This window comes from Pelobates fuscus, chromosome 5 (genome assembly GCF_036172605.1).
Source record: "Pelobates fuscus isolate aPelFus1 chromosome 5, aPelFus1.pri, whole genome shotgun sequence".
NCBI lineage: Eukaryota > Metazoa > Chordata > Amphibia > Anura > Pelobatidae > Pelobates > Pelobates fuscus.
The window spans coordinates 349,871,236-349,935,364 of NC_086321.1; the positions used below are offsets into that span (position 1 = coordinate 349,871,236).

At 41.2% G+C, this 64,129-nt stretch overlaps 1 protein-coding gene across 2 annotated transcripts; it reads left to right on the forward strand.

Moving 5' to 3' along the window:
• The first annotated feature begins 12,401 nt into the window (after window positions 1-12,401).
• Window positions 12,402-57,143, forward strand: REXO1 (RNA exonuclease 1 homolog). Of its 2 annotated transcripts, none has more exons than XM_063455889.1 (16): window positions 12,402-12,605; window positions 30,503-32,061; window positions 32,583-32,678; window positions 34,050-34,290; window positions 34,708-34,853; window positions 36,071-36,208; window positions 36,289-36,412; window positions 37,092-37,205; window positions 38,186-38,323; window positions 41,115-41,228; window positions 41,507-41,580; window positions 46,415-46,525; window positions 48,521-48,636; window positions 49,496-49,634; window positions 53,537-53,657; window positions 55,315-57,143. In XM_063455889.1, the coding sequence occupies exons 1-16, from the start codon at window positions 12,470-12,472 to the stop codon at window positions 55,401-55,403; spliced, it is 3,456 nt and encodes a 1,151-aa protein (XP_063311959.1). In that variant the 5' UTR covers window positions 12,402-12,469; the 3' UTR covers window positions 55,404-57,143. The 2 variants fall into 2 exon arrangements, with proteins under 2 accessions (XP_063311959.1, XP_063311960.1); XM_063455890.1 differs by having other exon boundaries at window positions 49,496-49,628; window positions 53,530-53,657; window positions 55,315-55,404.
• The last annotated feature ends 6,986 nt before the right edge of the window (window positions 57,144-64,129 follow it).

Below are 64,129 nucleotides of genomic sequence, written 5' to 3' on the forward strand. Positions count from 1 at the left end.
CCCTCCGTTCGGTAGTTACGGAGCTCTGGAGGTCTCAGCGGTGTTCGGTTGTTTGAGTGTCCGATTTGAGTTCCAGACACTCGACGACCAAACACTGCTGAGATTTTGATGCGTAAGATGGCCGGCCCACGTGGTTCGTATACCGAACAGCGGCCACCCAGGCATCAGTAATAAAGATTCAAGTTGCGGTTTCTGTGAGAAGTGTGAACGCCTAACGAGGCGCACACTTCTCACTGGGGTGGTCTAATGGTTCGGTAGTTTCATTCTCATGGAACTACCGAACCCACATTCGAAATCATACATAAAGACATGAATACAAAGAACGAATACAGTTACACAGGTAAGTTATAGGACAGGCTTAATGCATTCCGCTACAATGCTATAGAATTTAGCCACTATTTTTTGCGTGGGTGGGTTTGAGCATAATTTCTCAAATAGTGTTTCTTCTCTGGGCTTCCAATGAAGGTACCGGATGAACATGTATTCGTTAGATCTGTACGAATAAGAACCAGGCGGCGGACGGCTCAGCGGTGTTCGTGCAAATAAGTGTACGTTTTTAGATCCATGGAGTAAGCGCTGAACACCGCTGGCCGCTCGGGACTTTTAAAATGGCCGCCGCCACGTGTTCGGTAAACGAACAAAGACCACCCTGTATTCGTCAATTAAGCTGCGGTTAACGGCAGCTTCAGGGAGGTAAATTGGCTGCACACTCCAGCTCCCAGGTGGTCGCTATTTCGGCAGTTTGTTCGGTAGATAAAATCTGACGTCATATTCCGGCTCCCGCGGCATCAGCAGACAGCGCGCAAGGGAGCAGAGCGGTGAGATTAGAGCTCCCTCGCCGCTCCTTATCACACCACAGCTGTCACGACACTCCTTAGTCGACATGCCTTCGTGCAGTACTCGCACTCACCACTCTTTCTGTTTGGCACTGTTCTCATTTCCTTTCGTTAGGCACTACACCTGGCCCTTGTTTAGCACCTATATATTCTGGTTTCTCCCCTCACTCCCTGTCAGATCATTATCCTCTATCCTTGACCCTGTACCTGCACCTGCTGTTTCCTGGTTCCCGTGATTCTGGCTCCTGTCTCCTGTCTCCTGTGTCTTGTTTCCTGTGTATCCTGAGTATCCTGTGTTTCCTGATCCGGTGTTCCGATGTCCTTGTGGTCCTGTGTTCTTGTCTCTGCCTGGTCCTGTGTCCTGTGCCTCCTGTTCCAGTGTTCGCCTGCAGTGTTCCTGTCTAGACTCCTTCTCCAGTGATTCTGACCTTGCTGCATTATTTCTGTGTGACCTGCTTAGGACTTTGCCCCTTGATGTTCATTTTGTACTTGGTGGCTGCACTCACCTGACTAAGCCTTTACCTTTGCCTAGGACTATCGTGGACTCTGCCTGCTCTATTGTATATATTGGGTTATTGTATATATTTATATATTTGTGGCATTGTCATATTTTGTTTTGTATATATTATATATATCTATATCCTTTTGGTTTGCCTTAATACATTTTCTTTATTACTCCATTTATCGTGTCCTAGAATTATTTCTCTGCTAAGTTGGTTCCCACACTTAAAGGGACAGTGCTGTTGCAGGGCAGCACCCCTTCATGTCATGACAACAGCACTGCCAGACGGTGTCCAGACGGTGGCCGGCAGGAGGGAGAGCTTCCCTCCTGCCGGACACTGAAATATTGCGCCCCCAGAGCCCGTGCGCCCTAAGGCGGCCGCCTGAGCCGCCTTATGGACGCGCCGGCCCTGGGTCCAACGATAAATGACTATAGGGGATAATGTATAATAAACACAGGTTACTGGCTATGGGGGGGATAATGTATAATAAACACAGGTTACTGGCTATGGGAGGGATAATGTATAATAAACACAGGTTACTGGCTATGGGAGGATAATGTATAATAAACACAGGTTACTGGCTATGGGAGGATAATGTATAATAAACACAGGTTACTGGCTATGGGGGAGAAAATGTATAATAAGCACAGGTTACTGGCTATGGGGGGGGATAATGTATAATAAACACAGGTTACTGGCTATGGGGGGATAATGTATAATAAACACAAGTTACTGGCTATGGGGGATAGTGTATAATAAACACAGGTTACTGGCTATGGAGGATAATGTATAATAAACACAAACACACACAAAAAAAATGAATGCAGCTTCAGAATTAATCTAAATTGTATGCTGTCTAGGAGGTGGGGGGTCTGGGAGGGAGGGTCTGCTGCTGATTGGCTGGAATGTGTCTGCTGACTGTGAGGTACAGGGTCAAAGTTTACTCAATGATGACGAATAGGGGGCGGACTGAACATTGCATATGTTCGCCGTCCGTGGCTAACGCGAACACGCTATGCTCGCCAAGAACTATCGATTTCTTCCTGCCTTCCATTTGCCGCCCTCGTACCCATTGTTGCTGGTTTTGTGTCACCTCTGGTTCAGTAAGATCGTACCAATCCAGTATATCCACCCCAGCGGTATTTTATGCCCGCCTGTTGGAGAGCTTGTGTTATGGGTTTCAGGGCCCGTCTTCCTCTCAGTGTCATCCAGGCGAGGTCTGGAAGGAGTAATATTTTTGTGTTTTCAAATCTTATTTCTGTTATTTCTCTGGCGCACCTCATGATATTTTCTTTTTCTGCATAATAATGCACTCTGCAAATAACATCTCTGGGTGCTTCATGGGAGAGGCCTTTAGGTCTTAAGGCCCTATGTGCCCTGTCTAGGAGTATGTGAGTGCTCTCAGGCCTCTGCAGGATTCTGTTGAACAGAGTTTGAAGGGAGATGTTGAGATCTTCTGTAGGGCCTTGGGCCTCTGGGAGCCCCCTAATCCTTATGTTGTTCCTCCTACTCCTATTATACATATCCTCCGTATTTTTCATTGTATAAAGTAGTTTGGAGTCTCTGGCCCCTTGATTATGTTCTAGTGTGAGGAGTCTTTCTAGTATATGGTCCCTGTCATCCTCTAAGTCCCCAACTCTATTATTGACTTGCCTGATGTCAGTCGTCAGAGTTGTAATTTTATCTTGGACTGATGATTCGAGTTTTGCCAGCATGGCTGCGATGTCGTTCTTAGAGGGTAGGTTTTGCAGGAGTTCCTTGAGGTCGGACCTGTTAATGTCTCCGGATTGCTCAGATGGTGCCGGGCTTCGTGTTTGCTGGCTGCATGGGGAAGATGGCGCCGCTTGGCTGTCTTCCATGGTCTCCCCCAGCACTTTGACGGTGTCCCGAAAAAATTTATCCAGGTTGCCGGCAGCTCTTGTTGTCCCGGGGTCCGGGGTGTTTAGTGAGGCACCTGATTTATTTTTGTTGCCCACTTAAATATTTTCGTTACGTTTTCAACCAGTTTTGTGTTCCGTCGTCGGGGAGCTAGTTTCTCGTGCGTCCGCTCACATCGCGAGTCAGGCCACGCCCCCTGGTTAAGGTTTCCAAGACAACCAATCAATAAGAGGATTGATAAACTCTCTAAGATTTGTGTAGCAGCTGGATCAGAACTCCATTCTGTGGGTGCACTAACCTCAAACTCAAGGGTGTTCAAGCAATGAGCAGAGGGCCTAGAGACGGACATTAAAGAAGGAATAAGCAAGTCTCAACTGGTGAGCTCCATGGGGAACATCAAGAAGATGGCAGTTGACTTTTGTGCAGAGTACTCAGTGGGACTACTGCATGCTATTCCCTGATACATGGTGCTCAGTATGGCAGGATGGCAATACCTTTAGTTAATTGTTAAGGTAGCTGACACATATCAACCTAGATGACAACTTGGATGAGTGCATTAAGAGTGTTGCGGTAGGGAACAAAACTCTGCTCTCAAGTGATAAACAGAAGTCAGAAGAGGCTTCATTTTGGAATGGATCGTTGGTCCTTTAGGGTAGCCAGGGAATACAAGGTACACTATTTCCACAACCCGTGTGTAGTAGTGAAAGTGTGTAGCGCTATAAAATATTTACTTACTCCCCAAATTGCTTTAGGGGTGTAGATAGTCTCCTGGTAGCTAGAAGAAATTTAAAGGTACATAGTGTATTCCAATTTTGACAAATAATTATACACCTTGTAATTAAGAAGCACTCACGTGGTTTAGAGCCTATTTGGATTGGCTCTAATCACTTTCGCTTTGTGTCATTCAGGTGACACACACCTCAACGTCCAGATGGAGTGTACTCCTCAGAAAGGGAAACAAAAACAGGGGGGGGGGGGCAGGAAGAACTCGCCCTGGTGTTGAAATCCTTATGGACACAGTATAATAATAGGATAAGTGCAAAAGTAAAGGTTACTCCTCACCTGGTTCAGAGCCTGTAACCTGGCTCCCAGTATAATAGTATATGAGCTAGTTTAAGGACAGCTCTCTCCCTTCTTTTAGCAGGATAGATGAAGCTTCAAATGCATGTATTTCAGCTTTTAAGAGCATTTATTGCTTAAACATTAAAAATCAATCTGATACATACATTCAAATAGTCAATAGTCCAATGTATGTATCAGATTGATTTTTAATGTTTAAGCAATAAATGCTTTTAAAAGCTGAAATACATGCATTTGAAGCTTCATCTATCTTCATAGTTCAATTCAAATAGAGTTGCATTCAGTCTTCAAATAGAGTTGCATTCAGTCTTCAAAGAGTTTAATTCAGTCTTCAAATAGAGTTGAGATAAAATCAATACCAAATACCAGTGCGCCACAATCACTCGTATATACCAGCTTGTCTCCCAAAAAATAGAGGGGTAATGGAAGACAAGAATAGCGAGAGGAGAGAAAAACTGTTATTAAAATCAACAATTTATTCAAATAAGTTCATATAAAAAAATTCATGTAAAAATACTAATAATACATTCAAAAAGCAACCTAAATAGGCTCAAGACCCTTCTGGTTAGCAGCTTAAATCACATATTATCACATAGTATGTCTGTATATACAGGGCCGGTGCAAGTATTTTTGAGTACATAGGCGAAGATGTATTTTTCCGCCCCCCCCCCCCATTCAAAAATAACATCTTCACCTATGTGCCTCTTAACCAGCCCCTCTCCCCGTCCATTATTGATCCCCTCCCTTCCCTGCCCTTAGTGTTCTTCTGACAGTCACACACACTCAATGACAAACACAGAGACTCACTGATCTGACACACACACACTGATTGACACTCATTGACAGACACACTGATAGTCACACACAGACTCAATGACAAAGATACTCTCACTGATTTGACAGACACTCACAAACACACACTGACAGACACACACATACACTGACACACTCACATGCAACACTCATACAATCACTCACAGACACACATACACTCACACATACACTCACTCACGCACACACTCACAGTCACACATACACTCACTCACGCACACACTCACAGACACACATACACTCACTCACGCACACACTCACAGTCACTCACAGACACACATACACTCACGCACACACTCAGTCACTCACAGACACACATACACTCACGCACACACTCACAGACACACATACACTCACTCACGCACACTCACAGACACACATACACTCACTCACGCACACACTCACAGTCACTCACAGACACACATACACTCACGCACACACTCAGTCACTCACAGACACACATACACTCACTCACGCACACACTCACAGTCACTCACAGACACACATACACTCACGCACACACTCAGTCACTCACAGACACACATACACTCACTCACGCACACACTCACAGTCACTCACAGACACACATACACTCACTCACGCACACACTCACAGACACACATACACTCACTCACGCACACACTCAGTCACTCACAGACACACATACACTCACTCACGCACACACTCACAGTCACTCACAGACACACATACACTCACTCACACACTCACACACAGTCACTCACAGACACACAGTCAGTCACTCACTCACGCACACACTCACTCACACAGAGACACATACTCACAGACACTCACACACACTCACTCACACACACACACAGACACTCACACAGAGACACATACACACTCACACAGAGACACATACTCACTCACAGACACATACACACAGACACTCACACAGACACACACACTCACTCACAGACACACAGACAGACATTCTCACACACAGACACATCACAAATTATTTTAATACATAAATAATATCCACCCAGCCTCCCTACCTGGAGAGCTGGTGTGGATCATTCCCTGGGGTCCAGTGGGGCTGCTGGGCGGCGTGCGGCAGTGCTGCGATCAGGCGCTGCGAGGGAGCTCTAACCTCTCTGCTCTGCTCCCTCGCGGGCTGTCTGCTGATGCCGCGGGAGCCGGAATATGACGTCATATTCCGGCTCCCACGGCATCAGCAGACAGGCAGCGCGCGAGGGAGCAGAGCAGAGAGGTTAGAGCTCCCTCGCAGCGCCTGATCGCAGGACTGCCGCGCCGGGGGCGGAGATGGTGGCCGGCAGGAGGGATAGCTTCCCTCATGCCGGTCACTGAAATCTTGCGCCCCCGGAGCCGGTGCGCCCTAAGGCGGCCGCCTGTGCCGCCTTATGGACGCGCCGGCCCTGTGTATATATTTGCATATCTGCAAATATTAATAAGTAAAGGGAAGTATACAGTACTAAAAATGACTTCCAAGAGTCAATTGACATAAACTATCCCTTCACATTACACAGTAAAAGATGGATGGTACAGATATATGTAAGGGTGGGAAAACAGTATCACGGTGACTATATAAAAATGTCACTAACACCCAATGTTCCCTCACAGCATCCAATCCATATATACAAAATTAAAGTGCAGAATGATAAAGTGCTAGAGTCTTCTAAATAAATATAAAGACTGCTGATACCAAGGTGCAGGGTCATGTACAGCTGGGCTCAACGCGTTTTGTCGGTCGTCCGACTTCCTCAGGAGCTTCTGTCTTCCGTCGTTCAAATAGATTTGCAGTCAGTCTTAAAATAGAGTTCAACTTCAAATAAAGTTCTATACATGTGCACCAGTGAAATTTTCATTTCGTACAAACGATTTCGTACTTAGTAAAAATTTCATCCGGCAATCCTGAATTTCATCTGCAAACCATTAGTTTGCTTGGGTGCAATCTTCTCTCCTGTTACAAGATGTTTCTCCTAGATAGGAGAGCATGCTTTCTTAGGTGCTCTCACACGGGTAACAATGTTCTCACTGCCTCTACATATTAGCTTACAATATATACACATTCTCTGTCTTTGTGCTCTCATTTATACAAATTACTACCTACCTTTCAAGGAAATTGTCCTTTTGTTGTTTCTCCTGTTATCCTAATAACGTTAGGTAATAACTGAGATTGTTATCAGAATGTGTATTCTCTTACAACATGTTTTGTTGACACTCTAAGAGATTTCACTAATTAAACTAATAAATACCAATGGTAAAAAAATTTCATCAGTGCTGGACGGAATCACTGAGATTGTTATCAGAGTGTATTTTGCTATACAACTGTTTTTTTTTTTTTTTTTTTGTCAATCTGTATTTTATTTGTGCATATAGAGGACAAACACGTTTGCACTGCCACGATAGCTGGTGCAGACAATTATGCAGTCATAGTTTAACATTGGTTGGCATTTAGAAACTTGCACTTTTTTTTTTTTTTTTTGAGTATCAGAGTATGGAACACGTTAAATATTAAACAATAAGTATAACCATAAGTGTTAAAGAGACTTGTCAGGTTAGGTTAACATGCAACATATAAATCCAGACATGCTGATCGAATATGGTAGGTGCTAAATAATAGGCTAGGTCAACATGCTGGATATAAACATATAAGTTAAACACGAAATCTTATATACCGTGCATTTCCACTGGGATTATGTATTAGGCAAAATATCATACCCGCAATATGAATGGGTCAAAAACAAGTGTTTAAGGGATGCGGTACTGCAATGGAATACAATAAACAAGCATGTAATCTTAAGGCTGGAACTGTTTACGCGTAGATATTGCGCAGATGAAAGTCAGCGGGCGCTGTAACCACTGGGACCCAGTTATCAAGGCCCTTGTACATTCTAGCATTTAGGCATGAGGCTGCAGGTAATTAGTTAGTTCATACGAGGCTCTCACTATTGTGGAAGTCCAGTGTGCGTGCCCAGGAAGTCCTAGGTCATTATTTTGCAGATTTGGGCTCACGTGCGGGTACTGGTCATCGGCTGAAGTAGTTAGCGGTCGGCACCTATGAATCAGGCTGTCCCTTGTGTAACGGCTCTTCACCCAATTCCCTGTCTGGGCTCTGCTCGGGACTGGTTGCGGGATCTAACTGGGGAAGCTCTGCTGCAATTCGAGTGTGCTGCATATCTCCACCTCCAGCCCCTTTCCGAGTCGGTGATAGCTGCAGTGAGGTAGTGCGCAGAGGTAGCGACCCGTTGGGAGCGAGGCAACCATGCCCTCCAGCCCCGGGCCGGTGATGAGGCCGACATCTTCTTGCCACGGACCCGACAGTCCGGATGGGCCGGGTCCCTCCCGGGTGGGGAGTAGCGGTGGGTTCCGATGGTGCGTCGACGCCAATGGCGGTGAACCCTCCGTCTATGTGGGCGATGCCTTAGGGTCGAGCCCTTGGTGGCCCTCAGCCCAGGTAGGCCAGTGGCCTGAGCAACTAGGCCCAAGGGGGTCTCCTGCGCTCCCTGGTTTGCACCCCTCCGCGCCTTCGCACGTGGTTGGGGCTGCAGCTGTTCTACCCGGTGCCCCAGAGCTCTCCAGAAGTGCCTAAAGTGCTCATCAATTCGTTGTAGGAGTCGCTCTATGGGGCAACAAGGGAACAGTTCTGATTGCACGCTGGTATCGTTTTGAGGGTAAGTCGCCACCGCCATCTTAATTCAGGTTGCTTTGCTCCACGTGTGTTAGCGGTGAGGCCTGTAGGTCGTTTCTGGGCCTCAGTGTGGATTACAAGGTAAGTGCAGTGGTGGCCCCTTGTGATAGTCCAGTGGGGACCGGGATAACCCCCGCCGGTCCAAGGGGGGGGGGGGGGTAGGAGCAGTTCCAAACGTTTGTGTTGCTTGTGAGCAGGGAGATCGGCCGCCTCTCCTCTGCTCCGTTATAGCAGGTTGCAGTAGTGGATCGCCGGTTCCCGTGGGTATTAGGCTCTGCTTAGGCTTTAGGTCGCTTTGCTGGATCCCCCTCAGTATTGTGGTTCTCGTTATTGTGTTAAAGTCACTTGTTTACCGGGGTTAAAGACTTAAATTCAGCCCAATTTGCAGGAGCTCAGGACATACACGTCTGCTCTGCTTGATGGCTAGGCTCCGCCCCTTCTACAACTGGTTTGTTGTCTGTTTAAACATCATGATCTAGTTACCAACACCCAGTGAATCCATGCAGACCCATGCCAATTAAGTGGTCTTGGCGCCATGTCTGTTTTGTTTTAACCCTGCAATGCTTACATTGCAGGATTTAAATGTCTCCAGTGAATGTCAGTAGAGGCACTTCTGCATAAATATCTGAGTGAAGCTCAGCTATTCCAGTCAGACGTTCTCATAGAGACCATCTGATTGGTGCAGCACGGCATTTTGCCGCGCGTGCACACAAGCCTCTCAATACTTTCCTATCATGCTTGCTTCCAGCCAAGGATGTGGGGCCAGCCACGGAGAGCACAGCTTGAGATAAAAGGTAAGTAAATGTTTGCACTTGTATTCCTAACGCTATAGTGTTCCTTTAATACATACATATTAAATATTTTAAATAATATTATACAACCAGAAAATATTAAATCATTAGAAAAGTGTATCCAACAATATTAAACTGAGGCCAAAATCAGCAAGGGAAGCAGTCCTACAGGTATCAGGCATTAAACATCTGCTAGCACTCTAGTATATTTAGAAGAAAATATGAGGATCTTCAAGTCAGTTTAAAAGATTCTCTAGAGAGGTAGGGGGTAGACCGATCCATTTCTCCGAGGATCTTGTGCTATCCAGTATCCAGTCAGCATCATCTGAGTGGGAAACCTCAAAACCAGAGATTACCCTTTATCTGAGGAATCTTTACCAAGAATTTTTTTTAGTCAAATTGTCCAGAAAAGCTAGCCAAATAAGCAGCCTTATTCGATTTCATGGACTTGTCTGATACCAGTGTGGGAGAAGTCCCAAGAATTTTATTCCCAGTTATTCCTGGCTCCAAAGTTGCAAACAACTGGAGACCTATTCTGGATTTACGCGTGCTGAGCACTTATCTCCATGCAAGAAGAATCAAGATGGAATACTTGGCTTCTATTATTAGGGTGGTCCCACCAGGTGAGTCAATGGTGACCGTTGATCTCAAGGATGCCCATTTTCATATTCCTGTAATCCAGGATCATCAGAGTTGAGCTGCAATGTCTTCAAGGTTCTAATGGCCCTGATAGCAAAGATGAGTTTCAAACGAAATCCATATTTACATATTGTCAGGGTGTGCCGCATGAGTTACAGGAAAAGCCTCTGTGCGTGGGATGCATATAGGAAGGAAGATCCATGATGATATAATACAACTGTTTATTCAAACCAAACAATAACTGCAGTAAATTACAAAACAAAAAGAAAGAAAACAATCTATAGACTTCTTTCTGTATTTGAAGATCAAGGTAGCCTTCAAATAGTCTTTTTCGGTATTATGAATTTTATATATATGTTTTTTTCCCCACCAATCTTCATCCTATATTATGTATGTATTTACGTTTTTATTAAAACAGTAGATTTGATAGTTATGCACACGTTTGGAGACAATTAATTGAGCATGTTTGCACAGTATATACATGTATTATATATGTGCGTGTGTATATTTTGAGATACATCATGTTTTTATTGCATTTAGTATACCCATCGATATAAAATGTATTTTTATTTTTCTTCTTTTATATTTATATATATATATGATTTATATTTTATTTATATACATTATTGCTTGTTAGGATGAATATTAAAACACTAACATACATATGCATGGTTTTAAATATTTACTTATATTTGAGTTGAGATCGAATTTCATTTTATATATACACACCATATATTGGTGATAGATAGAACATTAAATTTAGATTTTTCTTAACCTCTGTATCAGTTATATGGAACTGTGGTTTTATCTATTTACCCATTCCAGATTTTAGCATAATAGGTCACTTTGAATAAGTGTATTGGCAATAAGTAATGTATTTTTTAATTAATTTTAGTTTGTAGTTCAATATCACATCTCAAATTTCTGTATTAAGTCTTAAGAGTATATTGTGAATCAAATGGTTAAAGGGATACTATAGTGCCAGGAATACAAAGCTGTACTCCTGGCACTATAGCACCTTAGGATTCCCCCTCCCTCATGCCTCCCCAGTTGGTGAATAAAGGGTTAAAAATCCTTTATTTACTTACCTGATCCCAGCACCGATGTCCCTCGGCGCTGGGACGCCTCTCCGTCTCCTCGGACATCCTGCGACGAGCGGGCGCTCATGCGGCACACACATTAGACCTCCCCATAGGAGAGCATTGAATCACTGCTTTCCTATGGGGGAAATAGATGACACTGGATGTCCTCTCGCAGAGCGCAAGGACGACCATCGTCAGTTACCAGACCAAAGGTTCGTTAAAAGCCAGGAAGCACCTCCAGTGACAGTCTGCTGGACAGCCACTGGAGGCAGACTTAGTGCTGCAATGTAAACACATTCGAAATATCCTTGAATATTTGTAACCTTTAGATTGAAATCTCACATGCTATCTAGCAAAGTACTCTGTATAAAACATCTTCAGGAATCTCCGCTCACGGGCAGGGCCCTCTTTGCCTTTTTGTACCGGTCTGTTTTATATTGCACTGTGTTCATATTGTACAGTACTGTCTTTTTCCAAATTGTACAGCGCTGTGGAATATGTTAGCGCTTTATAAATGCCAGTAATAGAGAATAAAAAGTTTTTGTTTTTTTAAAACCAAACAAAACAAAAAACAAAAAAAGTTATTTTATTTTTTTTACATTATTTTTATTTTTTTTTACAAATATCAATATAATCTGACAAGTAGCTTCTCTATGTAGATAATTGCTCAGTGATAAAACTAGGGAGGTCCCTGGCATGAAAATGGACAAATATCAAATATTTTACTGAAAAAGAGAGACTTTGCAGTGTGTGGCTTGTGCACCAATAACACTATGTATCAGTCCTCTTTATTTATGTCTGTACAATTATGTGGCTATTGCATAAAAGCAGGTTTATGGTAACGTGGAGAAGGAAAATCGAGTTAAAGATTTCTGAGGGAAAAAAATAGACGTATAGAGGGTTTTTTATTTTTTTAAATATATATATATATATATATATACACATACACACACTTAGCAGGAGGACTATTTAGAAGTGCCATCACACACTGAAGCCAGCCCCCCCTGCTCCTTGTGTACAGGCGTTCTCTCCGGGCAGCCTCTTATGAGGACCCCTCTAGGCCCCGCCTTAGCAACGCCCCTTGCGCTTGCTATATCCAATATGGCGGCTGCCCGGTTGTCACGGTGACCGGTCTCCGAGGGAGGGGGATAGGATGCTGAAGAGTACCGGCTATTTCCGGGCTATTGAGTGCCCGTTCGGGGAATGCTGCCGCCGGCCGTATTGCCATTTCAGACACCGAGGCAGGGGGCTGTGGGGGAGCAGCCCTGGAGAGGCCCGGACTGGGGCGGGTGAGAAACTTTGTTTACATTTCCGACATATTAAACATGGCGGCGGCCAGTGCGGCTGATGGACCTGGAGACACAGATTCCAACATTAATGGGGAGAGTGTGGGGTATGGTGACCTCAGGGCTCTCAGGGACCAGCACCATGCCATGTTTGTTTACATTTTCCTTGTGTGACACAATGAGCCCATTATGGGTGGTGTGTGTGTGTCTTTACACTTACTGGGTATGACACAATGAGCCCATTATTGGTGGTGTGTGGTGTTTTTATACAATTACTGGGTATGACACAATGAGCCCATTATTGGTGGTGTGTGTCTTTACACTTACTGGGTATGACACAATGAGCCCATTATTGGTGTGTGTGTGTGTCTTTACACTTACTGGGTATGACACAATGAGCCCATTATTGGTGGTGTGTGTGTCTTTACACTTACTGGGTATGACACAATGAGCCCATTATAGGTGGTGTGTGTCTTTACACTTACTGGGTATGACACAATGAGCCCATTATAGGTGGTGTGTGTGTCTTTACACTTACTGGGTATGACACAATGAGCCCATTATAGGTGGTGTGTGTGTCTTTACACTCACTGGGTATGACACAATGAGCCCATTATAGGTGGTGTGTGTGTGTGTCTTTACACTTACTGGGTATGACACAATGAGCCCATTATTGGTGGTGTGTGTGTCTTTACACTTACTGGGTATGAGACAATGAGCCCATTATTGGTGGTGTGTGTGTCTTTACACTTACTGGGTATGAGACAATGAGCCCATTATTGGTGGTGTGTGTGTCTTTACACTTACTGGGTATGAGACAATGAGCCCATTATTGGTGGTGTGTGTGTCTTTACACTTACTGGGTATGACACAATGAGCCCATTCTTGGTGTGTGTGTGGTGTGTTTTTATACAATTACTGGGTATGACACAATGAGCCCATTATTGGTGGTGTGTGTCTTTACACTTACTGGGTATGACACAATGAGCCCATTATTGGTGTGTGTGTGTCTTTACACTTACTGGGTATGACACAATGAGCCCATTATTGGTGGTGTGTGTGTCTTTACACTTACTGGGTATGACACAATGAGCCCATTATAGGTGGTGTGTGTCTTTACACTTACTGGGTATGACACAATGAGCCCATTATAGGTGGTGTGTGTGTCTTTACACTTACTGGGTATGACACAATGAGCCCATTATAGGTGGTGTGTGTGTCTTTACACTCACTGGGTATGACACAATGAGCCCATTATAGGTGGTGTGTGTGTGTGTGTGTCTTTACACTTACTGGGTATGACACAATGAGCCCATTATAGGTGGTGTGTGTGTGTGTGTGTGTGTCTTTACACTTACTGGGTATGACACAATGAGCCCATTATAGGTGGTGTGTGTGTGTGTGTGTCTTTACACTTACTGGGTATGACACAATGAGCCCATTATAGGTGGTGTGTGTGTGTGTCTTTACACTTACTGGGTATGACACAATGAGCCCATTATAGGTGGTGTGTGTGTGTCTTTACACTTACTGGGTATGACACAATGAGCCCATTATAGGTGGTGTGTGTGTCTTTACACTTACTGGGTATGACACAATGAGCCCATTATAGGTGGTGTGTGTGTCTTTACACTTACTGGGTATGACACAATGAGCCCATTATTGGTGGTGTGTGTGTCTTTACACTTACTGGGTATGACACAATGAGTCCATTATTGGTGTGTGTGTGTGTGTGTGGTGTGTTTTTATACAATTACTGGGTATGACACAATGAGCCCATTATTGGTGGTGTGTGTGTTTTTACACTTACTGGGTATGACACAATGATTCCATTATTGGTGGTGTGGTGTGTGTGTGGTGTTTTTATACAATTACTGGGTATGACACAATGAGCCCATTATTGGTTGTGTGGTGTATGTGTGTGTGTGTGTGGTGTTTTTATACAATTACTGGGTATGACACAATGAGCCCATTATTGGTTGTGTGGTGTATATGTGTGTGTGTGTGGTGTTTTTATACAATTACTGGGTATGACACAATGAGCCCATTATTGGTGGTGTGGTGTATGTGTGTGGTGGTTTTATACAATTACTGGGTATGACACAATGAGCCCATTATTTGTGTGTGTGATGTTTTTATACAATTACTCGGTATGACACAATGAGCCCGTTATTTGTGTGTGTGTGTGTGTGTGTGATGTTTTTATACAATTACTGGGTATCATTGATAAATAGGAATATGGGTTTCTGCCTTTTATTTTTTTTTTTTTATTTTTAGGTGCCTGTGTGTCAGGGATTTTGATTTATTTTTTAGAATGAAATTGTAACTAATGTGCCAGCTAACCTGTCATCACAGCTCCTTGTTGTTGTTTTTGCCTCAGTGCTTTTTTTTTTTTTTTTTGTAAGACATTTTAAATAATGCCCAGTTTTGAATATCACATTGGTAAAAGTTCTAAATAAAAAGTTCTGCAGGTTTTTTGTTTTTTTTTTAGCTTCATTGTCAATTATTTATATAGCGCCATCAAATTCCGTACCGCTGTACAATTATGTGGTTATTGCATAAAAGCAGGTTTATGGTAACGTGGAGAAGGAAAATCGAGTTAAAGATTTCTGAGGGAAAAAATAGACGTATAGAGGTTTTTTTTTTTTTTTTTTCATTTACATACTGGAACATAAGGGGAAGGTCATTATTGAAAATGACCATATACATCTTCAGTAAGCAGTTGTTGGGCACCCCATACAGACCTGTGTGTGTTCTCCTACCCCTAGTGCTCTAATAGGTACATGATTCTATGAAGTGTTTATATCAGGACTTTAATGTAGAGAAGCAGGGTACGTCCTTGCTGCTCAAAATAATAGACCATAAGACAAGTCGGTGCAATTGGCTGTATGTTCTATACAGCAAAAGTATTATACTGTGGGTATTATTGATATTTTAACTTCCATGTTTCTCAGTTTGGTTGAGGATCCTAGCCATTGTAGCAGAACAGCTGGACGTTCGGTAGTGTAACTGTAATCTAGCTCAGGGACAGATTCGGCACTGCAGCCCGGTATTCCTCAATTGAGATCTTCAAGCTTGATAATCTGTGTTAAATCATATGCTTCTGCTAGGGAAGCATTATGGACACGTGACGCATGCGCAGCAATTGCCACGACCCTTTAATCCATTGCTTCTCTATGACAAACATCCAATGGATTCTCTGGTCCGTCTCTGGCATCAGTATATTTCATGTTCTGACATCAATTAGGTTCAGTATTTGAATCTGTTTCAGTCTGAAACCTGTATTGGCTGGATATTGCAAACTATGAATAGTGCCCTTTCTTAGACGAGGCACTGTTTTTGGTTGCAAGGCTGCAGGGGCAGCATCTGTGCGCCACAATTTTTCCATTAACCCCTTAAGGACACATGACGTGTGTGACACGTCATGATTCCATTTTATTCCAGAAGTTTGGTCCTTAAGGGGTTAAAGGACCACTCTAGGCACCCAGACCACTTCAGCTTAATGAAGTGGTCTGGGTTCCAGGTCCCTCTAGGATTAACCCTCTTTTTTTTTTATAAACATAGCAGTTTCAGAGAAACTGCTATGTTTATAATAGGGTTAATCCAGCCTCCAAATCCTCTAGTGGCTGTCTCATTGACAGCCGCTAGAGGCGCTTGCGTGATTCTCACTGTGAAAATCACAGTGAGAACACGCAAGCGTCCATAGGAAAGCATTGTAAATGCTTTCCTATGAGACCGGCTAAATGCGCGCGCAGCTCTTGCCGCGCATGCGCATTCAGCCGAAAGGGAGGATTGGAGGCGGAGAGGAGGAGGAGAGCTCCCCGCCAGGCGCTGAAATAAAGGTAAGTTTTAACCCTTTCCTCTCCCCCAGAGCCTGGCGGGAGGGGGTCCCTGAGGGTGGGGGCACCCTCAGGGCACCATAGTGCCAGGAAAATGAGTGTGTTTTCCTGGCACTATAGTGGTCCTTTAAGATTAAGTTATTTTAGTACCTAAACCATTCCCTATACGACAACGATGTTTGTTAGAGGGGGGAAAAATTAGTAGACAAGTGGAAAGGTAGATTCCTAGATGTTGTAGAAGATAAAGTCCCATAATACTTTGCCAACCTTTATCTTGCTTAAAGATGAAATGGTCACTCCAAGCTTCATAACCACTGCAACCCACTGTTTAGGATGTTAGGAGTAGACTGGTGTCATTCCTTGGTAGTTGGGCATGCCATTTTGCAATGATTTGCATCTTTTCTTATTTGGGGCCCAACTTCTGTAGGTCTGTCAATCTTGCCACTCATTTATTGGCTGAGAGTGCTCAGCAGTCACTCTCGACCAGTAAAGGAGTGTCAAGATGAGCAATTGTGCTGAATTTTTATTTTTTGTAAATTTTTATTGGTTATAGACATTGTATACATTGTAGAGGAATAATAGCAAACCGTATAAAAAAAAGCGTTCCATCAAGTCCTCTTTAAGTATCACAACAGGTCAGTGTGTTTAAAATATATAAATACTTGAGAATACAATATAAAATATAGGAATTGTCTTTTAAGCAATAAAGTTTGGTCTCTAAATATTTTATTAAATATAAATATAGACATATAAAACCTTAATAATCCATTACAATAATTTATAGCAGGTACTAAAGTATATGCTTGCAATATCAAATAGAATAACATACCCTCTTGAACATGTCAACTTCTCCAAAATCTCTCCTCTGTGTCCTAATATTAGTAAGTACACATTTATACCTTAGATTTTCAATTAGGTCATGTTAGGACCTACCTCAACTTGGAAAAGATACAAGGCCATGAGCTTTAAATGACACAGCCTCTACTTGGTCATTTGACAAGGGAACATCTTAATCAGTCTATTGTCATGACCTAGACATCTTATCTATGTTTAGACTAAAACTTAAAGGGACACTATAGTCACCCAGACCACTTCAGCTCAATGAAGTGGTCTGGGTGCCAGGTCCCTCAGGTTTTAACCCTTCACATGTAAACATGGCAGTTTCAGAGAAACTGCTATGTTTACGTAGCAGGGTTATTCCAACCTCTAGTGGCTGTCTTCCTGACAGGGCTAGAGGCGCTTCTGCGACGTTGGATGCGAAATTCGCATCCAATGTGCAGAACGTCCATAGGAAAGCATTAAGAAATGCTTTCCTATGGATTGTTAGAATGCGCGCGCGGCTCTTGCCATGCATGTGCATTCCGTTTCACTCGGGAGCTGACATCGGCTGGGGAGGCGAGGTCACCAGCGCCGACGGAGCCCGGCGCTGGATTAATGTAAGTAACTGAAGGGGTTAAACCTGGTGACCTCGCCAAGGGAGGGGGGCCCTGAGGGTGAGGGTTCCCCAAGGATGACATAGTGTCAGGAAAATGAGTTTGTTTTCCTGACACTATAGTGATCCCTTTAAGGGTATACAAAACATGGGAAATTCACTGACTTGTTGTTTTATTATTATTATTATGTTTATAATTATGTTATTATTCATATAGCGCCATCAAATTCCGCAGCGCTTTACAATGGGTGGACGAACAGACATGTAGTTGTAACCAGACAAGTTGGACACAGGAACAGAGGGGTTGAGGGCCCTGCTCAGTGAGCTTACATGCTAGAGGGAGTGGGGTAAAGTGACAGAAAGTTAAGGGCAGTATTAGACTAGTGACAGTTGCAAGAGAGGAATCAGTCGGGAGCTATTAAGTTTAATGGATACGCTTTTATGAAGAAGTGGGGTTTTTAATGATTTATTTGAAGGAGTGCAGACTGGGTGAGCATCTAACGGAATGGGAAGCGAGTTTAGACCTAGGACAAAATGGTGCCTTAAAATCTAAACATCCTATTCACTTAATATGGGTACGAGGTCATTTTATTAAAATTTTAATTTTCTGTTTCTAACAAATTGTCAGTTTGCAGAATCTCATTCTAAAAAGGTATTTAATATTTGCATATGCCCATAACAGAATAAAACGAGGCATCTGATCAGTGTGATCATATTCTCATACACACATATAATCACAGACAAGCACAGCATCCCCTATATCTGTGTTTGGGAGAGCTGGAGGGGATCCTGTTGCTGGAGTTCAGTGGGGCTGCTGGGTTCACTGTGTTTTTCCTGCACAGCTCCCATCCTCACTTTGTAGTGATGCTGATGTCAGGGGACTTCACATATCCGCTGCGGACACACTATAGTGTGCAGGAGGAACTGCCGCTTCATCCCCCCACCAGTATATTCTGCTGGTATAACGTCTGAAGGCCGGCGGCGTGCACGTCTGTCCATTGTGAGGTGTCACTCTGTGATGCTGCTCCTCTTAAATTTTTAGAAGAAACATTTTTTACACCTACAGCAGTTGCAGCCCCCAGCTGAGCCCAGCTTCAATGGCCCACCAGAAAATTTCATAGTCTCCTGGTGTGCCAGTCCAGTCCTGGTATTGAGGAAGGAGATCCAAGGGGACCCAAATAGATATGTATACTTTACAAACATGACCCATGGAAATCCTCCATCTCTCTAATGCTCTCCATCTTGCGGATCCACTTTTCTATACAGGAAATGTTATCTGTTTTCCAATAGCAAGCAATTAAGGCCTTAGCAGTATTTAGTAAATGAGGGAGAGTGTGAGCATATTTAGAGTTTGCCACTGATAATGGGGTGACGTGGAGCAAACCAGCTTCGGGAGTGAGAGACGACTTAACCCTCGTAATGGTCGTTACATGGGTGGTTAAAGTTGACTAATAGGGGCTTACTTTTTCACACAACCGCCAAATATGTGCCCTTGTGCCTTGTGCGTCACGGCAGCGCCAGCATCTGTCTGGATAGGAGGGAGAAATACCATGTAAAATTTAAAAATTTTGTGGATATAGATGCCATCTGGACAATAATTTATAGTTGACTAATTGCATGTTGGCATCCAATGAGGAAATTTGAGTAACTTTTTTTTCTCTTCCCAATCCCCATCAGTGAGGGAGGACCCCAATTCTTTGGACCACACGCGCAATTGAATGGATAATTTCTGAGAAGATTCCGCTTCTCTCTAAAGTTCTGAGATGTAACGAGTAACCTATTTCAGAGCAAAGTATAACCTTTCAAACTGGGTGCATTGTAAGGTTTAAAGACATGAGCTGGAAATATTGGAATTGTGCCATTGCTGAATGGTGTGAAGTTAGTTCTGTGCACAGAATTCATATTAGCCAGCCCGGAACACTAGCTGTGATAGCATCCTCTGATTGTCCAGTACAATGCTATATTGTGCCATAGCTTGCTCCAACTTACTATAGGTGTCTATGATTGTCCCTTTAGATCATAGAAACATAGAAACATAGAATGTGACGGCAGATAAGAACCATTCGGCCCATCTAGTCTGCCCAGTTTTCTAAATACTTTCATTAGTCCCTGGCCTTATCTTATAGTTAGGATAGCCTTATGCCTATCCCACGCATGCTTAAACTCCTTTACTGTGTTAACCTCTACCACTTCAGCTGGAAGGCTATTCCATGCATCCACTACCCTCTCAGTAAAGTAATACTTCCTGATATTATTTTTAAACCTTTGTCCCTCTAATTTAAGACTATGTCCTCTTGTTGTGGTAGTTTTTCTTCTTTTAAATATAGTCTCCTCCTTTACTGTGTTGATTCCCTTTATGTATTTAAATGTTTCTATCATATCCCCCCTGTCTCATCAGAAATTAAATAAAAATATAGAGAGGGATATAAACTACAGTACTGTATTTTGTTACTTATTTACAAGATACTGTACTAATATATCTAATAGACCAAAAGGTAGTATAGTGTGGAACTAATTTCAAAAAGTTTTTGACGTTAACACTCAGAAGGATGTATGGTGATTCACACAAAAGGATTAAAGGGGCGCTATAGGCACCCAGACCACTTCATCTCTTTAAAGTAGTCTGGGTGCACTGTCCATCTCCATCTAAGCCCTGCAATGTCAAACATTGTCTCCCAGACAGCCACTAGAGGCGCTTCCTGACTTTTCTGGGCGTGAAATGATGCTTTGCTTGAGGGCATCCAGCATCTTCATATCCCTATAGGAAAGCACTGATTTAATGCTTTCCTATGGGAAAGGCTCAATGTGCTCGCCGCAAATGTGCATTAGCTTCTCCCCTATTACTGACATTGGAGGAGACGGAGCAGGACCGTGGGACCTCTGCACTGGAAAAAGGTGTGTAAAGCGCTTTTTTAAAATTTTATTAAATTTTATTTTTTTTAAATACTTTCAACACCTGAGGGGGAGACAATAACTTTATGGCAGATGCACACTAAAGTATACAGTTGTGTATTCCTAATACTATTGTGTGTTTCTTTAAGGTATTCTAATTATAAAACTACAGACGCAATTGTGGTTTAAAAGGTGACTGCACTTTGAGGTTACTCTAAGGACCAGCTGGATGGCCTATATCATCAGAATAATCAATATAAAAAGTTCATTATAACATAATCAGAGCTCAAAGTTTAATTCTAACTAGTTACTTATAATTGTAAACCACCTCCTGCAATGATCAAAGATACTAGTCTCTTTTGGTTTTGCCTCCAGTTTCCCCTGGCTACCTCCAACGTATTTTATGTTTTTTATTTTTTTTATTTTAAATTCTTTATTTTATTGCGCATGGAATGACAGCAAGCGTGCAGCGCCACGACAGCTGCTGCAAGCGGATTCATATACATTACAAATCGTGACAGGTTAAACAGCGTAGTTTTTTTATGAAGATAACAAGCTATATAAGACATTCGTGGTAAATGTGTGCATGTTAAGAGTGATCTCGCTCAATGTTATAGTGAGGTATCTACAGATGTGTCGGTTCTCGCTTGGGCGATTACATATGATTTCGCGGGATATGCTGCATTGTGGTTGCCATGGTTTGTGCTTTGCTAGTGTGGCAGCATTTCCTATGTGAGTATGTGGCTTAAGCAGTGTAGTAGCTGGTCTATGAGTAATATAGTTAACTCTGGTTTGCAACGCTAGTAACTTAGACAGACTAGAGCTATTAAAACTATTAACGCTATTAAAACATATAGTGACATTCAAGCTAGGTCTTATAAGATTGTCTTAGCAAATTTGGTGTTGTCAACAGTTTAAAACAATATATATGCAATGACAAACATGAAATTGGTCAAGTGTTACAAGTATACATCGCTAGTTATGTGAACAGGCTAGAACATTTTCTAGAATAACATTCAAGCTGGGGTAAGGTATATCGCTTCAAGAATATAGGGACATGGTTGATCTAACTGTACCAGCAATAAAAAAAAAGCAGGCAATAGTCGCTTAACAGCTGGTGCATTGCAAAATATAAGTTCAGGTACTGTTAGAGATTAGTCGCTTATTGTGTTTAACTATGTTTGGTCTATCTGTGCTAACGCTAGAAAGAACAGGCAGTAACCGCTTAATGGCTAGTACAGTGCAAAACATAAGACATAAGACTGTTAAAGATTATTCAAACATTTTTGTAGTTATATGATCGGGTCTATAAAGGTACATGGTGTAAGCTTATATGATTGAGTATGCGGTCGTGGGGAGGGAGGGTGCGTGCACCACCGCTTTGGGCCCAATCTGGGGGCTTAGTTATGCAGTCCTGAAATCCCTCAACCTATGCCTGTTACGGGCATCGATAGCAGATACTTGCTGTGTCCATGTAAAGCTCGCTGCTCAGTGTGGCCCCCTGGTTTAGTTCCATCTGTGGTGTGTCTGCGTGAGGCGTCCTCCTGTACAGCCACGTGGTGCTCAGCCATCTTAGTTGTGATTAGGTGATGTGGCTGCAGGGATGGCTCGTTGATCCAGCTGCAGTGTGTCTGGGAGCGAGTGCGTGGGTTCCGGCAGCTTGGCACCATGGTCCGCCATGACGGGTCTTGGCGCTTTCGTGGCCGCTTAGAGGGCCTGTTGGCTTGGGGTGGGTATCTGTAATGGCGTCTGCGGGTCACAGGGCGGATCCATAAGGCGATTGTTCTGGCTGCTTGGGTGCTGGACACTCCACGGTGACGAAGTAGCGTCCAGAGGCCCTTACAGAGCTTGTCAAAGCCCTCCATGCAGCGAGCTGGTAGTGTGGCGTGTGCGCCCGCCTGGACTCCTGCTGGGCGTCCATCTTGTGTGTACCGTGGTGGACTAGCCGGCGATGTAGCCAGGGGACTGATCAGCTTGCCTGGTCTCTCTGCCCAATGGGGACCGGGATATCCCCCACCGGTCCAAAGGAGGGGGGGGGGGTCAGAGACCTGCTTGGTTGCTTTGGGGGTCCGGTGTCGGCGAGAGTGGCCGCCTCTCCCTGGCTCCGGCAGCTGTAGGCCGCGTTCGGTGTCCTGCTTTTATAGCTCCTACGGGCTCCAAAAAGGCATCTATCGGTTCAGGGGTGCACCCTGGCTGGTCTGCGGGCTATTTGGCCCTCGTTTATGCCTCCCTTTCAGCCCGTCGAGCAGGAGCTCGTGTCCCCTGCTTCTGCTCCACTCGGCGGCCCCCGTATTTTATGTTTTAACCCCATGTCTACCTTCTAGATTTATCTATTGTTTGTATACAAGGGGACAGTTTCTGTGCTAAAAACAAGCCTTTTTAATAAAGCTCACATACGTAAAGGACCACTATAGGCACCCAGACCACTTCAGCTTAATGAAGTGGTCTGGGTGCCAGGTCCATCTAGGTTTAACCCTGCCTGCTGTAGTGAGAAGATGCCAGCTTCAATAGGAAAGCATTGAGGATGCTTTCCTATGAGACTGGCTGAATGCGCGCGGCTCTTGCTGCGCATGCGCATTCAGCCGATGACGGCAGAAGGAGATTCCCCATCGCCAAGGGAGCCCGGCGCTGAAAAAAAAGGTAGGAATTTAACCCCTTCCTCACCCTAAAGCCTGGCGGGATGGGGACTCAAGGACTCTATAGAGCCAGGAAAACGAGTATGTTTGTTTTCCTGGCACTATAGTGGTCCTTTAAGTTTTTAAACACTACTTTGGAGGTCTTCTATGGATATTTACAGCTGTAAATTAGTACTGGAGTAGCCTTATAAGGCTAGTACTTATTTATTTTTTGCACTTGAGATGTGTGTTCTGTGATCATACTGTGTATTTAGAGTGTATTATCATTTCATTTACTATAAGATACTAACTACACTATTCCAGACTCCACTTATCCACCTAGTGGTGGATTAGGTGAAATTCTTTAACTGTATAGGGTTAAGCCATTTGGACATAACTGAAGTTTCCTACTGGTGAATAGATCATAAGAAGTAAACTTCTTGGGTATCTTATTTTGTGCCACTTGTTGTCTGTGACTGCACAACACTGTCTGTAATGTGTGTCTGTCTGTGATTGTACAGCATAGCCTGTAATTTGTGTCTGTGATTGTATAACATGGCCTGTAATGTGTGTCTGTGATTGTACAGCAGGGGGGGGGGGGGGGGGGGGGGGAGGGGGGGAGGAGTCATTTTCGTCCAAGAGCATCCTGAAGTTTCGGTTTTGGCCCTGAATTTTTTTTATTTTGGTGCATCCCAAGTTTTACACCAATATTGGGTCCTTGTTTGCATTTCTTTCTTTTCTTGGCTGTCGTATAGTAAACGAGTTGTTTTCTTGTGCTCCGGTCTCTGCATATCTTTGGCTGCCGGGCAAGTAACATGTACAGTATATTTGTAAAAAGTATCCCCCCCTCCCCCATGTTATTCAAGTAATAGAATATTTAACTTTTCATTTATCCATTTTATCTACAACATTTGCCAGATTTGTTGGTTATTTTTACAGAGGCGTTGTAAAAATGACTATTTCATAAAGATAGAATATTTATGAAATACCGATATTGACTGTGTTTTAATTTTACTGATATTCCAACACAGTCAAGAGATATCTGGAGACAAAGTAAGGACTATTTTGTCTCAGTATATTTCCCAAGCCACTTGACGGAGTTACCACCGTCTAGAAGAGTAAACCCACCACTTTATATTTGGAGGTTCTCGCAGGATCCTTCGTAGACCTCAATTCTCTACTCTCGGGGATATCGTCTCCTGGCTTTGAAGCGGAACCGCTGGAATAAGATGGCAGCACTCATGAGTAACAGGTTTAGGTAAGTAAAACTCGTCCTCTTCCCCCACCTCCAACCACTGGACCCCCGGTGGTGATGTCACAGTTTCCAGACTGTGACAGTGGAGCGTTTACATTTTTTTTTTTTCTTCTTTTTTTTTTTCTTTTAAACACTCATTTCATTTTGGAGGAGGGGGGGGGGGGGGGGGGAATTTCCCAGACCCTTTCCCACTACTGTAGAAAGTTCAGATTTGCATTCTGATACTGCCCCTGAGTAACAAAATGTTGCATTTATAGACTTTTGCCTGTTTTTGAGAAGTTGTAATGTTTAAATTACAGACATCCCAGTTTCAGTTTTCGAATTTCCAATTTCCACTGATAAACTGTGATCATTTTAACCTTTAACCCCAACTGCACTATATCCCAGTCAGTGCCTACTTGAAAAAAAAAAAGAAAAAAAAAATCTTAACTTTCATATAGATATTAAAATTTAATATGTCCTATTACTTAAGAGAGCCTAGATTTCTAGTTTATTATAGATAAACAGATACTACCTTGTCTTTACCAGATGCTCTCACGGATGGAATCGAGAAGGCATGAGAGGAAAAAGACAAGGGAGTGTGGTCAGATGGTGGTGCCAGTCCCACCAGAGGGCTTGTACCCTAATGAACCAAAAAGGAGAAGAGAAAGGAAAATCCCCTAAGGCCGTTCCTAAGCTGGCAATAAGGAAGAATGACAATTAAAATAAAAGTAAAAATTGCCAACAAGTACTAGGAAGTATGGTATAACTATTAAAGGGAAAAGAAAAAAATAGTGATAATAAAGGAGCAGGAATATGCTGCCTAAATAATCGTTGCTAGTGCCCTTTGTAACACTAATAGTAGGAGTAAATCTTTATTAAATCTTCAAATGGTAACAAAGGGACACTAGGGGGTTAACTCATCCCTGTAAATATATAGCTGCAGGCTGGAGATACAGAAGACACAGTGATTGATACTGAAATAAAGTGAGATGGACTGTTATCTATCTCAAAGCAACAGACAATCCTATTTGTGTCTATAGTTTAGTTGTTACCAGTGGTGCTAGGCTAGTAGAGGGATTAAACATTGAAGGGGAGAAGAAAAACTCCCTACTAAAGAAACCTCTAAACTAGTCCCTAGTCTCCTGGAAACACCTTCGAGGGTGTTTTAAACTAGGTCTGAATCTGAATATGAGAATCACCTGCCTAGTCAGCCTTATCCTATACTCGCTAGGAGTAGCACTGAAAAGTAAGAGATGGGTCTAAAAGCCCATGATGCAAATAAGTATCCTTGGGTGCATTAAGTGCATGAGTGAAGTGAGGAGAAAAACGACGAGCTTTTCGCCCGACGCGCGTTTCGGTGTGTGGTAACACCTTCGTCAGGGGCTGAGCAATTGTCCTCGAGAAAAGCCGGGACTTTTGAATGCTCGTTAACCAATCGGGCGCGGGATTCCCCTATCGTCATTGGTGACGTATCGGGATGTTCCCGCGTCACATATGACGTACCATGTCACATGGTCGGGGGTGGCGATAAGGGAGGAGTCAGTAGGGGGAAGGGAAGCGTCATATGATTGACAGGTTAACTGTCTATGTCCGCCGTAACTTGGCCGGGAATTGTGACGAATCCCTTGGGGAACTCCTTGCAACCTACATGAATAGCATTCTAACATCAGATAGAGTTGTAAATAGAAGGCATTATAAAGTGACAGTTGGCATGAGAGAAAATGATCTATGTTAGCCTTTTTTAAGTAAGGGACTGTCCACTACCATATCATGATGGTTGGATAGCAAGTCAAAAAGGCTTACACAAAATTAAAGTGACGGTATAGTCATTTGAATTTTTGATTATCTGTCTGGGATGGGCATATTTGTCCCATATTGAAGCCAGTTGATTAGAGTTGCTTTAAAGATTATACACAATCACGAAGTATACAATATTAATATTCTTATATTGGGATAGTTCTGCATTGATAAGTTTTAATGTATACTCATAATGTGTGGAAAAGTATATGGTATGAAGAAAAGATAGCTTATCTATACTCCATAAAAATAAAAGTTAGATAGGGACAGCCTCTGAATCTAGAGGCTCTTTTCTCATATTTATTAAATGCTCCATGGAGCCTGTAAACTCTGTCAAGCTATTTTTATTAAGTAGTGCAATGAGAGGGTGGTTAACGGTTGGTTAAGAGGATATATGCTCAATTATCAAGGAAAAGTGCTACGTTTGGTAAGGAGAGGCATGAATCTTAAGGACTCCCTCGTCCACAGCCACTTCCAGAGGACTACAGCGCAAAAACATTGGCTGACCAATAACCTCAAAGGCACCTATAAATGTGGTAGATGCAAAGCCTGTGGTTTCATCAGAAAGGATTCTAAAACATTTACAAACCGCTCCAAAAGTCTGAATTTTGACACCCCCTCTTTCTTCAACTGTAGCTTTCTAACCCTATATAATCAACAGTAATGGATAGCTGTTTAGTGGATTGGCCCCAAGGCTCAGTGAACACTATAAGAGCCAACCACAGTGATGTTATTAAGGAGGGGGGTTTCTAAAAGTGCTGCTTTCTCTTGAAATCAGAAAAAGAACACAGACAGTTAACCCCGAAGGCGCTTAAGCAAACTGAGGAGATATAATAATCTGTAGTGCTAAACTATTAGCCAGGTGTATACATTAATTGCCATGTTGATAAGCTTTTTGTTTATAATGGACTGTATTATTAGTATTTTTTTGATTATTATTAGACCTCTACATTCTACTTGTCCTTCCCAATAGTTTTGTTTTCTCTCTCCCTTTCTTAGATAAACAGATTTTAAATGGGCTCTAAAAACACCATTCAAGCTACAGCATGCTGCATTGTTTATGATGCTAGGAATCCCCTGGCACCAGCTTACTGTTAATAGTCATACCTTTTATTATTGGACTTTTTCATTGAAAAACATCAAAGGGTTAAATATTCTTCACAAGAGGTGTGAGTGGGTGTATGCTTGCTTATCTGTAGTTTGCAGTCTCTCCTTTGGGCAGTTGGTGTGGTGATCAAATGGAGAAGCTTCGTTATAGATACTTTTATTTGAGCCAAGAAGAGGGAGGTAAAATATTAAATTTTAATATGTATGGAGAGACAAACTATTAATGTGTGAATATGTAGTATATTATTGTTTATATCTGTATATGTAGCCTCACCATGTACAATGCAGAATGTCTGTTTTAAAATGTCTACAGTGAAACTGTAACATTTGCATTTTCCACATATTGTCCTTGTATATCGTGTTCTGAAACCTGCTGGGTGGTTTCAGGTCTTTTTTGCTTGTGCATAGAACAATTTTTAATATTGGGAGAATGCACATGAGTGAAAAACCTACAAGTCCATCCATGTACCAAAGTCATCTCACATAGTTTAATGTCAGAAGAAGGTTTTCTCTCATGAAATATTGCATCCTAGACCAAATCAAGGATTAAATGATACATACAAATTAATGTGTAACTAGCAAGACCACGCAACAACTAGATTTTCTGAGGTGCGGTTACAAGCTGCCATTCGTATTTGCAAGAATCGTTATTCCGTTGGAAATAAGCGCATTTGTCCAAATTAAAAACGGCACAGTTGAAGAATGAATAAAGTAATGGACAAATCGCATAAAATTAGTTCGATTTGTTCATTATTTTAACTAATTCATAAAATTGGTACCCTTATGTGGTATTACCATATTTAAGGGTTTATAGGGTATCCTTAAACATGGTAATGTATATCTACTCTATAGATTAAAGACCAAATTTTCTTAATTGTTATTTTTTGTTGTTGTTTTTTTCGCTACTTAGTAGGTGGCTCCCTTATTTGGTATCCTTATCCTTCTTTTAAATTGCCATGTTTAAAAGGACACTATAGTCACCAGAACAACTACAACCTATTATATTTGTTATGGTGAGTATAATCCGTCCCTACCGGCTTTTTGCTGCCTTTTCTGCAATTTTTACATTACATCATAGGGATACCTCCACTGGCCACTCCTCAGATTGCTGCCAGAGGTGCTTCCTGGGGCAGTGCTGCACAGTGTGACTGACATTTAGTATCTCCACCCTCTTCATGGAGACACTGAACTTTACAGATGCATTGATTCAATGCATCTCTATGAGGAGATGCTGATTGGCCAGGGCTATGTTTGGCTTGTGCTGGCTCTGCCCCTGATCTGCCTCCTTGACAGTCTCAGCCAATCCATTGCTTTCCTATGAGAAAGCATTGTGATTGGCTCAGACCATAACTTCTGATGATGTCAGCCAAGCAGGCAGATCAGGGGCAGAGCCAGCAGCAGCAGCAGACTGGAGGAAAGGTAAGATTTTACTATATTTGGGGAGGGCCAGCTGGGCTAGATGGTGGTTTTAACACTATAGGGTCAGGAATACATGTTTGTGTTCATAACCCTCTAGTGTTCCTTTGAGGATGCTAAAATTGGGAGCTATCAGCTTAACAAGGATCCTTCCCTAGTTTTGGATCCTTAAATCCATTAAACAACTGAAGGATCAAAACCTGGGACCAGGAAGTGAAAAGTTGGAACCTGGTACTGTTCTTTTATCCTCATGTGTAGTGATCCAAAGAAACTGTTTCAGTCCATCGTATATTCACACAATAAATTTATTAAGCTTAAAAAAGAAAACCTACACAACACAATTCAACCACAGGGTTTCAAATAACTGCTTTTATTTTTAATACTGTCAAATATGGCACTAAACCTGCCCCCTGCATGGCTGTTGCAATGACGAAATCCTGTATCTCATGATGTAATGGCAATATGTAATATGCAGTTTTGTCATCATTGATCTGCCACTTTCTGCACTTACACTCTGAGCTTAAGAGGAAGTGCTCCAAGTGCCATATAAAACTAAGGCTTACTACCCAATATATACTAAAAGAAGGAAAAGGAACCCCAGCCAAAGAGTAACCCTGTTCCCTCCCACCTAACACATTCACATACTTCCCAACTTTAGGGACCAAATCCCTCTATCCCTCTTTTCTATCCTAATGTCCCTCTGTTGCTGGAACTGTGTGACTTAAGATTGCCACCTGGCATGTATTTCCTGAGCACTACCAGTAAATGAGGCAGCCTGGCCGCTACCGGTATATCAGAGAAAACGTCAGCAAGCAGGATCTTTTCTGTTCATAAAGCAGTCCAGCTGCCTGTGTATCCCTGCTGTTTCCGATGCTCCAAGCTCCCCTACCTGACCCTCAACTAGGAGGAGAAGGTTAGGAATAAGGACAGAACTGTGATAATATTGTAATATGTACTGCAAGTCACAGCTTTGCCAACATTCTGATCCTTTCTTAGGTTTGTCAGTTTGTCAGTCTCAGCCTGCAATGGATTTAATGGCGCATTAGGCTGTTTGTAATACAATGTTATCTGTGAGCTGTGCTCTGGGTAACTCACAGCATTTGATCCCAGATGCATTTAGTTATTCTTTCAGTGCCTGTGATGGTGAATCATCATGCAGTATATATGTAGAGAGGGGATGATTTTTAATTGGTACAAGTGATTAAGAAGTACAAGTATTGGTTTAATGTCTGTGACAACACCGCATTGGTCCAGTGATGGCCAAGTGCTGTAGGCTACCAAATGACTGGTAAAACAGAATTCCTATTGGCTAGTTTAAACACTCCAGTCGTATTTGTGTTTGTGTATCTCTGTATGTGGCAGTGAATGTGCATGCATCCTTGCACCCAAACACACTACATGCAAATGCAAACATTTCTTTTGACGTTATGTCTGGTGACATCACGCCCAGTAACGTCACACATTTTATAAATAATTATGCAAATTAGTATTATCTTTTTGCCCTTTTATTATAGGGGAAATTGTAAAGTCTTGCCTTGTTTCATCAACTGTTTTCCTTCTTTCAGAATATGATCCTTATAGCCCTGACCTCCCAAAGGTGCCTCCCTGTTTTGATGATGGTGTGTTGGAGATTGTTCCTGAATCCAGCCTGGATATCTTGGAGCTGGAGAGGGTCAACAAGGCTATCGAGGCAGTTAAGAGTGAAGTGGAGAGAGAACAACGAAAATATGAAAAGCTGTTGGGGACACAGAAGGACTACAGTGTTCCCAAGAGCAAATCCAAACATTCTGCCTCCTTCACATCCCTGGAATACGATCCGGGAAACTACACAAGCAGTGGCACATACAATCCTACTCCTTTAGCCCGTGTGAGTAAAGGTAACAAATACACTCTGGATGATTTGGACCGGACTGCAGTCAAGACCAGCTGCTTAGAGTATGTTCCGACCGCTGTGATACCCGCTGCTAAAAACAAGACTAATAAATATGTCATAGATAACTGCAAGCCTCACACAGATATGGAGTATGATCCAATGTCTAACTATTCGGCTAGGCTTTTGAGCAAGGACAAACCGCAGCAGGGGACCAAAAGGAATAGACCAAGCAGCCAGGATGAAGGCTACACTCCTTCTCCCAAAAAATTATGCAACAATGTCTCGGTGGATGCTAGGTTTTCTGACTCTGAAGATGAGAATGAATACGTGGTCCAACAGTCTGCAGGCAAATATGTTCCTTCCAAAAAGACTGAGAAAGTCTCCGTATCCACTAAAGCATCCAAGCATATTAATGTAGGAAAGAAAGTCAAGGAGATAGCTGTGCAGTATGATATGGAAGATATTGGAAAACCTGTGAAGAACCACAGCAAAGAGTCATCGAAGCATAATTCCGACAAGTCTAAAAGTGAAAATAAAACTACGTCGAAAGAGCAACCTAAAAATAGAGAGTCAGGGTCAAGTAGCTTGGCTAAGGAGACCAAGAAGGAGAAGTCCAAAGCTATAGTCAAAAATAAATGTGAAAATGTTAAGAATGGAGACAACATTCAAAGTCACAAAAATAAGAGCAGTAGGCCTGATAAAAAGATTGAAAAACTAAATTCAGTGAAGGATCCTATCAAAGGGTCCTCAAGCAAAAACAAGAAAGAGCAGTTGCAAAATAAATGTAAGAAAGATAAGATGCAATCTAAAAAGGAATCCAATGACAAAACTGAAAAGGTGAAGAATGGTCACATTAAGGAGAAGTCCATCTCTGAACGGTCTTTAAAATCAAAATCAACTGCGCCTAGCGGGGTAAAGGTCAAGTCAAAACAAAGGTCTCTTAGCCATGTGGATTTGTTTGGAGATGAAAGCAGTGAGGAGGAGGCAAAAGTAAAGAAACGTGTCCCACATAGAGGTAGTTTAGGTTCTGATGGCGGTGGGCACAGTGATACTGAAGGGGAGAGTAGTACGAAGGTGGGCAAGCTTGTCTGCCGCAGGGTCTCCTCCTCTTCTGTGGACTCAATAGAGATTGATTACTCTGCTCTAGAGAAAGAATTGGATTCTGATTCTGACCCAATGGAGGAGTGTCTCAGAGTATTTAATGAGTCTCAAGATGTAAAGACCGAAAACAAAGGCAGGATGTGGAAACAGGTACTTTTTAAGGGTGGTGTTCCTTCTGCAAATTCCTGACTTTGCCTGCTTCTGAACAGATGTACATGGAGAATTTTAAAACAATATTACACCTTAGAATTACACTCCCTGTCCCAGATGTGTAGTAATCAAGACGTACATAATTCAGCTTAACTGGATGAGAAAAAAAATATACAAAAGTTTTTTTCAAAACCTTACCACCAAATTTAAAAATTAAATTCTGTGAAATGGATTTAAGCTGTAAAATAACCCATTAGAAAAACAATATATCCTCCTTGGATGCATCAACATGAATCCTTGGATATCCTTCCAATTCGTCAGAACTCCTTTATTATAGTACTGCAAAAAATAAAAATAAAAGCCTCTATCTCCACACCTCTGCTGCCGTCAATGTAATGCAGACTTTTCTTTTCCACATTCTAAAATGTATCTACCTTTGGACATTGCATGTATATGATATTTATTGCTTCAGAGTCTACGGTATTGGATACTGTCACAGTGATTCTTACCATCTCTTGCAGCCTCACGAAGACGGCGAGGAGAAATCTGAACATGCAATGACAACTTTGATTCCAGGCCAAAAGAAAAGAATTTCTCACGTTAATTGTCCAGCTAATGTAAGTGTCAAACTTCTTCACACTGCATGTATGTGCTTGTTTCCGTTCTTTGATTTACAATAGTTAACCGACAAATGAATGTGAGCGCCTATGTCTTTTTTTCATTTATATGAAACCTGTATTCTTTAAATTAAACAGCATTGATACTTCAAATCCACCCTAATGTTATACTTGATAAGCACACATAGGGAAAATTAGACATTACTTGTAATAGTATGTATTGAGACTCCATTACATCTCATCGAATACTCCGCTAGAGTGTAAGACGGTTTCCATTTTTTTTCTAATTTCCAGGGTTTCATAGAAAGAGGTGTTAATTGTGGGTAGTAATGGGTTCTGTCAGCCTGGCCCATTTCCTTTCCATAGGTAGCCAGACAAGTTAAGACAAGTTACCCACTACATGTTAATTGTTAGGGCCAGTAGTCCAATTTACTAACTCTGCTTACGAATGAGCCTTGATCTGATTGTTTAGAACATTATATATGCTTGGTTATCCTCAGAATATACAGACATAGCTTTCATTAGGCTTAAAGGATCACTATAGGGTCAGGAACACAAACATGTATTCCCGACCCTATAGTGTTAACACCACCATCTAGCCACCCTGGGTCCCTCATGCCTCCATAAATATAGCAAAATCTTACTGTATTCAAGCCTGAAGCTGTAACTCTGCATGCTATTAGACTCAGAAAAACAAGCAGTCTGCTGACATCATCAGAAGTGGTGGCCTGATCCAATCACAGTGCTTCCCCATAGAATTGGCTGAGACTGACAAGGAGGCAGATCAGGGGCAGAGCCAGCATGATTCAAACACAGCCCTGGCCAATCAGCATGAATTGAATCCATTAATCTCTATGAGGAAAGTTCAGGGTCTGCAGAGGGAGGAGATACTGGATGTTTGGATGCATTTTAGACAGCCATCCAAGGAGTGGCCAGTGACATTATCCCTAGGCTGTAATGTAAACACTGCATTTTCTCTGAAAAGACAGTGTTTACAGCAAAAAGCCTGAAGGTAATGATTCTACTCACCAGAACAAATTCAATAAGCTGTAGTTGTTCTGGTGACTATAGTGTCCCTTTAAAGTTAAAGAATGGTTGTGTAGCTAATGGCCAGGTCACCAGTGAAACTAATGGAATGTTCTAGCTGATTGCTCCACTTCTAGAACTTTGCCCCTGAATTGTTTTATTATACATAACTAGAAAGAGTAGCAGTTGAACTATATATTAATCGAAGATCATTTCAATTCATGCTGTAGGTATTAAGGTTGTAACGTAAATAGACACAACACACCCCTATTTATTTTCTATGTTTATTGCCTTTCTGTAGCCCGCTGAGGGAATACTTGCTGTTTCTTTATTTCCCCTCTTTAGTCATCCTCTTCTAATAAGCCGGTGATCCATCCGTCCCGTCTGCCAACACCCCAGGAGATATGTTACCAGCGAATTCAGCGGGCACAAGAGCAGGCAATCCAGCTTCTAGCTCAGCAGAAAGAATTGCTGTTAAGCAATGCCGCACAAACGTCTTCTCCAACACAACATAGTCAGAAGAAGAGAATTGCACATTTTCCTGGCATTCGCTCCCCCTCTTTTCCAATTGTGTCCACAGTTACTGGTAAAACTATCTCTTGTTACTCATCAATTGCTGTAAATTTGGGTTCTTGTTTAAGAAAGATTAGACACCGAACAGAAAAAGTATAATTCTTGACAAGTGTAATAGAATATACCTGTGCAATCTAACTCGCTAAACCATATGGAAATCCAACATCCTTTCGTTTGAACATGGACAATATTACCAGATCTGTGTTTAAATTTTGGTACCTGAGAATCATTGCAGTTTCTTCTTATGTCTGCACTATCCATAATGCCTACGTACTGTAATTATAGTTGCCTGGTTTAAACTAGGCACATGTTGGCAAGGTTGGTTGAAGAGGGGAGATGGTTGCTTTTGTACTAACTCATTTCTTGAGAATAATTACCCTACTGTGTAATCAGCACTTCAAATGTCAAGTTTGGTTATTGTTTATTACAGAGGCAAAGACACGTAAAAGTTCAAGCACTGATGAGACCTCCAACGGTTCAGTACACGGTCTAAAGAATCGAACCCTTACTGGCATGGCATCCAAAACTACCACAACAACAGCACAGAAAAGACAAGCACATGTACCGTCGCTGCAGGTAATGCTACAAGTTACTACTAATCAATTGTATATGTGTTTTATTTCACACATAGGACACTAAATCATTTTCCACGTAAAGGGGACCTGTCACTTCTCTACAATTTGCACCTTTTAAATGGCATATTAAAAATGAATGTTACAATTCATTTTTTTGTAAATTCAGTTTTTTTTGTTTTTTTTTTACTAGCCAATGCATTATTGTTACAGTACGCAATAAGGAGCTTTTAACATACAAATATTTTTTTTTTACACCTTAGGAATACATATTTGTGAAATATAGGGATAAGCCAACATTATACAAAATCCATTTTAACCCCTTAAGGACACATGACATGTGGGACATGTCATGATTCCCTTTTATTCCAGAAGTTTGGTCCTTAACGGGTTAAATTAGTATCCCTGTGCCAACCCTCCTCCCATAAGAAATTATGACCTAAATATAATCAGTCTTCCCCCCCCCCCCCCCCTCAGTTTAATAGAAGTCAAATGGAGTGTTTGATTTAAAACTTTTAAAGACCCAGTGAAGCAAAAAAGGTCCCTATTATGCAGAACAGATGTATACGAAGATAGTTCTAGGGTGTTTATTATTATTATTATTATTATTATTATTATTATTATTTTTATTCTCATCAGTAGTAGTATTTATATAGCGCCTACAAATTCCGCAGCATTGTGCAATAGGATTGCAATGAAGTTGTTTTGGAAGCTGAAGTTCCTGGGCGCTCTCAGTGTTAAACCGTCTTTCGAATGGTTGGTCCCTGAGCACCTGTCCGGTTTTGTGCCTCCTCTACTTGGGCTGTAGGAGAGCCAGAAGTGAAGCAGTGGGTACAGTGGATAGGCTGAGAATGCTATCTGATGTTCTCAGCCTATCACTGGCTGTCCATTGTTAGTACATAATGTATTGTTATATTTATGAGAAGATTTGGTCTAGAGATTTGTCCTCTGTTCTTCTCTATGAATGCATTTAAAAAACAAAAACAAACAACAATTAAATACAGGACAAAAACGATGTATAGTCATTGGCTGCATAGTCAATTGAAATGTAGGACATAGGATTTTTTTTTATTTATTTTTTTTGTGGGGCATCGGGGTGATTGACTGAACAAATAAATATAAATGTATATTTGGATGTAGAGTTTCTTTGAAGTTTAAGACCTAATATTCTGGTTGAGAAATGAACAGTTCTACCCTCTTTCTTTATTTATCTTAATTAAGAGTGCCAGTTTGAAGAGACCTGTAATTCCCACCGAATTTGGTGCGAAAGTGCCAACCACGGTTCGCCAGCGTTACCTTAACCTCTTCATTGACGAATGCCTAAAGTTCTGCCGGACAGAGCAGGAGGCCTTTGACAAGGTAAGAGCTTCTGTAAGCAAACTTGGAGATTACAATTGAGCTGCTGTACTGGTTCATCATTCGTTCTCCTATCCCCACAGGCTCTTGAAGAGGAAAAGATTGTTTACAACCGGAGCTCCAGCCGTAATATTTACCTGAATGTGGCTGTTAATACACTGAAGAAACTGAGGACCCAGGGACAAGGATCAAAAGCCACTCCTATTAGTGAGTGTAGATTTGTAAGGCAACTTGTTAAACAGCAACATTAGGATAGAGTTTATTCCATTACTTGGTGGGAGGGAGTTTACTAAACTGTGATACATTTCAGAACATGGGGTTTTTATCAAAATAAATATCTCTAACATTTTATTACATAGGAAATAGCATCTTACAATTGCTTGGTTTGGGGTGTAGGCCAAGGTATCATCTACACAAAGCACCGTAGACATGCCTGTTGTATTTTGTACAAAATCTGAACTTCATGAACTGTCACAATGTACCACTGTGTCTAAGTAATACATATTTGGTTCCATTTTGACCTTACAATAGGTACGAAATTAGTGGCATTAGTTTGGGTGATATCATTTATACATGGTGCTTTTTTTTTTTTTTCCCCTCCATTTTTAACTCCGGATACAATATACATAACTATCTTTCTTATTTGGCCTGGGGGAAGAAAGACACCTTTCTAATTGTGTATTGACATTCATATATCATGTGCTAGTAGTTATTTATTTTAATGAAAGAAACCTGTGTCCATTAAATCCTGCAGAAAATGAGGGCTAAATGGAAGTGGAGGGTTTTGTTGTTGTTGTGTTTTTTTTTTTTTCCTTATTTTTTCATAATGCATTAAAATAACAGGTTACTTCCTTCACTTTTTATTTTGCTTAACCCCTCATATTAGAGAACACAAACAAGAGAGTCATTTCCCATGAGTCTATGCTGGGAGGGAAGGCAGCAGCTAAACTGAGTTTCTCAGTGCAGCGAAACACTGGACATCAACAGGAGGAACTGACCGGTAAGAGATCCGTATAGATAAAATATTTGTTGGACAAAGTTTGTATTGCCATAACAAATCTGAGTTTCATAGATGTAACATTTTGCCCTCTGTAAACAATGTTCAGATTTCAATCTTCTTGCTTAGTTTCATATTGGAAATTATTTAGTGGACGGAAATGTAAGGTAGGTACATTTAGCTATTGAACATATCTATGCATTGAATGTATTGCTTTGGACACTAACACTAGCCTGTGTCTTTTTATATAATATATATATATATATATATATATATCATTTTACAGATGTACTGTAATGAAGTATTACTGAAACATCAGCCTGCACTAAATACTGTTCTATTTAATCTACTGATCATCAGAGTTCAGTGACATGAGACAGGTTTATCTCACATAATTAAATGGGCATATTCCTGTGTACTGTAGCAGAGCATGTTTTGGATCAAACAAAACTGATACATTTTATCAGTGTTGGCTAAATTCATCAAAATCTAGACATGGGAGTTTAAACTGTACTTCTTGTGCACATTACATCGTTTAAAATTAGAGCGTTCCTTTTTACCTATATATTAAGCTAGCAAAAATGTTGGCAAATTTACATTTTAATCTTCTACGATTTATAAGTATGGTCCTTATCCCTCCCTCCCCTCTCGTTATTCAGTCTTCGTTCTTAGTCCTGTACGATAGCAGCATGCATGTTAATGCTGAGGACCAAGTGACAGGTAGTGCTGGAGAAACCCTCTTGCAGATAGATGTCTCTTCCACTCCCTTTCACATTACTACTTCCCCAGAGAGCATTTCTCAAACTTACAGGGGTGTATAGGATGCACTGATGTCGATGTGCGGTCTGGGAAGGAAATCCTTGCTCACAAAGTATGAGTACTCTGACAACTGGATTCCATAAGAAGGCACGTGGAGTCTTGACATAGGAGATTACAAAGTAAATTGCAGGGAATTTAAAAGGTATGCATTGTTATTTATACAGGTGCTGTCTTATACACAAAGCTGAAGGATTACATCATGAGCCCAGAACAGCTGCAAGAACACGGGTACCCAATGGCCCATCCAGACAAGCCTGGCAAGGCCATGCTTTTCACTACAGAGGAAAAAAAGATATCAGCGTGTAAGTTGCATGAAATTTTATTGTATCTCTATTAGGACTATGTGTCAACCTATTGATTAAATCAACCCACAAAGATATTTATATTTAAATACTAGACAGCACTCCCTTTTATGTCATGTGACCACTGAGGGTGCACTCCTCCTTTATTAAGTATAACATTTATCAAAGGCAGAGGGAGGCTCAACAAATGCGTGGCACCCTGTTTTGAAAAAGTAGATATTTACTGCAAAAGGTATTATATTCCTTTTTAATGAGACTGTGTTACATAGGACAGTACTGGTTTCTTGCAAAAGCGTTGGTAGGAGCTGCACTCAGTTCCAGCAGCCACCTGGTGCTCCGGAGCAGGACCAGCAATCCCACAACGTCAAGGCAATGAAAGAAATTCTCCAGGAACGCAAGGTGTTAAAGCCACAGGCAGTTTTCATGAAACAAAAAGAGAGAAGCAATGTTTCGACCTACTATGAGGTCTTTGTCAAGCATGACAAAGACCTCATAGGTGAAAACGTTGCTCCTCTCTTGTTTTTGTTTCATTAAAACTGCCTGCGGCTTTAACACCTTGCGTGCCTGGATAATTTCTTTCAGTACTAGTCTCTTTTCCTGTACATGGGAACACCAGAGAGCAAGTCCATAGAAAGCACAAGCGCAAAGTACACTTGGTGTATAAAGTCTCTGCAAGAGCTCTACAGATGTGCTCTGCGCATGGGCTGCCCTGAGTGGGGCTTGTCAGCATGGCTGTCGGTCAGAGATATATACATTTACCTCAAACTGACAGGCTCTCTTTCTGGATGAAACCATCCATTTTATGGTTGGGGTGAAATCCTTCAACCTACCTGTCCTGAATTCATGTGTTAGGAGGTATGCGCAGCCCGGCCCCCACGTTTTTCCAGCCAAAGAGCAGCCACTGTGACTGCATCTGGTGGAAAATAGTTTTTCCTGCTCCTGGGAGTTCATATGAGTTCCAGGTCTCCCTGGGTTAAACAATAGAACAGGGCACTTGTACTTGAAATCTCTGCAGGGAGTGTAGATCTCTGCTAGTCATGCTCTAGCCCTCACCTAGTATAGGCACTTCAAGGTGCAGTGAGTGTCTCCCAAACAGGCCGCAGATTTATAAAGAGCGGAGTCAAAAGCAAATATACCTGTTCTCTTCACTTTATTTAACATTCAGATCATGATTACAATTCAATTTTTACATTGTGCTAGCCTCATTTATTGCAAATGTATAGCTAAACAGTTATAGAGAAATATAGACTGTGACCATGGTATCTACAAGGAACCACATGTTGGGCATTGCCAGGTACTGGTAGACTTCATCTGCTGCTGCTCTGACCTTTGCCCATAGGTCAAATAACAAGAGGAGGATTTCAGTTGTACCGTTTAGGACTGGCTAGTAATGTAGGACTTGATATTTTGTGCCTTTATTAAAGTATAACTTTTTTATTTTATTGGCAGTGAATTTAGTGAAAACCAATGTAAGATCAGTATCTAAGGAAATGTTTGTAATTGTCAAATAAAATCCCATCCATTACCAATGCTAGCATTTATGAATATATATGTGGCCACAACTGTCTGAGTTGAACTTGGAATTTCGCTGTTTTTGCTTTTGACACTGTCGAGTTTCATGCCATGTACATTCTTGGGCATTTGGAGTATCATTGGAGTGCTACAGTGCATCTGTCATGCAAAAAATAAAATTTCCTCCGCTTCTAGTCAGTCATTTCTGCTCCAGATCTTAACCAGTTATCTTTTTGAAGCAGAGTTGAAAGCAAACCAGAGTGAAGAAATGATTATCTATGAGAATCCTTAATTCAGCACTGTCATACAGATCTGAAGCCCTGTACACAAAGAGCTCTTTAAAACAGAATCCCGGTCAGAGATCAATGGCACCATTCTGATTGTTCATAAAAGCAACCTTTATACATCAATGTTAAGCAAAATACCACGTAAAGAGTCTCTTGTCAGAGTGCCAAAAAAGTTGCAGCATATTTCACCACCTCCATGTTGCGAAGTGTTGATGAACAATAGTTGTGACAGGGCAAAACAAGCTTAACACATGTAAGCGTTAAAGGCATACTGCATGCACCATAACCACTACATTGCTGTCTGGCTAAACTGTATACATACATTTGATAAGCAAGTCTTTATTCTGGAGTGGTGAGGCATGGCTAAGGAGGCGGGCTTATGGTGCAGCAAAAACTATAAAAAAAATTGAAGATTCAAAGTACAACATATTAAAGGTGCCCAATGTGGGAAAGGATGTAGTCACTGAATGCAAAATGCAGGGATTGTCAGACCGCTACAAAGTGTAGAAAGTATTTTCAAGAAGCAGACTCTGCATCCTTTGCTGAATGTGAGCTGGAAGATATGTTTTAAGGCAGGAGATGTCTACATACTTGTGATGGGTTCACTATATGCGCACTTTAAGACTTTATTTTTGTGATATGCAACTCCCTAAACTAGCCATCATGAGTACTATTGTCGTCCTGTGATGATCCATATTATATAATAAATCTATAAAGAAACACCACAATGCACAGACCAGTGCACCAATGATGCTGTTGACAAAGCTTGACAGGCAGTCTGTGGGATCAAGGTTAGTGGCCAAAAATCATGTATTTCCAAGAATGTTCTCTGGCTGAAAACCGAGACTGCAGGATTGACCTGTGTTATTGCTTCTAGGTGCAGATTTTTAAAATTTATTTAAGGGTTTTTGTTGTGCAGATTTTCCCCTGCAATCTGCACTGTTGTGTGTTTGTTTATTATTCTCCCACTTCATACATTTTGATTCTTTCAGCTTTCTCCAGAATATGTTGCCGCTGTGGAGCAGAGTATTTTGTGACACCCAGTGGGAACTGTGTGCGGCGGGAGGAATGTGTGCATCATTGGGGCCGTCTTCGCAGACAAAGAGGTGCAGTCTGGTTAATTCAAATGTATATCCTCCTTCTGTATGAGAGCACTTGCCTAAATGTACGAAATTTTAGGTTAATGAGGCAGGTCTATAGAGTGAAAACTTAAAGCTTGCCTTGTAGCAGTGAGATCTACAATGTCGTCTGAGGTAGAGAAATATTAGTGATTGTTGGCAGTGCAGGAATTTGCAACATACCAAATGGCATGCTTTGAATTCTAATCAGCAGAACGTTGCAGAATGACACAATGCCAATCATGAAATTTCTTATCTTCTTGTAGTGCCTGGTGGTTGGGAAACACACTATAACTGTTGTTCTGGAGCGGTCGGATCTACTGGGTGCCAAGTAGCCAAGGTTAGCTTTGCATTTTGGTCATGAATTTTATATCTATAGATGTAATTACTGAATACACCAGAAGATGGCAGCAACAGACTGAACAATACCTGGACATTAAAACTTGGTCAAAGTCTGTTTATCTAGGATTTGCAAGGTCTACATTGTAAAAATTGACATCTTATTATATATATATTTTTGTACTATACCAGTCTCAGTCCTCCAGGCATTTTCTTTTGTCAGCCTGCAAATGGCTGTTACCAAATGTGTATGGAAAAGCAAATATCTGAAGCTCTCCATAGCCTCAGGCTTACTGAAATCCAGGGGAAGGCAGGCTCTTCCACAACTAGCCACTTATTTAGAGGAACACTCTAATGTATAACATAAGGTACATCTTGGTAAACTACTCTTCAAAGTGAATTTCAAAAAGGTTTAAAATAGCCAAACCGAAGTCTGTAAGCTAGCTATGCTTTCAGTTCAGCTACTGTGGCTTTAAGTTTACCTTGAATCCTCACATTCATACTTTTCTGTATTTTTATCCCCACCCCCCCTCTCTCCCCCCCCCCCCCCCAAAAAAAAACAAAAAACTAAATGCAATTTTTACTCCACTTTAACCCGTTAGTGACCAAACCGCTTTTACATTTTCTTTCCGTTTGGGACCAGGGCTGTTTTTACATTTCTGCGGTGTTTGTGTTTAGCTGTAATTTTCCTCTTACTCATTTACTGTACACACACATATTATATACCATTTTCCTCGCTATTAAATGGTTTTTCTAAAGATACCATTATTTTAATCATATCAAATAATTTGCTATAAAAAAATAATAAAATATGATGAAAAAAATGTAAAAAAAAAACCATTTTTTTCTAACTTTGACCCACAAAATCTGTTACACATGTACAACCGCCAAAAAACACCCATGCTAATAAATAGTTTCAAAATTTTGTCCTGAGTTTAGAAATACCCAATGTTAACATGTTCTTAGCTTTTTTTTTTTTTGGAAAGTTATAGGGCTATAAGTACAAGTAGCACTTTGCTATTTCCAAGCATTCCCCCCCCCCCCCCCCCTGAAATTGTAACACTGATATCTGTCAGGAATCCCTGAATAACCCTTCACATGTATATATTTTTTAAAAGAAGACAACCTAAGGTACTGGGGGTATTCTGACTCTTTTTACCACCAACCATTTTACCACCAATCTATGCCAAATTGAAAAAGTGATAGAAATGGGTGATTTTATTTTTGTATTTTTTACACACATAGCAATTTAAGTATACATGTACTGAGAGCTTTAAGGGTTACTGCCAAAGAACACCCCAGCAACATCTCCTGAGTACAGTGATACCACCTATGCATAGATGTGCCAGGTTCTCAAATGGCTAAAAGACCTTATTTGTGGGGTGCGCATTCCAGTTTTCCAACTTGGAATATTCACAGCTGGTCATCATGCACCCATGTCCTATTTGGGACATTTTTGAAGCTGACCAATGTAATTTACCCTCATCAAACCATATTTTTTTTTAAAAGAAGCCAACCCAGGGTATTCAATATGGGGTATGTCCAGTCTTTTTTAGTAGCCACTTAGTCACAAACACTGGCCAAAGTTAGCATTTATATTTTGTTTGTGTGTTAAAAGTGCCAAACAAACATTATGAACGCTAACTTTGGCCAGTGTTTGTGACTAAGTGGCTACTAAAAAATACTGGACATATCTCACTTGCAATACCTTGGGTTGTCTTCTTTTGCAAATGGTATGCCATCATGGGGGTAATTCTCATTCCTGGTCTACCATACCCACTCAAAGGCAACATAACCAATCTGGCATATTTCAATGTAAAAAAAACAAAAAAAAAACAGCCTAATATATTTGTAACTTTTAAAAACACTATAAAACCTGTACATGTAGAGTACTGTTATACTCGGGAGACTTCGCTGAACACAAATATTAGTGTCTAAAAACAGTAAAACCTATCACAACGATTATATCAGTGAAAGTGCTGTTGGTTTGTGAAAAATTAAAACCATCACTTTCACTGACTATCATTGCTGTGATATGTTTTTACTGTTTTGAAACCCTAATATTTGTGTTCAGCGAAGTCTACCGAGTAAAACAGTACCCCCCATGTACAGGTTTTAGGGTGTCTTGGAAAGATACAGGGTTAAATATAGTGCTAGCAAATTACATTTTTACTTTTGGCCTAGGTTGTCAGGCAGGTCCCCCAAATTGCAATCCATAATTACTTAAAGGGACACTATAGTCACCAGAACAACTACAGCTTATTGAATTTGTTCTGGTGAGTAGAATCATTACCTTCAGGCTTTTTGCTGTCAACACTGTCTTTTCAGAGAAAATGCAGTGTTTACATTACAGCCTAGTGATAACTTCACTGGCCACTCCTCAGATGGCTGTTAGAGATCCTTCCTGGGTCATGGCTGCCTAAAATGCATCCAAACATTCAGTGTCTCCTCCCTCTGCATGTAGACACTGAACTTTCCTCAGAGATTCATTGATTCAGTTCATCTCTATGAGGAGATACTGATTGGCCAGGGCTGTGTTTGAATCATGCTGGCTCTGCCCCTGATCTGCCTCTATGTCAGTCTCAGCCAATCCTATGGGGAGGCATTGTGATTGGATCAGGCTACCACTTCTGATGATGATGATGATGTCAGCAGACTGTGGTTTTTTTTTTTTTTTTTTTTTTGAGGCAAACCGCATGCAGAATTACAGCTTCTGGCTTGAATACAGTAAGATTTTGCTATATTTATTTAGGCATGAGGGCCCAGGGGGGCAAGATGGTGGTGTTAACACTATAGGGTCAGGAATACATGTTTGTGTTCCTGACCCTATAGGGATCCTTATTTATGTAAAAATATTACATAAATATGCACATAGAATTTAAATATATTTATATATTTGAAGTCTACATGTGTATATATGAAATTATTTATGTAATTATGTATATGGACATATGTATATTTCATATTTTTATTTATATATACATATAGTTTTATTCTAAGTGTATTTTGAGATATAGATATCTCAAATTATGTGTGTATGTATGTATGTGTGTGTGTGTGTGTGTGTATATATATATATATATAAACATTTTTTAAATGTTTACTTTTTTTTTTTTTTTTTTTTACAATGTACATGAGGGAGGGAAGGGGTTAATTATTATTATTTTTTAATTATATATTTTTTTAAATGTATTTCTTCACGGAGCGCCTCGACCCCTTGAGGCACTCAGCAAAGGCAGAGCCTTGGAAGCTTGCCTGATGGCTTCCGATGCTCTGCACTACACTGTCATGCGCCACGTGGAGCAACCCGGAAGTGATCGCTCCGACATCGAGGCATCGCTGCAATACAGTTAGAGCGGCTGGAAGCGATCATGCTAACTTCCAGCGCTTTAATTCCCCGCGGATGTACCTGATAGGACCTTAAGGACCGTTTTTTGACGGATGTACCTCATACGTCCGAGGTCGCGATGGGGTTAAAGGAACACATTAGGGTAAGGAACACAAACCTGTATTCCTGACCCTATAGTGTTAAAACTACCATCTAGCCCCACCCTGGCCTTCCTAAATATATTAAAATCTTACTTGTATTCAAGTCTGCAGCTGCTGCCTGTGCCTCTGATCTGCCTGCTTGGCTGACATCAGAAGGGATTCTCTGAGCCAATCACAATGCTTTCCCATAGGATTACCTAAAACTGTCAAGGAGGTAGATCAGGGGCAGAGACAGCACAAGCCAAACACAGCCCTGGTCAATCAGTGTATCATTGCTTCTCTATGAGGAAAGTTCAGTGTCTCTCTATGCAGAGGGTGCAGACACTGAATGGCACTGCCCCAGGAAGCACCCCTAGTAGCCATCTGAGGAGTGGCCAGTGGAGGTATCCCTAGGCTGTAATGTAAACTCTGCATTTTCTCTGAAAATACAGTATTTACAGCAAAAAACCTGAAGGGAATTATTCTACTCACCAAAACAAATACAATAAGCTGTAGTTGTTCTAGTAACTGTAGTGTCCCTTTAATCCAACACTATGCAGTCTCCTCACTGCAGCTTCTCCTTCTCTTCACTTGTATGATCTCTGGTCCATTCCAATACTTTTCATTGAGAAAATATGGCACGTGTGGCAATCTGGACACTTCACTAGTCAGTGTTTTGGTGGCATGCTCCGCATGACGACAAGTGCAGCACTCAGCGGCATCATGAAGTGGTTTTGGCGGCTTAAGAATGTCTTAAATGTTCATGTGAACCTTATATGTTAAGTCACAAGATCAGCATCATAATGTCAAGCTATCTTTGAGAAAGTGGCATTCCCTCTGCTCTCACTGTATGGCAAGAGACTGCTCAGATCCACATCTAAAAAAAAAATTGTATCTAGCTTGTGACTACTTGTCATTGATTACCACATATTACTCTCCACTTCTTCTCTTGTTACAACCCCAACTTCTGTGCAGTATGTGGAGGAGTACATATCCCCCCCCCCCCTTTATAACCCTTGAAAATCTTCTTGGCATTCTAAATATCTGCCTTGGCACCTCTTCACAGATGTTTTAGCTCACTTATTGATAAACGGTAGAGGTACTCTAAAATGTGTGACTTGTATATGGCAGAGATATGTGTGGGCCGCGGACATATATTCATGGTATTCCTGTGTGGATTGTCAGTGTGTGTGAGGGTCAGTGTTTGTGTGAGAGAGAAAACATGTTTGCTTTTTGAGTGGAATGTTTCATTGAATATTGTTGGTAGGGATTTGTGCTGAACAATGTACTCCTCTTAAAACAAGTTTCTTATAAAGTACACCATTTTGTTTATAAAATTTGCTGTGCACTTCCTTTCTCTCCTCCAGCAACATGTACAAGACAACCGCAAGGACAGCCTTGATGGATTTGTGAAAACATTTGAAAAGTTGCCTGCTGCCGATGGGAATGCTGGAGTGTTTGCTCTGGACTGTGAAATGGTTAGTTTTCTGGGTTACATGTAATTTGCAGGCTAGTTTGGACCAATAACGTGCCTCTTCTTTGTAAATGTGTGCAAGTGTACCGTTTTAAATGGATACATACTTCTATTTTTGATCTGTACCTTTCTAGTTGAGTAAACTTGACAATTGTTACATCTCTTATATTCTGATCTTTATCCTCCCTATAAACCATCTTAATTTATATGGATTGAATCCTATATCAATACATAAACGAACTAAGTCAGGAGTTAGTTAGGGTAAGGTCATGTCATCCCTGGTTGTCAGGAGTCCTTCTAAAAGATATTGTTAAAACTTAACGTTTAATACTATATGCAAATAAAATAGTTTATTCAAACACCCATCATACCAAGACTGTCAAAACTTAGAGTCTGACCAGTAGAGGACAGCATCGTTCTGCTCCTTCTACCGAACATAACTTATAGAGCATTAAGCTCTTATTTTTTATCCATTACTTTTTTCCCTTTCAGTATTTGTTCTTTTCTTTTTTTTATGTTTTATTTACACATTACACATCGTGGAAATCTTGGTATGATGGGTGTATGAATAAACTATTTTATTTGCATATAGTATTTTATAAAGACTCCTGACAACCAGGGATGACATGACCTTACCCTAACCTACCCTAAACTCCTGACTTAGTTCGCTTATGTATTGATTCCATTACAAGGGATTATCTCCCACACGGGAGTTTACACTTCTAGTAGAAAAACATTTTTTGGTTATGTATCCTAAATCACCATTGCTCATTTATTTTCTAATTTTGATGTAGGCCAGATTGGTTAGATTTTCTTTGCATGAATCTTCAATGGATTTACTTTCCAAGATGGATTCTCTTAGATGATATATTATTTCTTTATATCTGTTACTCTTCTGTTGTAGTTTATGTGAAAACATAGATTTCAATTCTGTAAATAATGTATAACCTGTCCCAATAGTCCTCATTAATGAGGGCAAATATTTACTAGACACGTGCAGAAATGTGTGTTGAGTAATTAGTCGGAAAAAATTCCTGAATTTCGCACATATCTAATATTTACCTCTTCCTACTACAGTGTTTTTTTTTTTGTTTGTTTGTTTGTAAAAAAAAAATGTTTTACTAAATCTTGGGTACGCTATAGTATCTTGTGCTTATGATTTAGTAGATCTTGACCATGAGTTTTCACGCGTGCACACAGTTGAACTAATTTGTGGGTATGATCTACTAAATAGGCGCTTCCTATAAGTACCTGCCTTTGGAGCCCAGCCCAACATAAGGGTTGCCAGCCCCTTCCCCTCTCTGCTCTCTCCGTCCTCATTCTGCTGTTTATAATGCATTGAATTACGAGGCGGGTGGGAGCGCCTGCAGCTCTCTGTTGCTGAAGAGGAAGAGTTGCATAGATTGACGAGTGCAGGGAGAGTATAGCCAGCTGAGGCAGAAGGAAGCTAATAGGAAGTACAAGCCCTGCTGCTCAGTGTACAGGTTTCTTGTGTGCACAATCTACTAAATAATGCTCAAAAGTTAACTATATTATGATCACAAATTAGTTCATGTGCACACGCGAACTGTCTCATACTAAATTATGCACATGATTTAAGCAAAACATTCCCTCGGTCACCTCCTAAACTCTATAGTTACCTCACCCGTATCTACCTCTTCTTTCTGCAGTAAGCTAATATTGAAGGATATTTTTATTCCTTACACCAGTGCTCATTGCATAGCTTTACTTACATATTATGTTCTTTTCATGTAGAAGTAGACTGTTGGAATCCATGAACATTTTGTGGCTATTACAGAACATATTTACAATAAAAGAAGATTGCTAACCATCCTGACAGTATTGGGTAGACCATATTGTATCTTTGACATTGAATAGTATTATGATTTATAGCAGTCTGTGTTAATTCTTCTACATACAGTTTGTTGGCAGGGGCATTTACTTAATGATTAGAGTTTTGATTTCTAAAAACGAAACCATTATTTTGTCTTGTTTTCAGTGTTACACCACACATGGATTGGAACTAACACGTGTCACGGTGATTAATTCAGAGCGTAAGGTTGTGTATGACACTTTTGTGCTGCCAGACAACAGAATTGTGGACTATAACACCAGGTGAATGTTAGAATAAAATAGGTGAAAACGTGTTTGCTATGTTCTCAAGCCACAATCACACCGTATACAGTAGATAAATAATTGCTGGATAGACTGTTATTACCATAGTAATTATAATACAAAGAATGTTGTGCGAAGTTCAAGACAAAGAAATGGAGTCCCTTGGTGCTATCCTTCCATTCCACATTAAACCATTTTAATGTTTGAATACTAAATAAAAGTCCCCCGCAACCCATCCCCTCTATGCTGCTTGGGTTAATGAGAAAGCATTAGCCTGAGCAGCAATGCATGGCTGTGATAGGTTAATACGGTTAGGTGACACTGTCAGCCAATCACAGTGCTATTGCAGGTATGAATGGGTATGGCTACATATAAGTGTGTACTGACTGCTTTAGCCACATCTCCACTGGAGTCGGGGCTATGGAAACCCAGGGACCATCAAACTGATTGAAAATAGTTTAACGCTGAATTGAAGCACAGTGCCAGTAAGTGTACAATAACCAATACAGTAAGATGAAATGATTTAGGAGTGTAGTCAATTTAGCTGCAGTCTGATCAGAATTCTCCTTTTTAAGAAGCAAATTACATGATAATCAACATTGGAAAGTTGCATGTTGGCAAAGGGCTATCTATACAGGAGTTATATTTTAGAAGCTTCCAGGCATCTGACATTTCTAGTCTAGGTAGAACAATAAAATTATTATTTAATTCTAGTGGTTTGTCATATTTCTTTCTGCGTTGCTTTGGAGTTTGGTCAGTGTTGTGTTTTCTGCTGGGAGACTGCCTGTTTAGTGCCAGCATTGGGGCAAATGCCGTTATTGCACTTGACGTCCATACTTGTGTTCTCTTTGTCATTAAGGTTTTCTGGTGTGACAGAAGATGATATGCAGAATACTACGATCACTCTGCGAGATGTTCAGGCTGTTCTCCTTTCTATGTTCAGTTCTGATACAATTTTGATTGGACACAGCTTGGAAAGCGACTTTTTTGCACTAAAGGTAGGATGCCTTGCTCTTGTATTATTATTATTTATTTTTTAATGTACTCTATGCAACCTCTTGTGGTATAATTTCACTGCAAGACAAACCTTCTAATTTAATAATATTTTATTTGGTGTCTCATAATATCTTATTGAAAATAATTAAACTACTTCATGTATTAACACATATATATTTGGAAAATCCAATATATAAATATGTTGGTTGAAACCACAATCTAGATCTTTTTGTACATTATTTAATTATTTTACTTACATTGAGGTTTGGGTTAAATTCACATCACAGCAGCCAAAGAGCTTTGCATGAGCATAAGAGTTGATTTGACATATTATTGTCATTAAAAGTACCTCTCCATATTGCAATATGTGAAAACTGATTGGCAGTTGGGTTATTAAATGAGCTACGCTAGCACCATTATCTATGCTTCATTCACTCATTGTTTTCATAATTTAGTGATATGCAAAAAACCCTGCAGCTATAAACCTATCCATTCACCCAGATGTCCCAGGGGAAGGCTTATGCTTCCCTATCCCAGTACATGTGTGGGATGCTACGTCTAGGTGCAAGCTATTAAAGTCTCTGCCTACTCGAACATGGTCCTGCACAGCTTACTGTGAATGAGGAATGGTAATATGTATGAACAGTTGTACTGTTGCATTTGTGGCTTTATTCACAAACCTGTGAAGGAAATGGTCAATAAGGATTTGCACACCTTATCAGATGAACAAAACTCAATGAACTACATCTTTGATTTGTAACAGAGTTACATAGATACATAGCTGAAAAAGGACTTGCGTCCATCAAGTTCAGCCTTCCTCACAGAATTCTTCAGTGCCAGGAAAACCGGTTTGTTTTCCTGGCACTGGAGAATCTCTTTAAACTATATTCCCAATAAATACATACATGAAAGTATGCATATATGTATTCATTGGGAGTATATCTACTAAACAGTGTGTTTTTGTTTTAGTGGGGGGGTTTGGACGTGTTGGGTGGCCCTTTGAGGCTCTTTCCTATGTACGTATCCTTATGCCAGAACATATTTTATTCAGAATCTTTCGTTCTACTTTTAGTTCTTTTGTCTTGCATCAATAAACTTGGTCCCCGGGTACTGCTTGTATATACTAACAGGTGGAAACACCTACTCCTTGTTGGCTTGACCACGGAAATGCCCAAGGGGCAACCAAAAATTGCAAACACAAAGACAGTGGTAAGAAATCTCTGGTGGGAATACATGCAAAACTAACGACAGATGCTTCAGTGCCTGCCTGTGATCCCTTATGACTACATACTTGCTGTTGAAAAGAAATAAACATAGCTCATTGAAACCACAAACGAAACTTCTGATACTTTTTGAAAAGACTGTGTTGAACCATGACATTAGTGTTAGAAACCCAACTACAACATATTCCATTGGGATTTTTCTGCCTGGTACTGGATAGACTAGCACCATGGTATGTAAAAACCCAAAAGAGTGATTTGGGAGAACTTAAAGGGACAATCCACTGCCCAAACACAAAATAAATAAAAATCACTGTTTAGTAGATATACCCCAAATGGTAACATGCAAGCATTTAATTATATAGTTTTTAATTAGGGTTATATCTAAAAACCTCTTGTAAAACCTGTATTTTTGGAACTCCTCCCCTTCGAAACCTGCCCAGACTTACTGTGGCTGTCCAATCACAGACTTCTCAAGGCAGGTGCTCTGGTAAATTGCTGCCTCTTGAGTTAATTTCTACTGAGCTAAACAAACCAGGAAGTAACATGACATGTTGTCTGTTTGAAAGTCAGGGGGTGTAACCAAGCTAATTTATTATTGTGTCAATTTCTATTAAAAGTAGCACTTTTTGCAAAATGGGAGGGGGGGGTAAAGGGAGAATAAGGACACAGTCTTTACATATAAAGCTTGTCAGCAAGCTGAAGTACTTTCGGAGTCTGGAGTGTCCCTTTAACCCCTTAAGGACCAAACTTCTGGAATAAAAGGGAATCATGACATGTCACACATGTCATGTGTCCTTAAGGGGTTAAGATGTCATAGATTGCTACCCAATGTGTGCAATATGTCCCCATAAAGCTTAGAGATGTTTCATACAACACACCAACCTCTAAAGCAGGGGTGCCCAGATGTTTTAAAACTACAGCTTCCATGATGCTTTGTCATCCTAAAGGTATGCAAAGCATCATGGGAGTTAAAGTTCTACAATATTTGGGGATCTACTTTTTTGGGCACCACTGCTCTAAAGCAACTAGCTGAAGTAGTCTAGGGGTTAATTGCATTTCACTACTGGATTATTTTATAAATGTGCCAGTGTCAACAAAAATCAACAAAAAACACTTTTATAAATCCTTAGTTGCGCCTCTTGGCTATTATCCTGGAGGGTTTATTACCTTACCCATTTTGAACTATATATCAAATCAGACGCGGGTGCTTGTCATAGAGAAGCACTAGTTTTGGCACTTTTCTTTAAGAAGTATAGTTGTTGGATCTCTGCAGTTACTCTACAGTTACTCATACATCCCAATGCTTCTCTATGAGATTGTGTGGGAAGCAGTAGGTCCCCCCCCCCCCCCATTATTCTTTTATAGGGCCCCACCCGCAGCTCAGGGGTGGGGGCTGGTCCCCCCCCCCCCCCATTATTCTTTTATAGGGCCCCAACCCGCAGCTCAGGGGTGGGGGCCGGGGGGGAGGACAGTAGGTTCCCCCCCCCCAACCTCCCATTATTCTTTTATTGAGCCCCCACCCGCCGCGCAGGGGTGGGTGCCGGGGGGAGGACAGTAGGTCATCCCCCCCCCTATTATTCTTTTATAGGGCCCCCACCCGCAGCTCAGGGGTGGGGGCCGGGGGGAGGACAGTAAGTCCCCCCATTATTCTTTTATAGGGCCCCCACCCGCAGCTCAGGGGTGGGGGCCGGGGGGGAGGACAGTAGGTCCCCCCCCATCCATTATTCTTTTATAGGGCCCCCACCCGCAGCTCAGGGGTGGGGGCCGGGGGGGAGGACAGTAGGGTCCCCCCCTTATTGTAACTTAGGGCCCCCACCCGCAGCTCAGGGGTGGGGGCCAGGGGGGATGACAATAGCTCCCCCCCCCCCCTCATTATCCTTTAGGGTAATAGTTTTCTTTTTACAGTTTTCTTTTTACAGTGAGCAGCCACAGGCTGCTTACTAGACATGCCCCTACTCGCGGTATAGCGATCATTTACTAATACGAAGTAATTTTTACTTAGTATTGGTAAATGTGGCCGAGAGACCAATTTAGGTCTTTCAGCCTTTTAGTAGATAGCCACAGCAATGACTAGGATCGGAGTTTCATTCATTAGAATGAAATTCCGATCCGAACAAAGTCCCGAATTGCGTTCTAACACGAATGGAGAAACTGTTAGAACGCAATTAGGCAGTTTTGCCGGCGTCCTGTGTAAGTGACAGGAAGCATCGTGGGAACAGATAGAAAAGCAAAGGATCATGGGAAAATTGCTGTGACCACCGGAAACGAAGCACACTTTGCTCCTCCGCTGGTCACTGCGTAGGAAACCTCCATAAGAGAAATAGTCCCTACTTTGTCTTATGTTTTAAAGAAAACTAGAGCAGATAGGAAGAAAAGAAGAACAGATCCCGAGAGAGGGAGAGAAGAGGAATCTTTTGGGGAAAGGTAAGTTCGTCATGACAGTACCGCTTTAAATTTTAATTTCACAACAAATTCACTTTGAATTCTCTCTTTAGCGAATAACCTGGTCTATGAACCATCTTTGTTTCAGAAAGCATGAATGTCAATGTTTGCAAAAAAAAGTCTACTCTTCCTATTAGTAATTAAATAATACTCCACAATTATAATCTGCTCTTTGCTACTTCTTTACTGATGTTTTGTGTGTATTTTTTGTTTGTGTTTTTCCCTGTCCTACTGTACAGCTTATCCATCCAACAGTTGTGGACACTGCCATAGTCTTCCCTCACCGTTTGGGCCTACCGTACAAGCGAGCTTTGCGTTCATTAATGGCTGATCACTTGAAACGAATTATCCAGGACAGTGGTAAGTATGGGAATAGTTTTTCACTTTTACAAAGTTATGCGAACCAAAGCTAGATGAGCGTATGCAACAGGCATACAATTAGCATTTTGCAGTACCTATATGCATTTACAGATTAATCCCTTCACTACCAAACACTTTTTGATTGAAGAAATATTAGCATAACCTTTCATTTGAAGCAAGGGATGCATAGCTAGCATATAAACCTCATAGCGCAGCAACTTTGCGTATAGATTATTTGGCAGACCTGGCATAAAAATATGGTAATTTACAAAATTTTTATCTTTTACCTATTTGTTCACCTTTTATAAAAAATATTAGGGAAATTAAAAGCTTTAGACTGTATACAGTGCCTAGCAATATTTCACATAGTCTGAAATTTTACTATAAAACACAAAATGCTATTTTTCTCACATACAGTAGGTGTGACAAATATATATAAATAAAGGTAAAAAACCTTGCCTGCAAGTATTTGTAAGACGGTGAAAATATTACTAGTAGTGTTTCTTACTAAAAGATGTCTGCCTTTGGGCAAAATTCCAGCGTACAGTTAAATCCTATATATTTTTTTTTAAATAAAAGGTATCTTTAGCAATCTCTGAACAGCTAATGTAATGCTGACAGTGAAATGGTAGTCAATTCACTCCTTCCCACACCCTGACTGTAAGAATGCTACCACCCAGTGAAACTTCCTGTACTGTTTGAAAGCTGGGGGTGAGCTTATATTTTCAGCAACTTTACATTCACTATATCGGGGCTAGCAGGTTCTTGTGAAGATATTGTGTCCTCTACAGGCTTGTAATCAGAACTAGAGTAATGAGGGTGAGTGAGGCTTTATGGACTAGATTGAATACTGCAAGTACATAAATATTAAAATGTTTATAATAAACACTTCTTTATCCTGCATCTGGACGTTTCTATCTTGGCTCCTTGTTAGTTGTTATAAGCTCTGTCCATTCCTTCTGACAGTCAGAATAGATAAAGCAAACAGAGAAAATAAGAATTGAAGCACTGGGAGTAGAATTATAAAAAGTGTTGCAAAAATGTAAAAGAGGAGGAGTCACCAATGTCTCACACTTTATGTATATGTGTATATAATATATAATTTTATTTTTTTTTTTAAATAACCAAACACTTTGATTTGTGCACATTTCCTTGAGGTATTCTGGTAGTGTGTGTATAATCCTTAGTATAGCTGATTTGGAAAGGTGAATTGATAATTTAAAATGCTGCATTGAAGAATTAAGCTAAGCTTGATTTAGACACTCTTTAGCCCTTTGTAGTGGTTATGTTGCCAGCAGACTACTTGCACCACCCCTAGTTCTGTTATAGTTTGCTAATAAAAGGTTTAATACATGGTATGACAGCTGGTGCTCCAACGCCATCCAGTTTAGATAAAAACTGAAATTGCTAGCTTTTCCAGTCCTCCTGCCACCATAACCACTAGAACTGGCTGTGGAATATCCATCTAAGTTCAGGAAAAATATTTTATTACATAGTTTTGTCTGTTTATTTATTACAAACCATTAGTAGAGCTGTATTGATTTTTTTTTTTTTTTTTAAATATAGCAAAGCAAGTTACTGGGTGGTGTGTTTTTTTGTTTTTTTTAAGTAATATTACTATTTCAATCCCTTTCTGAGATTTTTCTTTATATTCCAGTGGAGGGTCACGACTCGAGTGAAGATGCCTGCTCCTGCATGGAACTAATGATATGGAAGATAAAAGAAGATGCCAAAGTGAAGCGGTGACCCAGCACTCTCAAACCATTAGACTTTTCTCCTGAAAGAGGGAGGATTGCATTCCTTTCAAACTGGACAGAGTTTCAACACATGCAGTATATTGGTTTCATGACAGTGTTTTGCTCAGGGTCATCGTCCCATACCTTCAATTTACTGCTAAGAGGGAAAATCATTTCACAATGCAATTATAGGTGTTTCTCCTTTAAACCAAACGTAAGTGGGAAGTATGAGAAAGATGTGTGATCCGCCCTCCACTCCTTCCCCCCTTCTAAAAAGCAATATGTAGGGAAAACAAAGCTATGACACCTTAAGCCTTAATTTGGAAAACTAAAATCATGGTAAAACAAATTTGTGTTCGTGTTAGGTGAAATATGATTTAGCCCACTAGCACTGGAGCAGAAAGCCAACATATGGCAGTCATTAGTGTTAAACACCACCTTATAAGACACTTTTTTCTATTTTTGTTTGTATATTATTTATTTGTATATTACTCCTTTTTATATGGTCCCAGCACCATAGTGCACCTTAGTTTAGCATAGTAAATAATAGAAAAGGTTTAAACCACCTTTCTATCCCTCCCCCTTTATCTGCCTGTGGATTCAGTATCAAATGGTTGTTGGCAAGTAATGGCCTATTGTGATGTTCTTTGCTGCACCAATGTAGTAGTATCATTGCCTGGGCACATAACTTCCCACTTTTGGTACCCATCACATTCATGCCATCCAATTTGCCTTATTTCTGACTGTGTCTCTTCCTCCATTCTCAGCTTGGCATAAGTTTCCACTTTTAACCTCCCTGTTGTAAAATAATGGCACTGAGATAAAAGTGGACCCACCCGGTCTACATCCAGTAGTACTAACGTACACTTAACCGTTGTTTCCAGATAGGTTAAATTGGAAAGATTGCAGCTGTAAGAACGTGTGTGTCACTGCAAAAGTGTCAATCTCTTGTGTCAGCTGGTTCAACGATAAAGGTGGCTTTTTATTGTCTGCTGCACAGGGAACATTGCAACAGTAATTAAAATAATTTGTAAAAATTGTTTTGTAACTATTTAACAAGTGTTTTTTTGTTTTTTTTGAATAATAGCTGCTCTGTAAAATACACCACCGTCAAGATAAAGAAAATCAATTTTGTTAATAATAAAGTGAAACATTCTAGTTTAGTCATTTGGCATACCTGTTTTTCGACATTTGCCTCACTCTGTTTAGAGAATGTCCTTCTTAGGGCACCCATGGCTAATCTTGGTTCCGCCACTTATCTCTTAGCATCAAGGGTAATGCATTACTGGGGTGCCAGGGTTGAATAAGTATGCATTGTCTTCAATTCACTTCTGCCATACTCATTCGTTCTTGGATGCCATTTAGTTTTTTGATCAAATCTCTGATGGACTCATATTTGAACAGTGCTATTTGGGTACTTTATCACTCTGAGGTTAAGATATGTTAAACTTGTGATGCATCTCTAACATAAACTTTTATTATGACTATATGGCATTAATAAATGATAACCTCATATTGCCAGATACTATACAAAGACTATTATTTCACAACAGATGTCAGTGTCTACTAATACTACCAAGTATTCTTCTACATAGACACTCACTCCTTATAACTGTATAATACAGCTGATATGCTCAACCCTTTACAATGAATTTAACTGAGCACCGCTGGAGTATTCAGAAAAATGTCAAATTAATACAGTGTAATAGGTTAGAAAATTGACAGGTTGATCATTTTTATTGTACAAAAACTGTTGGCGCTTTTTTTTTTTTTTGTATTTTTTTTTTTTTTAAATAAAAATATAAAACACCTCAATTTTTTTTTATCTCTGTACAATGTGTCTTGCCTATAAAATGACTGGGTTGTTTTGATCATTCTAAACACTATGGAGTACAACTATATTTCAGAAACCGAAATAACAAAAAACAAAAAGAAAAATGTTTTTATATCCATTTTGAAGTTTATGTATATAAAGTGTCATGTTGGTTTTTACCTTCATGCCTGATTGTGTGGCATGAATCTAAGAATAACCAAACTGAAAACCGGATTGGCTTAGAGAATTTTTCTAACTTTGCCTAAATGTTTAATGCAAAATATTGTTGGGAATTAAAGTAAAGCCAGTGAATAACCCTCTACATTCTCCCCGGATGCACTCTCCGTCTAATGCAGGTTACTTGGTAGTTTTAGATCACTCAGTGCTGTCACAGGCTGCGCTCATAGTGGGCAGGCCACCTGGATAACTAACAGGTCAGCCTGGCTTGAATGCATGCCAGGCTGCCTGTCAATCATGTAAGGCCAGCCCAATGTGAACAGTCCCTGCAGGGACCTAGTTCCCTGAACATAGTTTGAGTTAATCTAATGATGTGTTTCCATCTATGCTTATTGGGGACAGTTCCCTGATGTCTCCAAAAGCGGGACATTAGTGGGTCCCAACTTAGCGTAGATGTATTTGATAAGGAGGACATTTTCTACAGTGAGAGGTCGTGGTTAAGTAGGAAGGCTTCTAGTTCTGCATTCTGCTAAATAATTAAAATATTTTTTTTTAACCTTTGATAGGCCAAAACTTATCAAATGCATTGGTGCCTTGGGTTTCCTTTTCGGACAGTAGGAATAATTGTCACCATGACCATGACAACTACTTAGCACATCTAGTACTACTAAGGAAGTTGGTTTTGAGCAGCAGTTTGGGCACTCAGATTCAAAAAGATTCGCCATCACTCTCGTATAAAATAAACAATAGGAAAGTGGAGCACTTATTGATGAACATGTATACAATGTATAAATATATTGCGTGATTTGCTGGTAATTTTAACCGCTAGAAAATGTTTTAGAATCCCATACTGCATGAATGGTGACCTCATCTGTGCAATTACCCATAATGTATGAATTACCTCTATGTCTAGGGGTCTTTATCTTGGAGAGATGGAGTCATACATATCCAGGTCTGACTGTACTCCATGGTGTAACGGTTATTCATTAGAAAGTAAGATGACCCACAGACACCCGTTATTCACTTACCTGAATCCAGCGCTGGTGTCCCTCGCTGCTAGGTCAGGGGACCTAATGCACAGTGAGTACCGCGATCGCGTTAGGACAACCCCAGAGGAAAGCTTTGGATCTATGCTTTCCTATGTTGTGTGTGTGTGTGTGTTTTTTTTTTTTTTTTTTTTTAAAAGCTGACTCTGGATGTTTTCATGCAGAGCGTGAGGATGTCCAGCGTCTGTTAGGCGACCAAAAGTTTCCTAATGACTCAGAAGCACCTCTAGTGACAGTCTACCAGGCAGCCACTAGAGGTAGAGTTAACCCTGCACTGTAATTATTGCAGTTTCTCAAGAATTGCAATTATTACAATTGCAGGGTTAAACTGACATGGACAGTGCACCCAGACCACTTCAATAAACTGTTTTTTAAGGAGCTACTCCTATTCTTAACTCCATAACCTAAGCTGTGAGGTGGAATGTGAGATATGAATAATTGGTGTAAAGCCCAGAATATTTATCATTGGACCAGGGATGTCTAGTTCCTGTTCCAGGTCTTAAAGTGGCACTTTGACCGTCTGGTAGTCAAAGGAGCAGGGAAAGGTGAGATTTTCTTACCTGAACCTGTCCCTCATGGGTGCTGCCACCTTCCAGCTGGACCTCTTCTAGAAGAGCCTGGAGCCAATGTCACTGCTTTACTCTCATGCGCTAGAGTACAGCTTTAAGGTCTAAGACACCGCTAATATCTCTAAATCTGTTAGCGGTAATGGCTAGGAGAATTATGCCTTTAGATGGCGGTAGATCTGCCCAGTGTCTAGAAGTGTCAGATATAGGACATTTTTATCTTTTTAAGACTTTATCTTTATTAAATACTCATTTTGCAGGGGGAATGGGGGTTGCAAAACCACAATGCAAAAAACATAAAATAATAAAATCCAGACCATTCAATCTGAAAATGTAGAGTTCCCCAATGAACCACAATTTCAGTGTATCTTCGCTCAAGTCTCACACTTACAAAGCTGTCTTGGGCATCCTGTTGTCCAATCATTGTTGAGCTAGAGGACTTTGTGATTCCAAGCCTGTTTATATACAGCCAATCATGGGGGCCCCTATATGTTTTGTTTTTACATCTTTGCTCTCCACCCAACTGCATTCAGTGTAAAGGAAAGGAAGCTGTTCATCAATCCTGACTCTAGGGCAAGCATGTCAAACTCAAAGGCTAACATGCGCCAAATAAACAAGGTTTACGTTTATGGGTCGAAAATAAATAAAAAGTTTGACCTAGATCAACACAAACTAAAATTACCTGTATCATTCTCATGCAAACAATATGTAATCCAGGGTGTGTGTGTGTGTGTGTATGTATGTATATGTGTGTATATATATATATATATATATATAATTCATAAGGTTCACTTCAAGTTACTTACTGTCTCAGTAGTAATTCCACAGTTTGTAACGTCTGCTCTGCTCCCTTCCTCAGTCACTCTGCAAACTGCAGTCTCAGTCTGCTCGCTTTCTAGTCCCTCTGCAATCTCCTGGCAGCGGAAGGTGTGGCTTCACACTCCGCTCAGCTTGCTTCTACACCCCCTTTCATCCAAGTCTTGTCTTCCTTCCTTCTATCCATGTCTCTCTCCCACCTTCCATCCATGTCTCTCCCCCCCCCATGTCTCCCTCTCTTCCACATCTCTCACCCATATCTCCTCCCCTACCCATTACATAAATGTATCTTTACCCATCCAGATCTTCCTCCCCCACCAGGGCCGGACTGGGGATACAAAGCAGCCCTGGAAAAAAAAAAATCTATGCCAGCCCCATAAGTCATTGCGCCATATATTGCTGTATGTAATATGTAAGGCTATGTCTTGCCACCCCAGATGGTTGAGTAATAAATATATATATATATATATATATATATATGATCCTGATGAAAGTCCACAAGATGGATTGAAACGTTGATCTGTTTTAAAGAAACTGGAATAAATATATAATATTGGTCCTTTCAGAGTAAAACGTTTAATTATACAATAAGCATACTCACATACAGACAATCTCATTGATACACAGTCTCACAGTCACAATCTCACAGCGTGCAGCACCTACATTCAGGGCCTTTGCAGACAATCCTATGGTAGAGCATTGGATTGGCTGAGATCATCAAGCTTGATGATCTCAGCCATAGAGGCAGGGCCAGTCGAGGGGAGACCAGCACGGCATGGGGAGAAAAATAAAAGGTGAGTAAAAACACTTTTTAAATGCACACAGACACACACACACACACACACACAGACACACAGAATGACACATATTACCTGTGGATGACCGGCTGGGTGTGCTAGTGGCCGCTGGGGGAAGTCTGCTGGCGGCCGCTGGGGGAGGTCTGCTGGCGGCCGCTGCGGGAGCTGTGCTGTCTCTGCTCCCCAGCGTGCAGCCTAATGAGACCGGGGCCTCCCCCAGTGGCCGCCAGCAGACCTCCCCCAGTGGCCGCCAGCAGACCCAGGTGCCTGCCCGGCCCACCGGGAAATTTCCCGGTATCCCGGTGGGCCAGTCTGGCCCTGTCCCCCACCCTTCCATTCATATTGCCCTTCCATCCATGTTTCTCCCTCCCTTCCATATAGCCCTCCTTACCCATTTCATCCATGCCTCTCTCCCCCATCTGTATCCCCCCCCATCAATTCATATCTCCCTCTCCCCGCTTCAATTCATATCTCCCTCTCCCCCCTTCCATCCATATCTTCCTCCCCCCAATATCTCACTTCCTACCCCTTCCAATCATACTCTCTCCTTCCCTATTTTTAAGCAGCTGTTCCCTCACAGAGCCGGTACCTGAGGTGGCAGTAGCGCCGGATCTGCTCTGCCCTATAGCTAGATGGCCCCCATCCCTTCCGTTTTACCTGACATAGCAGGGGAGGGAAGCCTTTCACTCTCCACCGGCGCGCTGACAGACTGAGCGCCGCATAGTTACGTAACACCCGGCACTCCTACGCAAAGTGCGATAGGTAGGTGCTCTCCCTCCTAGTGTACTATGCATGCGATTCTCTTATGGAGCCGCACGCTGCTTTGGGACGCAGGGAGCGCAAGCCGAGAGGTTGCAAAAATCATTTGTCAATCTGACCAGGGATTTTTGCACACCCTTCACCTGCATCCCTGATTGGCTGGCCTGCAAACAATTTCATTGTGGCCCGCGAGTTTGACATGAATGCTCTAGTCTCTACAGTTTGGCCATTTTTAAAAGAAAACCATTTACAGGGCTGTCTCCGGATTTGGGAAATAGTAGGGGATTTGTATTTTTTTAATATAACATGGGGACAGATTGCTGGTCCTCTCCAGCAATTCAAAAATGTATTTTAAGGTGTTAAGGGTCCTTTAAGTGCCTCTACTGATATCTGCTCTTGCCACTCACACTTTAGTTCTGGAATGGTTACGTTAAAGGGACATTTCAGACCCCCAAAGCACTTGAGCATGCTGAAATACATTATTTGTGAAGAGTGTATGCTTTTTTTTCATTTTACTTCCTGGTTTGTTAACCCCTTAAGGACACATGACATGTGTGACATATCATGATTCCCTTGTATTCCAGAAGTTTGGTCCTTAAGGGGTTAAACTCAGTGGAGTTAAACTCAAGAGGCAGCAATTGCTCAGAGCACCTGCCTTGCAAAGACTTCTCATTTAGCTGCATTTCAAAATCTGTGATTGGCCAGCCACAGAAAGTCTGGACTTAGAAGGGGAGGGCTTGCAAAGGCACCAGACAAAAATCTGCAGCTTTTGCAAGCTGTTTTTAGATGCACCCCATTTTGTATTTTTATTTGGGCGAATGAGTAACCTTTTAATGCTTGGTATGGTTATTGCATAGAGTTCTGGGGTCAATTTTTTTTTCTTTATCATTCAGTGTCCCCTGCAGGCTGCAGGAAAGACAGATATTATCCTCAAAGATCTTGACATAGGCACTGTTGTTATTCGGCAGGTGTTAGTTTAAATTACCTTTAATAAGACTCGGACACCAGTTATTCTGTTGGAGTATAACGTCCACAGCTTTTATTAAATCTCAAACAAATTAACATATTTAGGGTCATTGTCGTTTCTGACATTTCGTTACTATCCCCCCGTACAATACCCCTGACAATGACCCTAGCACTTAAACAATAAATAACATTTCAATAACATTTAACTTATAACACACGGCCTACCAAAGAGGCCCCAACCAAACGTTACTGTAGGGGTGTACCCAGACACCCCTACCCCCTAGGTTCATAGCCACCGAAGAGCTTGAACCTACCAACAGTCTTATCCATCTGGCCTACTCCGGCCTAGGCCTTGGCCTATCCACTTCCAATTCCAGCCAACTTCCGACTTTACCATGCCCTGTTCCCGCCGCTGTGACCAAACGGGAACCTAACCAAAACCTAAAGGGAGGGTGGGAGGGACAAAGAACAGGTGAGTGAAATTCTGTTAAAATGGCTCCTCTCTAAGATGGCCGCTATTTAACTTGCTCCTAGACCACCCCCACGCTGCGTTACCCTAAGCCCCACCCCTAAATCTTTTCCCTGCCCACTCTCTGGCCCTGTCAAGGCCCACTCCCCCTCTGCGTTGTTCCGTGGGCTTCAATACTTTGCAAGGCGGTTTTTAACATTTGGTTTTTAGTTCTCCACACATTGTGCCCAATAGTAAGTTACTTGTTGTACTTATTAGGATGTTATCTTGTTAATAATTCTTTTATGTTGGTACCAGAATTAATTCTAGGTTATTTTATTTAAATGGATGCAATATGTGTAGTGTCTGTCTATAACTGCCTTTCACATATGATAAGATAGATACTACTCGCATACGAGTCAAGACTGATTTAATCATTTGTTGCCGACTTTTTAATTCTGATTTAATAAAGGTTATGCTTTTAAAAAAAAAAAAAAAACAGTTAGACAGGATACAGGCACTGGTTGCAGCCAGGGCCGGATTTAGATTAAAAGAGGCCCTAGGCTATTCCACTTATGAGGCCCTTTCACCATTTTTAAGTTTGTAAATTACATGAGAGACAATAAAATACATCATTACTGTGATATATATCAATATGTTAAATGAAACATGTTGTGATTGGTACTAACCTTTATAAAAAATGTGGCACGGATAATAATAAAAAAAAAAGTCGATATGAGGAGAGGGGGGGGGGGGGGTGATTGTGAGGAGGGGTGATTGTGAGAGGGATGGGGGTGATGAGGGGATGGGGGTGATGAGGAGAGGGGGGTGACTAAAAAAATTACCTTAAATCCCTGGTGGTCCAGTGGTGGTCCGGTGGGGTCCCTGGTGGTCCGGTGGCCCTCATTTCCGGTCTGCAGCTCCGCAGAGCTGCAGACCATGGATCTCACGAGACCCAATCAGAGCGTTGCCGTGGTAACCTGCGGCAACGCTCTGATTGGGCAGTGCACGCGAGATCCATGGTCTGCAGCTCTCCACATTGCGGAGCTGCAGACCGCTGGTCTCGGCGATCGCGGCAGGAGGGGCATTGCAGTCTGCCCCGGGCACCCCCCTAGTAAGTGGCACCCGGGGCGGACCGCCCCCCCTTAGTACGCCACTGGTCATATCATATGCGTAAAATTTCTCCTTATTTTCGGTTCAGTGTTTTAGTGTTCACTGTTTTTAGAATAGTGTAATTTTAATTTTGCTAACAATTTGAATGTAGGCCCCTCTTGATCTTGAGGCCCTAGGCTGAAGCCTGGTTAGCCTATAGGAAAATCCAGCCCTGGTTGCAGCCTATTTGTGTTGA

What these genes read in the sequence shown, in the direction of transcription:
- REXO1 (XM_063455889.1), top strand. Translation starts at nt 12,470, where the DNA reads ATGCTGAAGAGTACCGGCTATTTCCGGGCTATTGAGTGCCCGTTCGGG. An exon ending in ATCAAAAGCCACTCCTATTA is followed by an intron (nt 36,413 to 37,091) that starts GTGAGTGTAGAT and finishes CCCTCATATTAG; the next exon opens with AGAACACAAACAAGAGAGTC. An exon ending in TCAACAGGAGGAACTGACCG is followed by an intron (nt 37,206 to 38,185) that starts GTAAGAGATCCG and finishes TTATTTATACAG; the next exon opens with GTGCTGTCTTATACACAAAG.